The 71939-nt window shown below is 42.1% G+C and overlaps 2 protein-coding genes across 2 annotated transcripts; one reads left to right on the forward strand and one right to left on the reverse strand.

The window, feature by feature from the left end:
* Positions 1-754: 754 nt before the first annotated feature.
* On the reverse strand, positions 755-8344 carry slc49a3 (solute carrier family 49 member 3). The gene is given in 11 exon segments (XM_069169450.1): positions 755-1002; positions 1129-1232; positions 1691-1848; positions 2273-2425; positions 2537-2653; positions 3508-3576; positions 3578-3646; positions 4015-4091; positions 5035-5251; positions 5338-5496; positions 7981-8344. Coding segments are annotated over 11 exon segments (1431 nt in total). The 5' UTR covers positions 8131-8344; the 3' UTR covers positions 755-844.
* A 3907-nt stretch (positions 8345-12251) lies between these two features.
* Positions 12252-58567, forward strand: LOC138210358 (polycomb group RING finger protein 3). Its single transcript, XM_069169456.1, has 10 exons — positions 12252-12358; positions 33914-34024; positions 36082-36199; positions 39686-39782; positions 42904-42959; positions 43199-43306; positions 49639-49727; positions 53106-53243; positions 55681-55761; positions 56026-58567. The coding sequence occupies exons 2-10, from the start codon at positions 34010-34012 to the stop codon at positions 56071-56073; spliced, it is 750 nt and encodes a 249-aa protein (XP_069025557.1). The 5' UTR covers positions 12252-12358; positions 33914-34009; the 3' UTR covers positions 56074-58567.
* The last annotated feature ends 13372 nt before the right edge of the window (positions 58568-71939 follow it).

The following is a 71939-nucleotide window of genomic DNA, read 5'->3' on the forward strand; positions in this document are numbered from 1 at the left end:
TTTGGAGTTAATCCGCTCATTTAAACAAACAGGAAACCATCTAGTTTCAGTTCCTCGTCGTCGCGTCTGAAACCGTTTTCAGAAACCCGCAGAAAAAAAACGGATTTAAAAAAATTAAAATGAATATATTTAAAGTTTCTAAGTTTGTCAGCAAATGGCAACTTTTATCGTGTTTTATTTAATAGAAGAGGACGACGTTCAGACGATACGAGGTGGAGTTATTTCAAGCAGTTGCAGACACTGACGACAGAAACTTTAAAAAAAAAAAAAAAAACATCAAGAAGATTTTTGCTGTCAGTCTTGAGAATCAAAAAGAATCCGATATTTGGTGAAATCAGAGAAGAAAAACTCGAAGGCGGGTCGTTGAGGTAACGTGGATGCGTGAACGTGCAATAACATAAACTTGTTACTTAATATTAAAAAATGAGGGTTTTTTTCCTGTGCAGATTTGGCAGCGAGCGTTCGTACCTTTGTGTTTTTTTAAACAAATATCAAGTACCTTCATGCTGCTTTCGAGAAAACTCTTTTTATGAGACCTGATTTCCATTCAGAAACGTTTTCATCACCCCGCCGGGTATTCGATTTGCATGAATGTAGAGAGTCTGCAGCCGTGTTCTTGCTTTGTCCTCATTTGTGGTTATTAGAAGAAAAAAAATTATTTCCTAGAGATGTTTTTTTTCGTACTTAAAATACATATATGATTACATTTACGTTAGTAACGACGTACAAAAAAAAAAAAGTGGTTTGGCCCAAATTTCTTAAAACAAAATCAAAGAGTCTCGATTTGAAACGACTTTGAAGTCGTCGCCGAGGATTCTTCCCTTCGTGCGTTTTCTCGGCCGCTTCACGTCTCCTCGGCCTCGCCGTTGCTGCAGTAGTTGTTCTCCTTGATGCCGTACGTCACCTGTTCTTCGGCCTCCACGCGTTTGTAGCGGGTGTTGAAGAAGATGACGAAGACGCAGGTGGACAGAGTGCAGAGTCCCGCCATCACCAGCAGGGGCACTAGAGGACGGAGAGAGAGAGAGACGAGAATCTTAACGTCTCGACGGTCACGTCTCGGTCTTATTTAAAGTCACCGGAGACAAAAGCTGCAAAAAGGAGGTTTTGAAATTTGGCCGGCGAACGTACCCCTCCAGCTCAACACCGTGTCCCCGCAGGTGGACAGAGGAGAGTCGGCCAGCCGGGTGGTCAGAGCCTGGAGGAGCAGGATGTAGAGGGCCGACTGGACCTGGCTGGAAGAAGGAAAAACAGCCGCGTCACTTCTACGTGAAACAGATCGAGTCCGGCTGAAGACGTTCAAAAAAGAAATCGCATTTCCTTATTTTTAAGGATTTGTCGGGAGTGTTTTTCTGTTTACTTTCCGCTGCCTGAGACTCATTATCAGCTGCAAACTGTGTTTTCTTTCAACAGAATCCTTTTAGTTTTAATCTGAAAATCTGATGTTGTTCCTTCGGGGCAGCTGCAGGTTTAAAAGATGTTAAATTCAAGATTATTTTTTTTCCAAAGAAACACTTTTGATTACTGAAACACCCACAACAGTGACTAAAAAAAAAAAAGTAAAAAAAATCCTTTTAATGTTCAGGACTTTTCTGGCACCGGGATTTAATTTGAGTTTGAGCCTGAAACAGCAGCAGCATCTCGGCCGTCTAAAAATAAAAAAAAAAGGGGGAAACTTTTGAGACACAAGTACCCGGATATGAAGATGAGTCCGGCCGACGTGGCCTCGCCGACCGGATACGAGCACTCCACCGACAGCTCCATGACCACCGGGTAGATGGAGAAGCCGAAGAAGCCGAAGAGCGAGCAGACGGCGGCCACGGCGACTTTCTGCCGCGGCATCAGAGACACCTGAGAGGAAGGTGAAGAAGAGGAAGAGGACGATGGGTCTACTTTAACATGATTCAACACTTTTTTTTCTTTTACTTTATTTCCACATTAATATCTTCAATTTGTTTTTACTTTTTTTTCAAACCAGAGTTCAAACTAACATCAACGAAAACCTGCATTACAGGTTGATCGCAAGACACACTTCATATCACAACTTTGAATTTGTTCTTTTCCCCCAAAACTTTATATTTAAATTGAAATCTCGTGGGAATAATATTCGTTGGACGTCCTCAAGTGTCGTGGGAGTTAAAGCGACATTCACGACAAAGAGGGAGGTGCAGATTTGTACGTAATGTTACGGGGGAAACACACCATCTTAATTTGCACCGTGTTACCGTGGTGATCCTAATAAGCTGCTCCTAAAACGGAGGCTCGTTTTTCTCACCACCGAGAAGGCGACGGTCGACAGAGTGGACAAGCAGAAGTTGATCTTCGTGACCTCGATGAACTTCTTGGACTTGTCGACGTAGAGACCCAGGAGGCCGGCGCCGACGATGCCGAACACGATGAAGAGGGCGCCGCACTGGCCGGCGAAGTCCTGCGGCGGTTCGGATTTTTACAGGTTCATTCAGGAAACTCCAGAGTTAAAAAGCATTTCTTGTTTGGGAGTGGGGGGAGGGTGGGGGGGGGGGGGGGGGAGACGACTCACGTCGGTGTAGCCTTGAACGCACAGGATCTGCTCCAGCAGCGTGGAGAAGCAGGTGAACACGGCCATGCCCGACCCGAAGCACAGCAGCAGGACGAGGTAGGCTTTGTTCCTCAGCAGCTGCGCAGCGGACGGAAGAGAAAGCGAGCAAATTCAGCGAAGGGAAGCGGAAACGACGAATCAAAGAATCAAAGAATCCGAGTGGGAAATAACAATAAGACTCAGAAACACGAGCGCGGGACGGGAACATGTTTTGGGTTTTTTTTTTTTCGCTTTTTGTAGGTAAACGCCAGCTGACGCTTTTATACGTCTTCAGATAAGTTGAAGCTCGGGAACACGGGGGAAGTACCGGCTTCACGTTCCGGTGCAGACGGACGTCCGCGGTCCTCATCTGGTAGAAAGCTCCGCTGCAGATAGGAAATGTCAATCACGGCGGGTGGAGTCGATCCGAAATGTCACCGCTGCCGGTGAGAAATGTCAGCTGGAGCTGCAGCTGACGATTACTTTCACTAAGGTCTCGTTCTTTTTTTCTTTTTTTATCTTATATTTTCATGTTTTTTTTATGTTAATGTGAGAGAATTTGATGGAGCTTCATGTTTAATATTGTTTTGGTTTCACGTTGTTATTTTTTTGTTTTTTTTGGGTGTTTCGACGTATCACCTGACGGCAGGGTTAGCATCTGCGTGGTGGTGAAACTGTTTTGAGACGACAGGTTTTTTTTGCCGTGTTGACACTTCTTATTTGAGCACGTCTTAAAATACACGTTTTCCTGTTCTGCTTCACCTTCATTAGCTCTAAGGTGGTGAAAATCCTGATTCATCAAACATGTCTGGCTGAATGTTGGTATTGAATTGAGCTCGATAAAAGATTTAATTCGATTTGCACTAGAATTAAAACGTAAATGCCGTCATTTTACATCTAAATCTTCCCGATGCAGCTCGACCTTCGACCCCGAGCTGGTGGGTTTTTCTCACCAGTTTGAGCCCGTGGATGAACGGCTCCGAGCCGGAGGACTCGGCGCTGGCTGACGGCGGCGTGGGGGGGGGCGCTGCTCCGCATCCCCACTGTTGCTAGGAAACAGATGATGCATGTCGGGGCTGCGTAGGCAAGCAGCTAGGAGGAGAGAGGAGGAGAGAGGAGAGGAGAGGTGGTGAGGGGGGGATGGGAGGGAGGGGGGGGGGGGGCGCATGTATAATGTGGTGATAAATGGATGGTAGCACCTGAAATCAAACACAATTTATCATCATTAGCAGGTTCAGGTGACCAGAACCAGTTCAGCTGCTGCAATTTTTATGTATTAGCAGCTGCAATCCCACAATTCCCTTCTGGGAATCCTCTAATTCTCCGCAAACAAAAGGGGGATTTTCTTTTCTTCTGCCCAAACAGGTTATTTTTTTAAGTTTTTTTTCTTGCCATGACATTTTTAAACCAATAATCTGACCACTTTCTGAGGGACTGAAAGACGTCTCGGTCCGACTCACCAGCGCCGGGATGCGGGCGGATGTTGTCGCCATCGCAGGAGAGATGATGTTCGCGAGGAGGATGCCCAGAGGATTCGCTGGAGGGGGGGAGAGAGGGGGGGAGTCATTTAAAAGAGTTTCTGTTCGACATCAAGAAGTCCTTATATCACCTATTATCTGTTCCCAACACAAAATACAAGGACGACGACACGTCCGAAACGATTCTGTCGCTCGTCGATTCGCTTCCCGTCCTGTTTTATAAAGTTTGAACCCACAGCGGCTCGAATTCAGAGAAACAAGTGTTAAAAAATAAAACTTCATCGTTTTCAAAATTCCTGACCGCTTGCTTTTACTTTTGATATTTAATTACAATACACATCAGATATTTTCAGACTTTTTGTAAATGCGCTCAGTTAAATTCCACCACAGTAAATATTCAAGAGTTTTCAACACTGTTTTAATTATGTGTTTCCTAATCGTTTTTTTTTTTTTTTTTTAAAAACAAAGGAGCTCTGTTGCATAAAGTAATAAATAAATCAGGCTTTTGGTGCACAAACGAATTGTTAGTGGGATCAATTCTTTGTTTGTTCCACTCTTTTCATGGAATTTGTCAACGATAATTTGAAAGAATTAGAAAAAATACCAAAGTTACCTGAAAATTTGGACCACTTTTCAAACTCTGAACCTTAAAGGGACAATTTATCAACTTCTCATGAGACACATTTACCAGATATGGTCGATAGTTGGTCAACAAATTCAAAAGGTTTTATAAATAATGTAAGAAATCCTTCCCCGTGACCCCGTTCAGGATAAAGCGGGTACAGATAATGGATGGATGGATAAGAAATAAGTTGCTCTTCATAAAATTTCATACAGCCAGTGTTGGTGAAAGTAATACAAATAAAAAGTTTCCTTAATAGATTGTTTTTGGGACATTTTTAGGGGCATAACAGGTTCATATTTTGTCCAACAGCTTGGGGGGGTGGGGGGGGTTTAAAGAGGCGCATCGGCAGCTACTTGCTAACGGTCGAGGTCACTCACACATGGAGGCGATGGTGTTCGCCGTGGCCCGCTGACTGTCCGGGAACCACAGCGCCGCCATCTTGGTGGGGGTGAAGATGATGAGCGTCTGAGCCAGGGCGCAGACGGCCTGACCCGCCATCACCACCGCGAACTGGCCTCGGAAACCTTCGCCCGGCAGCGTGCCCACGAAGCGCATCACGGCTCCGAGCATGTTCAGCCAGGAGCCCAAGATCAGCTGGAAAAAAATAAATAAATAAAAAGAAATCAGATATCGAGCGGCAAAAACGTCCCGTCGGCAGATTTTCAGAGTGCAGCTCGTACCGTGGTCCGTAACCCGACGGTGTCCAGCATCCAGCTGGTGCCGAAGCTGAGCGGTATGGCCACCACCATGTAGACCACCGACAGCCAGTTGATGTCCGCCAGAGTCACCCGCAGGTACTCGGCCGACTGGTCCGCCACGGGCGCAAAGGTGATCCATATCTGGAGAAGACACACGAAGAAGAAGAAAAATAAAAATGAGGTCGGACTACTTTGGAAAAACTAGAAATTAACCTCAGCCGGAAATTTTAAATGCCAACTCAGCATTATTTTAGCAAGCGGTACAAATAGGAAATTTCAGTTTGCTCTTTATTCTCATCAACAGAGACGTGACACGACAAATAAAGGTTGAATGAATGAATGAATGAATGAATTCAATGGTGTCGATTTAGTTTCAAAAAGTTTCATCAAACCGATTTCAGAAACTGGTGGAAATGTTCTTCAAAAAGTTACTTTTTCCACTCAAGAAAACAATATATTTACTAATGAATCTGACCCGTTAACTCAACACTGAGACCATAAAAAGGCGGCACCGGCACTTCTCTCTGTTCTCGGGACAATGAAGAAAACCCTCATTAATGCACCCGTCGACCCCGGCGGGTCAGCTGACTCGGAGACACAATGTCGGTGTTGTCCCCCGCAGGAACCGACGCTTCTCAGGCCATTTTCTTTTCTTTTTTTTTTCTCCTCACTTCTTCACGTGGTCGTGTCTGGAGTTGTAAGACTTAACAACAATCCCACCGCGTGTCACTGGTTTCGTATTGTACCGAAACTACGATGACTCGTGCAAACTTCAGACGCCGAAAAACAATTCAGAGCGTCCACGGCAACGCTGAGGCCAAACATTCAAAACAAATCGGTACGAATTAAAACGTGTAAAAGATGCAACGTCTTCAGATGTTTTGGGGTTTTTTTTTAGGTGAAACTTTTTTTGTGTATGAAACTGTAGAAACCGGCTCCTTGTTGTGCTCAACTCTGCTTTAAATTTAATAATATGCAGAAAATGTTTTCTACAACAACTTTGATAACAATATTTTGGTCCATTTTCAAGCATACGTGTCACAAAAGAAATATCCTTTGTTTTATTTCCCCACTAACTTGAATATTTTTGGGGGTTTTTAGACGTCATTTTGGGTTTTAGGAAATTGTGACTCAGCATATTTGTCACTATTTACTCATATTATGATATTTAAATTAATTGGCAATTTACAGAATAGTCTTCTTGTTTCTTAGTTTGAAGAAAAAAAAAACCAACCTTCTTTTTAAGGTTATATGTAAACTAACAACAAAGCCGGTACCATTGAAAAGTAGAGCTGGTTATGGTTTTAAAATATCCGATGCCAGTTTCAGTGCCGGCAAACTTTTTTCACGGGAGAACGAAACATCTTCCTCTGCATAAACGTTTCTTTTCAATTTAACAAAATTAAAATGTAAAATTCCCATAAACGCCCATAAAAGGAAGTTAATAAGTTAACTGGTGTCTCCCCAACTCAGGAATTCATTTTAATATCTCTCTCCAATAAAAAAAAAAAAATATCAGGTCTTTCCTGCTCAGAGTAGTTTCAGAAGTTATTCATTAGTAAGCCTATTAATGTCACAGATTGATGTTTAATTGGCTCATCAGCTGTTATTTGCCACATCATGAATGACTCCGTGCCAGCTGAGCTCCTTTTGTTGAGGAACACCAGCTCCCTGGAAACAATAGCTCCCATAGAGACCAGGAGTCCCACGGGAGCAGGAAGTAGGTGATGGAGGAGGAGGAGGGTGGTGGTGGTGGTGGAGAAGGGGGGGGGGGCACCCTGCTTTACAAAGACAGCATCCCCCGGGGGAGCCATACCACATTACACAAACATTAGGGGGCACCACATGTTGTCTACCGGCACTGTTCGCAAACTAAAAAAAAAATAAAAAAGTGTACGCAAGGTTGTAATTTTAAGGAAGTATGAAGTCGTACCAACTACGTCCTCATCACTGGCTCGATGTAGAAGTGGACGTAGCTTTTGGGGTGAATGACGCCATAAACTGCAATAGCACCGAGGGGCCAGTAGGGGGTTGGCTGTAAAAAACCCTGCGGCTCCATAGACTCCCATTCAACTTCTCTCATGAAATACAAAGCCAATAAAAATGTTACACGAGTTCTGATGGTGTTTTTAGTTAAAGTCAGTCTTTCTTATTAGTTTCCCTGGCGGTCCGTCTGAAAATAATCACGCTGTTAATTAGAAAATAACCCCCAAAAAGTTATGTTTTATCTATCTTTAAAAGATATTGTGAATGAAATAAGGATGCCGGGTCAAAACTTAAATGTAAAATTTTTATATTAACAAGATAGAGATGAGCACTGTGTTAAAAAAAATAATTTATGAGAGTTTATCCTGGGATGTAGGGTAGTCATTGCCCCTTATAAAACAATGACAATTCAAATTACTTCCGGAACTAGTAGCCCCGCCTACTTCGTAGCCGCCGTTGTTTTGGTAGAAAAGCGCTCACCCTTTAAATGTAATAACGTTTTAAAATATATATATTTATTTATTTATTTTCCCATGTAAAAACATGATTAAATCTGGGGGGGAAAAAAACGAGCGAAAAATGATCTTAAAACTTTGCCACAAAAAAAAAAAAAAAAAAAAAAACCAACAAGAACCTCACCATGGCGTTGGAGCAGTTCAACAAACACAGCAGCAGCAGCACAAACCACCTCCTCTTGTACACTTTAAAAGACAGCAGCTTCTTCAGCTCCGCGCTCGGATGCATCGAAACGGTCAATATTTCGGTGGAGTCTTCGCTGCAACTATCCATCGTTGCGTTGTCAAAGTTTACCGGTTCGGGTTAGACGGTAAACTGTAGAAAAACTAAGGACGAGCCTCCCCCAACAAACGGTGTATATCCGTTAAAAACAAACTGTGTGGCCATTGTGTTTTCTTCTGAGGGACCGTAATGTCATTTTATGTCCTTTAAGAGGCTGGAAAAAAAAAAAAAAAAAGAAAACCAGTCAGCAGACATCGTTTCAACGATCAGGTGAACCGGTCGCGGTACCGTAACAAAGATCTTCTATTGAGAGAGATGGACCACTCCTCCCCGTCGGTCCAAAAGTGGCCCAACACGCCCTTTCACGGGTGGTGTTGTTGTTTCCGTGTCAGTGAAAATAAAAAGTTTTCAAAACATATTAAATATAAAAAAAAAATATAAAAAATGTCCCCTCGGGGATTAATAAAGTAACTACCTAACCTAACCTACCTTAAGGTTAAAGTAACACACAGAAAGCATTGATCCGCAGGGCAGTTGATCACATCAGTTAAATGATTAGTCGTATTGAGTAGAAAAGAAAGAAGGCTCTTTTTGTTTGTTTTGTCTGAACAAAGTCCAAAAAAAAACCTCACAATTGAAGGCAAAAACAAGCAAAACATTCAATAAAACGATGTAACAAGAGACTTCGTTTTAACAAACCTTTGGTTGTTCATTTTCTTTAACTCAGAAAAACAGTCTGTAAATTTGAGATGTATTTGTATTTAATTTTACTAGACAACATTTTTTCAAAATGCTACCGATTCAGATGAAAGGTAAACCAATACATTTACATTTTATAATCTATGAGGGGATTATTTTCATATTGGACTGCCAGAACACTAATCTGGAAGAGTGAATTTAACGAACGATATACGGGAAACTAGTGGAAAACATTTTATTGACAGAGAATTTCACGAAAAGTTGAATGGGGGTCAATGGAAACCGGCGCTTTTTGGGCAGCCAGCCTCTAGTGTCACTCGGTGGTATTGCAACGTAAGGCCTAATTTTTCTGAGACGGAAGCTACATCCACTTTTATGTACGGTCTACTGTTTGCGCAGCCACTCTGAAGGGTGGACCAATCGGTGACCAGCGTCTGTGGTTAACCACGTTTATCCCGCCCCTTCTTTCACTGCGATTGGACGGCCAGTGACAGTGACGAAACGGCGTGTAGGGCTAATATTTTTCAACTCTTGTTCACCGGAAAAATAATTGCCGTACTGCTGGTATTCATTAAAACAATAATTTAAAAAAAATATGTTCAGCTGATTGGTTAAACTGAACCCGAGGTCTAGTATAGGATGGAACAAATGCAAACGATTCCCCACATATGGAGGATGACCAGACCCATATGGAGGATGACCAGACCCATATGGAGGATGACCAGACCCATATGTGAAAATTGGGTTCTGGTTTGCACCAGGTTAGTGAATCATGCCCAGTACTGGTAATATCTTTAACGTCGCTATCAGCAGGGACAGAGTGAGACCTCTTAACTTTTTTTTAGCCTCTCTGGCTGCACTTGACAAAACACTCCTCCCTCTTTTTTTTTTTTTTTTTTAACTCTTTACTGGGCATCATTTTGTTAGTTGGGATTCCCTAAAACATTTGAAAAGAAAGGAACACTGTGAAAAATTTACAGCTGACTCATCATGACTCTCTTTTACTTATGAAAATAATCAATATTTATATCTTTCTTCCACTGATTTCCTTTATGTATATCATATTTATATATTTGTTACGTATTCTGGTTCTCTTTTCTGTGCAGGTATTTAAAAAAAAAAAAGTTTTGCTCCTTAATGGCATCAAAATCCATATAATATGGATATAATTTGGCCTTTTGGGGGTGGGGGTGTGGGGGGGGTTTACACCGATTGGTGAGCGTCATGCAGAAACCTTCTTACAGGTGTTGGTATAAACGCTCAGATTAGTTAAAAAAAACAAAGAGCTTCAGAGATCTCCCAACCCAGTCAGGACCCAGCAAAGAAAACGTATTTTGTAAGTGAAAGTGGATTTTTTTTTTTTTTTTTAAAGTTGTCTTTTACATCTATAACATGATGGATTGTGTTAAATGTTCACAAAAAGGAAGGACCAAAAAAAAAAAAATTGCTCGACACCGAGTCAGGAAGTCAAAGCAAAACTTCACAATCCAAAATGCTGATTCATAAGAAAATAATGAGGAAGAAACAAACAAACCGGGAATAAACAGGCCGGTAAAGAAACTGAAAGTTTGAAGGACATGCAGAATAAGCTGCAACACAACAACCAGGAAACTGAGCAGTGGTGAATTATGGGTATTTATACACTGAGGGGGTTGATGAGCTGGGTGGAAACAGGTGGGCCGATTGGGGAAGTGGGAGCAGGTGAGGTGGGTGTGGCCTGCGGGAGACTTCAGTCCTCTTCAATGATGAAAAATTGCATCATCATTTTTTTTTTTTTTTACATTTCTCAGTCCAACAACGTACAATAATTCTGTTTAGTTTGAAGGAGCAACATCACAACACAGGATTTTATGTAATTATTCTAACTCTAAATATATAAACTTGATCTAAACCTTCGATGAAAATGCTTCATATTTTTTATTTTTTTTTGGTTGATCCTTGAATTCTGAGTTTTGGAAAAGCAAAGCAGAATTTTTAGACTATTTCTTGCAATTTGCACACACACACACACACACACACACACACACACACACACACACAGTTTTCAGGCGACTTAAAGCACTTCTGACCACAAAGATCCTTCAACGGAGAGTTTAAAAATGTGTTTGAAAAGAATGACAGCTATATTAGTTGTAAAATGAAGTCGCGATTACTTCAGATTTATGATTTTTAATGACGCATTTCACCTTTTTAGAGGTTTGAACTTTGACCTTTTCCTCCCTTGAACTCGCTGTTTATATCAGAAATACAGTTAAACGGTCACATCCTTTGTCAATAGTGTAAATTTTCACTTCTTTTTGTTTCATTTTTCAGCCTTCATCTAAGCATTAAAAAAAACCAAAAAACCCCCGAAACTAACGACATCACTTTTAACAGTTGCTTTGATCTAATTGTCTTCATTATTTGCTTTTCAGTGCTTCTATGGTTTTGATCCTCCGGTCGTGGCTCTTTGTGCTCTTTCTTTCTTCAAATTTCTTCAGTTGTATCTCTGTGGAGAACTTTGTGTTTGGTGCTCTGTGAATTCACCTGAGGTTACCTTTCCACAGCGTGAGTGAATGAGTATTGACCTACACTCAACAGCGTTGGGTCAAATAAACACAGTGACTGTTTTGGAGCCAAATAAAAAGGACTTTTGGTCCTGCAGTCGGTGTAGATAATGGACGGATAAATCCATACCAAGGATCTTCTGCACAGACACTTGTTTCAGGATGAACACAGTTTGAAGACGGACAGGAAGGACGGAGACGCCGTCGATGCGACTTGAGTAGCTCAAATTGAAAAGATCAGACTTTATTAATCCCGCTGTGGGGAAATGTAGTCGTCACAACAGTTTAAGAATACAGGTAGTAAAGATAAGTACGCAGACAGATACAAAAAAAAAGACAAACATGCATACAATAAAAAATAATAGAATAAAAAGATTTTCTTTTAGAAAAAAATGTAAAAGAAATAAAAAAAAAACAACAATGTAAAATACAAACACAAGCAAAGCTATGCAGGCTAAACAAAATAAATAAATACACCTTGACCTATACAGTGAAATGTATATATTTTTTTAATCAATTATGAAATGTTGCACAAGCAAACAAACTAAAAAACAAACAAACAAACAAAAACAATTAAAAATGAGTAATCTGTTGTTGTTTTTTTTTTTTTTTTTTGAGGGGGGGGGGGGGCTGACGGTCTTGGAGCCACTTTGCCTGATCAATAATCCAACCTGGTAATTGATCTCTAAAACATCAGCACGTGACGTGATTGACATCTTATTAAACTCTTATAAACGGCGTCTTATCCGAAAATTAATACATAACGACACTCGGCGGATCAATTCTATATAAATTAGTTGCCCTCGTTCACCCCCCCTCCACCCCCACCCCCACCACCCCTCCTCCTCCCCGCTTCCCCTCCACCTCCACCACCTCCGGCTTCGCTCGCTCTGCGCATGCGCCCCGCTGCTCCAGGAGCGCTGTTTCGGCCTGTTCCGCGGCCGCTCGGTCATTTTCGCCTCTTTGTTTTACTGATAGTGGATTTAACTCGGATTCAGCCCAACATCCAGCGGACCGTGCTGCTCCCGATACAGGTTAGTTTCGCCCAACTCCACTCGCCCACCCGCACGTCCCCGTCCTCGGCGGCTCGGCGGCCGGTTTACGGTCCCGGTTCGCTCTCTCTTCCCCCCCCCCCCCACCCCGTCCTCCTCCTCCACCTCCTCCTCCTCCTCATTTTTTCGCATGTCTCTTTCCGCCTGGTGCTACGGGGCATGCTATGCGTGTTGTTGTATGTGTCCGTGCGGCGGTGTATGGCGGCGCCGGGCCCTGCAGTCGCGCACCCGGGGATGTGTGCGTGCGTGCGGGGGGTGTTTTTGAAGGGGAAAAGTGGGGCTGTGAAAGGCGGCTTTAACGCCCGCCGTGGATGCACACGGTCCCGGCAGTACCGGAGAGGAGGCTCTGCCCGCCGCCTCTCCGCCTGTCTCGTCATGTTTTAAATGCTGTTGCTCCTCTGAACCAAACACCAGGTTCCCTGTTTCCCATTGAGCTGGAATGTTCTTGAAGAAAAGAGCTCATGGTCCACCATTAGGCTAACCTCCTTCCTCCTGCCGTCCAAAGTTCAGTGTGTGTGTGTGTGTATATATATGTGTATGTGTGTGTGTGTGTGTGGAGGATCTGCATGAGGTTTGGATTAAATCAAGACACAAAGTTGGTGCATTTTTTTTTTCCCCTTCTGGGTGGATGTCGCCCCTTCGACAGACTGCTGCTGCAGCAGCAAACCCTGTGTGACATTGTATGGTGTATGGTGGTGGTGGTGGTGGTGGTGGGTGGGGGGGGGGGGGGGGGGTGAAGCATGCAGAAAAGCAGCCAACAAGTCTGTGCAGTTTTTTTTTTTTTTTTTTTAAATTTTATTTTTATTATTAGTGGGGGAGATACAGCTACATAATAATAATAAATAATAATAAAAAAAGAAATAAAATCACCTTCACATAAACACAGCAGGACAAAAATCAGGCTTCAGATTCCCCTTTAACTTTTCCACTTCAGGGACCCTGCAGCCTCTCAGCTGCTCTGCGGGGTGACTTGTAGGTCAAAAAGATGTTGATGTCTTGTTATTTATTTATCAAGCGTGGTCTTAATTACAATTATAGGACACGTCTGTTGTCTTAACGAAGCTGTTATTGTCCTCAGCTGGAATATGATCTCTGCATTCGGATGTTTTTGAGCAGGCAAGAAGTAGCTGCTCGTGTTTCATCTTCGTCCGCCGCAGCGGGAAGGTTTCTCTCTTTCTTTCTTGTTTTATTTATTTATTGTTTTTTTGGACATCTTGAGGTTTTACAGCAGGATTTCTGTCAGTTTTCGAAGGCCGTCTCGGTCCAACTCAGGCAAGCGAGAGCCTGAGAACTGAGAGTCGACTTTTAAATGGAACCGGATACATCTCGTAGTTCAAAACTTTTGAAATGAAAATAATATTTGCATATCTAGAGATTGTGGTTTGGTTATTTTTTTTGGTGGGAGAAAGGAGAAAGATTAGAGGTCATTTTAAGCACTTTAAAGATGCGATTTCATCGTCTTCAACGGAAGAACCAAGTTACAAAAAGGAAAAAACAACAACAACTTACTGGGGATGTTTTTAAAGTTGAATTTCCTCAAAAAAATACCAAATTCTGTCACATCTCCTTATATTTGAAGAAAAACGGGGGTTTTTACGACTCAAACTAGAAATGAACTGAAGATGACGAAGAGCTTAGTTGCAGCTTCAGTCAAATATTGTCTTTATATTTCTGTTTTAACAGCTGTAACACAGATTTCTGCACATATTTTTGATCTGCGCGTCATTCAAATCAATGCATATATGTGCTAAAAAATAAATAAATCACAGACTTTAATATTGATCATCATCTTAGCGCTGGATTCAAGTCAGTGTAGTTACGCCGACATTTAAAGCTGCACGCCGGCAGCAGTGGACGTAAACGGAATAAAACGCGAGCCTGTTGCCTGCTGATGAATTAATCAGTGCTTTATTTACATTTTTCTTTAAGTACACGAACCGTCGTTTTCTTTTCTCCGCTTCTTCCGAGCTTCAGCCTCGAACCGGCGCCCGGCGAGCACGCTCCCTTCACGGCGTCGGAAAGAGGACGTGACGCCGGCGAGGGTCAGGTCTTCGTCTTCTGCGCTTTTTCTTTCTGGAGAATCGGCCTCCGACGCACCGGAGTGTAAATCTGAAAGTGAGACGATCCCCTTCGTCCTCTCACAGCGTCACCTTTTTTATTTATTTATTTATTTATTTATTTGTTTGAATGACCACCTGACTGACGGCTCCCGGACAGCTGAACGTCACTCGACCTGCACTTTGAAGGTCCGGCATGATACGTCTGTTGCGTAACACTTCGCATCAACTTTCACGTCAAGCTTTCTGCATGCCTTGCAGGGGACACCCCCCCCCCACCACCACCACCCCACCAAACCCTCCACCACACTCAAATTACCTGCAGCGTTTCTGTGCAGTCGACCTCTGACCTGAAGCTGAATTTAAAAAAAAGAAGCTTTTCTCACCTTTAAAGCAAGATCTTAAAGGAATATCACTCTTGACCTCTTTTACCCTCCCCCTCCGCCTCCCCCCTCCACCCTCCCACCAACATGCATCTCCACTCGCTCCGCTAAAAACAATGTTAATGGTCCCCGCGGGCAGGCTGATAAAACTGTCGGCCCCTGCAGGACGGGCGAGCAGGATGCGGCCTCTTAAAGGCGGCTTGATAATGAGAAAACTCAATAGCAGCTCAAAGCGCCAGAAGATGCATTTGTCTTTCTTTCTTGGACGGGAAATGATGTCGGGGCAGCTCCCTAAATGAGCCGCCGACAATCCATCGCTCGCAAATCAAGCCGTAGGAAGTAGCAGCGAAGCTGCAGCTGAAGTATCAAACGGTTTTTTTTTAATCCACATTCAGATAAAAGTTTGATTATTACCCTTTGGCTTAGTCCTCCTAATCCATCTAATAATAAAAGCCAAAGTGTATTATAGGTTATAATACACTTTGTAAAGGCTAAAAATCCATTGTTGCATCGATTTTTCGACATTAACGGATGAGGAGATGCGTTTTCGTGAGTGACGTGCGAGTATTTGGAAGGCGTCGGGTGCCGTACGATTTATTTATTTTATCCACCGTCTCGACGTTTTACTTGAATTGCCAATGCAACAAAAGAACTTGCACGTGACGCCTCCGTAGCCGGTCGGTACGATGCGACGGGAGCCGACGCTGCATTTGTTGCAGCAGAAGTTGAAGGCGGGTTTGAATTTTGTACCGGACGACTCAGCCTTTTTATTTTTTGTAGGTTTTGTTTTTGTTTCTACTTTCTACCTGAGCTTTTTCTGCTTCGTGGTGTGTCGACGCGGTGGTCCCATTGACATGAATGAGGGCCAGTCTTGATTGTGCTGGTTTTTTGTGGGTTTTTTTTGTGAATGGAGAGTCTGCCAGTTGGCAGGCTCGCTCTTTAGTGACAGGACGTACAATAGAGAGAACAAAATGTCTGTGGAAATAAATGGCAGAAAAAAAAAAAAAGAAGCTTTGAGAGAGTTAGCCGACGAGACAAAACGTCACAGCGTGTCCAGAACAGCTGATATTTAGCAAAGAGGAATTTCCACTTTCTGCTGTGACTGCGTTAAAATAAACTAAGAGTGTTAAAATAGAGTGAAACAAGCTGGCGGGGGCCATTTTTGAGTAGTTAGGAGATGTCTTGAGTGGAAAACAAAAAGTAATAGGGGAGAAAAAAAGTCCAACTTTTATTTTTAAAGTCTTAATGGTTTTTGTTACGGCGCTTTTATTTTGAAGGACGTACATTTCTAATGACACAGCGTGCGCGGAGTAGCCGTTTGCTGCCAGCGTTGCCGTGACAATAACGTCCTAAACCAACGTTGTCGCATCAGTAATTGGCTCTCATTCGAGAACTGTTAGCGATGGAGAAACGGAAATAACGAAACTTAAAAAATGAAACGCTTCGCGTGTAAAGAGAAATCTGTTGAGTACTTTCAAACGTTTTGGGTTTGTTGCCTTTTTTTTAAGAACTACCGGTTGAGAACAACAGCTTGAGAGAAGAGCATCTTTACATTCACCTGGTGGTTTCCTTAAAAAGAAAACCAAGTAGAAGCAAAATTCTCCAAAGAAGAGTGTTAAAATCCAAAAGTGATAAATTCACCTGAGGACTGAAGTGTAATGAAATTCTCCAGAACATAATTCAGAAGATGGACAGTGAAGTTTCCATCCCGGTCCGGTAGCGATGATTTATTTGTTGTTATTTTGGATCATGTCGATAGAGCCTCGCTGTGAATGTTTATCTTTTTTATTTTTGGGAGTCAGATCGGTTTACTCCGGCTCTCCAGATAAGATTTATGGCCTCGCTCGTGCCCCCCCCCGCTGATCGTATCTGTTTTATGTCAACATCTCAAACAACTGGATTTTCAACAGGTTGGCGTGAATTTAAAACGGTTTGCGTCGACATTAAAAACACTCGTACTCGATTCGGGAGGTTTTTCACATCCGGTGAACGGCTCTTTTTCTTGGTCCGCTTTTATTCTCCGGACGGGTTTGAGTGCGAGACGCCTTAAATGCGGATGACACGACCGCGTTTGTTCGGTTGTTGAACTTCATTTGTAAAAAAGTCATTCTCTTGTGTTTCGGGATGTAGCGCTGTGGCAGGCTGGTGAACGAGAGCTGGGCGGCTTCCAGGCTCGACTTGTTAGTTCATCCAATTAAATGAAGACAGGAAGACGGTGCACATTAGCTGTATGGATCCCGAAAGCGTCTCCTGGAAAGGTTTCCTCTTTTGGCTCTCAGGTGACGTGAGCTTCCCTCTCGTAGCCACGCTGGACGGTTCTCAGTTGCCGCTGATTTAGTTTTTTTTTTTTTTTTTTTTCTAAATTTGTGTCGACTCGTCGGTGAGTGATATTTTCGCTGTGCGACATGATGGATTTTGTTTTGAGATTCAGACGCTGTCGTACATACTAACGTGGTTATTGCGAGTAAAGTCTTTACAAAGTTTTGTTCACTCGCTAGTTTTGTAGTCGATATGTGATCGGAATCAATATTTGAGAGTTTCAAGTAAGTTTCGAGTAAACAAATAACGAACAATCAATCTTGATCCATTTTTTGTGACCACGGTCCACGTGGGACATTTTACAAGTGGAAAATGATTTCGAAAAGGTTTTGTTTCTTTAATGAGTTGAAACTATGGAGTTCAACAACAACACAAATTCACAGTTTGGTATGAATCTCTGTGACTCCAACAGCTGATCTATTATTGGATATATCGGTGAAGCTTCAGCAGTTAGAAGGCAAAGTCAACATACTGTCTTTAATGCCATCAACCAAACCAGCCTACTGCTGCTGAACAGATCAATCCACGCTTAGCACTTCTGTTATTTTATGTTTTATTGGCCGGTAGTTGGACATTAACCCACAGCTTGCTCTCCAGCTGTCAGTGCCGGCAACTTTACGATTTAACTGCCAAGCTGCCAAGTAAGAAATCAGCAAAATCAGCCGTCAGTATTATTGCGGCCTTTTATGTTCTCGACTTGTTCTTGATGCCTTGAAAGGGGAAAAAAAAAAAAAGGCAGCTAATCTAGTTCTGAACATGTGAGTTGTCAGCTTGATTAATTGGACCTCAAAAGTTCTTATAGGTCACGCAAACTTAAAATTAAAAGAGTTTTTACGTTCTGAAGACCAAACGAGTGAAATGTAGTGCGTTTATTTTGACGTAAACATCAAAGCGCTGCTGTCCTGCTTTTTCAGTTGATTTCACAGGGAACCAAACCAAAAAAATAAATAAAATAAGAGTTTAGAAAGTGAGAAAGAAACAATGCGAGTTTGGAAAAGCTTCTTCCACATGTCTGTCGTTTTCTGCAGTTAGATTTTTCTCCTCTTAAGCCAAACTGCAAACACACAATCTTAACAGCTCAGCTTTTATTTGGTGGTCTGTCAGCCGTTTGATAAAAACGGGGTCAAGGGTCGGCGAAGGTCTGACTTCTCCCCGACGTCCGTCAAGGAGCGACGCACGAGTGACAGCGCTGTTTAGCGTCTCCGTCACTGTAACGACCCCAGAAAGCCTTTTCGCAAATGAACGTCGGTGGGCCCAAATGAGGAATTAATTACTTGCTTGGCTCGTACTTTGGCCCCGGCTCGTACAGTAAAAGGGTAATAACTGTCATCTCTGGATCTGTGCACGTCGCTGCCTGCGGCCTGCAGCCCACAAGTTTGTGGTTAAAACTGGAAAAAAAGCAACGACAAGACTACAGCGCTGCGAGCCTGTTAACCAACAAACCCACGTCATGGCTCATTGCATCCTCCTTGTTGCAGCAAGCCTCCTCTGCACAGCAGACTGAATGATGCACTGGAGTGTTTTATTTTGAATCAAAACTAAAACTGGAATTTTTACTGTTAGTTTTGTCTACCAAAAAAAAAGAAATAGTTTGGTTGATAGATTGGTGATTTGTGAGTCTTATTTTCTTCCTGAGGAATTGCAGCGTTCCTTACAAAAACATCCATCCCTCTAATGCGGATAACAGATGAGGATTCATGGTTTTTCAGTGGATTTGGTTTCGTATGGAAAACCAGAAGTTGATTAATCGATCAGAACGTGTTGGTTCCAGCTTCGCAAAACATCTTGCTGCCTTTCTCTACTACATGTTTGTACATTTCGATTTTAAATTTGGAGAGTTTGAAGGCATCCATTTGTGCTTTGGGAAATAGTGATTGGTCTTTTCTTTTTTTTTTCCTCCACACCAGAGAGTCAGTCAGTCGTAAAAGCGATTAACACGTGAAAATAGTGATTTGCTTGCAAGCCTAGATGGGTTTGAATCGTGTCTTTTGTCTGCCTGCTGCCACTGTGACCGTTTAAAGTGAAGTGACCTGCGACGGCCTCTCAGTAAAGGTTAGTTGTGTGCAGGACCTTTTCCTTCCTCTCAGATCCTGTCAGCCGCGGGGTCTCCGGTGTCGTTATCCCGGCCGTCAGCGGGACCGAGACCTTCAGAAAGAGGTGCCTCTCTGACCCGAGGAGCTTTCTCTCAGCGGTGTGTGGTTTTTATCATGTGACAGGTGTAAAACCGGACTGACAGTCACTTTTTGCATCTCAGAAACGGGGGATTAAAAAAGGTCAGACGCTGTGTGATGTATTTTAGTATCAGGAATAGTATGTCGGAAATTTTCAGTCAATGAAAGTTTTACAGTTTGAATACCTGGTGAGTTTTTGTCTTGAGGAAAAACAAAATATCAACTGGTGCAGAGGAAGTGAGGTGTTAATGAAGAAGAGGGCCACCATGCTGAACACTTCAAATGGAAAAAGGTGTTTTTTTTGTGTGTATTTATTTGAATACATAAAGAAATGGCCCACCAAGCTGCTCACTTAAAAATGAAAAATAAACTTTATCCCCAGAAATTCGAGACGATGTTGTCGTTGAAGCTGAAACAATGAGCCCGAAATCATTTTCAAGCAAAAACATTCTCGTTTTGGTTTATAAAATCAAATAATTGGCTGTTTTTCCTCCATTTTAATGATCGTAAACGGAATATATTTTTGTTTTTGACTGTCAGTGGTAAAAGAAGACATTCAAAAGACGTCATCTTGGGCTCACAGGAATTTCGGTGGAGATTTTTTCACAATGTTTTTAAGAATGTTGTCAACTAAACCATTAGTCGAGAAAATAAACAGCAGATTCAGTGATAATAAAAATAATTGTTGGTTGTTTCTGGTTTTTATAGCTCAATTTCAGTTATAATAAATGGATTTATTCAATTTTTTTGAAGCTACTAATATCGACAGTTTAGCACTTTTGTCTGCTATAATATGGCTCCACTGGGTCGGACTTGGAGGGAGTTTGAATTGGATTAATTTCTGGCACAAAACGGGAATCGATTTACTTTAGAGCAGACGAGATCAATCGATTAGCAGAAACTTCTTCAGTCATTCTTGTAGCTGAAACTCAGATTTTGCCGTTTGCAGCAACTTGCGAGGATTTGCTGCTTTTTTATTTATGATGTTAGTAAATGAATTATCTGCGGGCTTTTTTTCTTTTTATCTTTCCGCATTTTATAGATAAAAAGATGAACTGAGAAGATGATCAGGAGGTTAATTGATGATGACAATGACCCCTACGGTTGTCGCTTTATTGCACTGTATTCCCCGGACACTATTCTTATTGAATGGATGCAGTTTTACATAACCGTGGGCTGCCATTACATCCAACCCCTGCTACTGTAAAAAAAACAAAAAAGGGAAATTAAGGGCAACATCCTCTTTACGACCGGAAATAGAGGCCTTGAGGGAAATGTGAACGTAATTTGAAGAGCATAAACCGCTGCGTGCGGACGATATGGCTCAAAGCGCTCGAGGTTATCGATTCCCGGTTCAGCAATGAAAGCAGGAAACAGAGCGAGCACCGTCGAACTTCATGACGCGCTACCGTTCATGTGGCTTTAACCTAAGCAGACACCGGTGGAGCTGCTAAAGCTGCAGAAATTTGCAGGTGAGTGTGGTTTCACTGGGTGGAGCTGTGAATACGAAGCGGGGCGATTGAGGAGAGAAAATACTGACACTCCTTGGGTAAATAAAGGTTTAAAATATATCGCAGGAGTTTGTTTTTTTTTGCCAGGATAAGTGTCAGTTAGGAGACTCCTGCACTCCGTCTGCACCGAGTGTGTTAAAGAAGTGGCAGCTCTGACGAGGGCCTGTAGACAGACACAGGAGAGGACAGCTGGTGAGTGAATTCAAACACTTTTAAGATTTCAGCACTGAATCTTATTTCATTCCAACCAGTTGAACATTTAATTAGGGGAAAAATGTCTATCACAATAAAGCTGTTTTTTTATGTGTTGGTATAGAGAAGACGTCTCTTGCATCCTGTAAATTACCGAGCTGCACGATTCTGGAAAGAAATGACAATCGCAATTTTCTTTGATTAGAATTGATTTTCTTTCACTTGTGTTTTTTCTTTTAAATGTAGGATAAATAGTAATTGCACTCATCTACCAGATACAGAGTGAAACTCAAAAAAAAAATATTGCAAGATGGGCCTCAGAAATCAAATGGTGTTATCAGCACATATTATATTCGACTTTGACACTTTTTTTTTTAACACCCCACATTAATTTTATGGCATTCATTTTATTTATTTTTTTCAGCACAACTATCTGACAGTTATGCCTAAAAACACCTAAAGTTACTGAGGCAAATAAAACGGTGATGACTCTTAAATGTTCGTGAATAAAAGTCAGTTGTTGTGCGGAGAAAGTAGGAACGATTGATAAAATGTGTCAGAATCCAGGTTGTGATTTGAATACCATTCATCGTGCAGCCCAACCACGGTCGTTAACCGAGTGTGGGAGTTAATACTGTTGGAGAGTTTTTCGGTGTATCCGGTGATGCAGTCACAGCTTGAACTTCTAGCGACAGATTACCTCCTCTTCCCTCTGTGGCGATAGTTAAGCTAAACTGCCGCTACCGTACGGCAGCTTAACTTTTGACATTTCATACGCGTATCCAGCATTAAGTCACAAAGTTGTGGCTTTTCCTTTTTATTCAAACTATACCGACACGCTTTTTTTTTTTTGTTCTTTTTTTTCTTTTTTTAATACGATAAAAGCTAATCCTTTCATCTTGTCCATCAGACAAACGCTTGTTTCAGCTCTAATCATGCTTTTATAAAGATTATTTTTAGCTTAACAGAGGGTTGGGCGGATGGGAGGGAGGGTTGGGGGGGGGGGGAGGGGCGGGGGTTTAGCCTCAGGACACCGCGACAGAAAGAGAACGAAAATCTTAACTTGTGGCAGACAGCCAATTGAAGTGAGTCAAGATTTACCCGACGGTTCGGAGGCAGCCGGCTAATACCGTCTGGGTTACCGGCTCAGCCGCGACCGGCGTCGTAACATCGACGTCTCTGCTCGTCATGAATGAAATCTGTATTTGATGTGACGCCGTGTTTGTTTCTGTGATGCAGCTGCACAACGTCTCCCCAGACTTCGCCCTGATGAGGCTCGTTCGTTTCTACTTTTCCTCGCTCGTTTAAATCTTTGCAGTGGGGACACGCCGCCCTGCAAAGCGGAAGTGATTAATCCATCAATCACCTGCTGTGCTGAGTCAGACAGATCCTGATGTGTCTTTTTTTATTATTATTATTTTTTTTTTAACCAGTTGATGAAATAACAACCGAGTCACTTTTTGAAATACACGGCCAATTCATGTTAAATCTAGACCAAGAGGGTAAAAAAAAAATCTGCAGCATCACAGCGGTAAGTTAACATCGAGGTTGTGGAGGTGGGGTGGGGGGGCACACGCACTAACCGTCCTCCGATAGCCTTTTACTTAATCCACTCATCACAAGTGGCCGTCCAGAGGTCAACGACGTAGCTTACTTCAGGTTCATTTATATTTTTCCAGCTGCTTTCTTTCTTTAGTTGCTGCTTTGCCACACAAAGGCTTTTAATGATCATTTTGCCGCGCTGCATGGAAATACACTCGCAGTACATTGTTATCTTGACATCTCAGCTCGTACAGCTTGTTATGCCCTTGTACTTTGAGCAAAACCTGAGTTTCAATCGGTTCTTCCCGCGAGTGGAATCATTTTTTCCAGCTGCTTCGCTTGTTATCTCCGTGTTTTCCTTCATTCCGCAGTCAGCTCCGCTCATTACTCGTATTTCACGACTTAATTAAAGCCGACTCTTTATTGGTATCGGTGCAGTTTATCAGCCAATTTGGCCGCCGAGTAAAAAACGATTGTGAAGGTCCAACAGGGATGTTGATCTGTCAGATTTCTCGGGTGGGGTGGGGGTGGTAAACGATTGGGACGTTTTTCCTCACAGACAGAACGGTGTCTGCATCTCAAGTCGGACAAACAGGGCAGTTAAGTTCAGCCGAGGTTTTCAGCGTTTGCAGTTAGGAGGGACTGCAGCTGGTAGGTGTGGTCCATGCTGTTATCAAGAGCCCAGCGGAGCAGTGAAGCGAAACGATCAACACGTTGACCTTTTCAACTGGTAGAAATTAAGCCTTAATAATCTCATATTTACATGTGAAAACTGTCAGAAATCTGTGTTTTCTCGGCCGGTAGCAGCTTTATAAGAGCTGCATCTTGTGCTGTGGAAACACTCGAGATGTGTTTCAGCTTTCCAAAAAACAAAACAAAAAAAACAAGGCTGTCTCTTAGGATGTGATGCATTTTTATGTTTCCACTGACAGCCCCTGTTTGTTTGGAAAAAAAATTGGAGGAGTCACAGAAAACAATAGAAAATTCAACCAATAAAACAGTTAAACTGACAGGTGATATTGTTGGAGGGCGTCGCAGGAGCATCACGGCTAAATTTAACACTTTTTATCTTCTTTTTTTTTTTTTTAACATACTAAGAAAGAAGTAAACTGGAAAAAGTTATTATTGGAAACCTTCTCTGTCTATAAGAACAAGACGAATACTGCCTGAAACTCGAGTACACGTTTTTTTGGCAGCAGAAAAAAAGCTGCAAAAACACATCAGACAGACAATCAATCACTTTTATGAAGTTTGAATTTCTGCCAATTTACAAGCAGCAACATTAGGATTCATTTACAGTCGTGTTTATGTCCAGCTGATGGAGATAAGTGTGATATTCAACCCCTGCTTTGATCAGTTTTCCCGGCCCGCACCAACTGAGTTCAGACAGTCGTTCACTTTGTTGCCAGACAGGTAGAATAAAGCGTAACGTTGTTGGTGTAAACATAGTTCATAACGCTCCCACTTGCCTTTATATTACAGCTGTGGTTTGTATTTTTCATATCGTGTCCTGTCCCTTTAAACACATTAGCAGCTGCCTTAAGGGAAAGATGCTCCTACCGCTCTTCCCAGTTCAACCTGTACTTCGGTCGTAGTTATAACATCGTACAGGTTTTCTATATTAACGCATATGTACTTTCGGGAGCTTAAACATGGACAACTGTAGTTTTGCACCCTCGTTATCTCTTTTCTGCAAGCGACGGCATGCGAGCTACATTGTTAGCTTTTTTATTTTTATTTATCGTTGTAGTACCGCTCATTCGTCCAGTGACTGCACTGTCATCGCCAATAGAAACTAACTCAACTGATTCAATCTGCGGTGACTTAAATAACACAAACGCAAGATCACACTTGTTGCATTGGCCAAAAAACAACAACAATCAAAACAATGAGCCGAAAGACGCTTTTTGGGATTGCGAAGTCCTGTGATGATTATTTGTGGATTTATCACGACATTATTGCAATTTTGACCCACTGGTTTTGTTATGTAAAAGTGTTGCTTTAGCGCAGCTTTAATTATATTAAAAAAAAACAGAAACAAACTTCCAAACAACTGGACAGGTAATCCAGTCGTGTAAGGTGACATCCCACACTGTAACTTTCACGACTCAGCGTATTTTTTTTTGTGGCGAAAACTCAGGCGTGAACATCATGTTTCAGCAGATTTCTTCAGAGCCTCATCTCTTTGTCTTCCTGCCAGCGTGTCCCTCAGCCTCTGGATATTAAGACTGTTTACTCTCTGATATCTTCTCCACATGGACCCGTGCGCGCTCCACCACGGCGCCTTTGTTTTTTTTCCGACGTCTCCGAGGAGCTGGATAACGAGGCCCCGTTCGGCGATGCTAATGGCGCATGCCATTTAGTGGAAACGTTTGTCCAAAGCTCCTTATAGTGTCATGAGTGTGTGTGTGTGTGTGTGTGTCGTTTTTTGTACGAACCCGGTCAGTGTTTCAGCTGTAATCTACCCAATCCTCCTCCCCCTCCCTCCTCCTCCCCCTTCAGGATCGATTTAGCTCATCCCAGTTTGAGCCACACATGACTACAGCTGATCTATGTGATTAAACCCACCACCGGTCCACACACAGTCAGTCGTATGTTTTTCCTCCTCGCGAGTCTTTCGCGACGTGTTTTTCGACCCGTTCCCGGCGTGTTTTTGTCACAAGAGATAAAAGTGTCACAAAATTGGCTTTGCTCTGTGGCTGTTTTAATCTCCGTAGGAAGCGTGTAAGCTTCCTTCCAGTAAACAAACAAGCAGCTCAACGTAGCGGTTGTTTCCGCTGGCTCTCATCGGAGGGACATCGGCTCCTGCGATCGATAGCGGGATCGCTCCGACCTTCTCGGAGCGCAGGGAGCAGGAGAGAAAAGCCAAAACCTTTGCGAGGAAGTCTTTCAAACTTCTTAGCTGAGGAAAACGGAGCATCGAGCAGGCGTCCAAATTTGTGCACGACCTCGCTGACGTCAAAGAAAATAACCACCTGTTGGGTTTCCTGAAGCGTCTCAAAGGGTCTCCGTGTCTTAGTTGTGAGAATTTTGACGGTTCGGATGGACGAAGTCAGAAATCGCAACCAAATACCCGGATATTGATATTGTGAGAATATTGTAGTGCTTTCACAAAATATTTACTCACTGAGAGTTTTGATAAATAATCATCAGTAATGTGGATATAATGACTAAGTGGGCAACTGATAGAACAGCTACAACAGTCCGGTCAGATCAGAAAATGACATTTACTTGACTGTAGAGCATTTTCCTCTAAATTTGTGGGATACTTGGGTGCGTGTATTTGGTGTATGGGGGTCCTCAGGCAACGAAAATGCTCAATTTTTCAATTAAAAATATGCAATTTCACATCATTTTGGACCATAATTACGACCATATGACCACAGTATGACCAGTACTTGTGAAATTTTTTAAAAAGAAATTTAAGAGTCCACTGTGGAACTACTAAGTGGTGCCTTTATAATTCTGTCCTTTATAATCCAAGCGAGGAATTGTTTTACTGATAAAACGATCACCAAAGTGATCGATAATTATTAAAAGCAGCCCTTTAGGATTGATTCTGCATCACACCTCGTCTTTATCCGGAAAATCCTCCAACCGTATCTACAAAAATTCCACATTTCCTGAAGAAAAGGCACATCAACCTTTTAAAGAACGCGAGTTGTCGTTCCGGTGCTTTAACTGCCGGACTCGTCGGTGTGATCAGACTTGTGAATACCAACCTCTCGCTGCGACGCCTCTGGGAAAGACTCATCGGCCGAATCTCAGCGCTTGCTCTGACTCAAGAAGTCAAAAATAAAAAGAGGAGGAAGTATTTCACCCTCGCAGATCTGCGTCAGAGCAAACGTTCGGGCATAACGCGTCGCCCGCCGTCTGACCTTCGACCTCCTCGGATGCAGATCCTTCTTTAAGTCGCTTTAGGATTAAATCAAATACCAAAAAAAATGACGTTCCAGTAGTTTCTCTTTTTCCGAGTCTTATTTCTCTCCCCGCGTTTTTTTGTCTGACCTGTGAGGCAAATTACACATTAGCTCCACTGACTCCACCACCCGGCCCTCACAACCTCAACTCAAAGCTCAATTATTCAAGTGTTGCTGCTTCTTGGCAGGCGCGCCCGGCCCTCCTGGCCTGCTGCAGTCTGCTTCTCTTTGGATCGCGTCTATTGTCTGACTGATTTCCCCAGGCACCCCGAGTCCTGGCTGCAGGATTGAGGGCCATCAAACAGAATTAAGAGGAGACAATAACTGTGTGTGTGACGGTGGACGCGTGTGAATACTCAGGCAGGACTGCATTTCCATTTTTGCAGGTTTTCTTTTTCTTTTTCTTTTTTTTTTGTGGTGTGGATTCTGTCAAAGTCGGTGTGTGTGGCCTAGGAGTGTGTGTGTGTGTGTGTGTGTGTGTGTGTGTTTTGAAGTGAAGCCAAAGCCTCCACAACAAGCAGAGGCCTCTCCTCCTGGCTCCGTCCAACTGATGCAGGCCTTCAGTGTCCGTCGCTCCAGCTGGCTGCCAATTTATACCGAGGCCAAACACTCCAATACCCACCGGCAGACCAACAGGGGCTCTTTGTGATGCCAGAGTGTGTGTGTGTGTGTGTGTGTGTGTGTGTGTGTGTGTGTGTGTGTGTGTGTGTGTCTCGGTGTGTACTTATCAGCTACTCCGGCAGTTGTTCGAAAGCTCACGATTGACTGCGAACGTTGTTAATCTTAAGACCCAGTTGCGTTGCTTAAAGGCGTGATTTACGTCACGCCCGCCGCTCAGAGTGGACGAAAGCCTCCGAAGCCGCCGTGCGTCTCGTCGCAGCAATAAATGAAACGCTTCCCATACGATACGAGCGCTTCGACGCGTAAACAACGCGGAGAGAGACAAACACGATGTGGCTTGAAGCTGCGCGCTTATCATCCCGTGAGGAACCACCAGCAGCTACAGGTGTGGTCGAGGTCCGACGGCAGAGACGAGCGATTATTGGTTCGAAGATAACAAAGATGGGGCCGAGTAGGTGTCCAACTGGTTTTGGTATTTCGGTGAACACGATCGCAGTCGTGAAGGAGAAATAGCTCATTTAGAAGTTGCAGGTCGAGGTTAGATGTGAAGAAAAAGGTCATTAAAAATCAAATACGGGCCATCAGGATTTAAACACTGGACATTATCATAACCTCCTCGCTGTTGAGATTCGTGGGATACAGGGCGTCACACTAAACTGCATAAAAGGAGGCGACTGGCATGAGCTCACTGCATCTTTAGAAAAAATAGGACTTTTACATGAGTAATGTCAAATGTTTTAATGCGCTAAAAAAGAAAAATTTGCTAGCCGTAGGGATCTCCATCCGAAGATACTACTCGGACATACCGAAGCTAAAATAAACCAGAGTTATCCTTTAGATTCTCCTGTGGACTGTTCTCGCATAATCTTTACTTGTAAATCATATGTTTGTTTGTTTTTTTGCACGTTTTTCAGGTTGCTTGTATGTCGTAGGACTTGGGAGGGTTTCCTAATCTGCTTTTGCTTCTCAATATCTTTTGCGTTCCCCTTAAAGCACACGGACAGTTGGTTGTTGTCGGTCGTGTCCCACGCAAGATCGTACAGAAAGATCTGGACGTGATGTAGTATCGAGCAGCAGCTGAGGACCGCCCACTCACACTGTGGCCACAGCCAGCGGGGTCTGGTACACTGTACGGTACAAGCCTGGTCTGTCTGCGGATCAGAGGGAATAGAAAAGTAGTAGAGAAAATATCGCCGACTGCGACCCCTTCGGGGGCTTCGGACCGTCGAGTTTCCAACTGATTACATTCAGCTCCCATTTGTTAATATTTGTGGAGTAGGAATGAAAGATTAAGTCGTAAATGTCCAAAACATAAACTGTATGTAAAAGTGGACGTAGCTTTCGAGTCAAGAAAAAAAAAAGGAAGTCCTTGAACTGCAATACCACTCAGGGCCACTAGGTCGTTAGATCCAACCCCCCCGGCTCCATAGACTCCAAGTCAACCTCTCTCATGAAATAAAAAGTCAATAACTTCTTTTTCCACGAGTCATTATGGTGTCACTCGATAAAGTCTATCTGAAAATAATCTCCTCATTAATTAGATATTGTTTGGGGGCGTTTCTGTTTGATTGACAGGCCTGCGGTGCAGTCAGGTTTCCGGTATCGGTGGGCGGGACGTAGTGGCTCCAAAATAAGAAAAAGCAGAACTGCAGTTCACAAATGAAAAGGTGAAATTGCTGCTTGATTAAGCTTTTATTTTTTTTAAATTTTATTTATTGAGTTAAGAATGAAAGATGAACTCGTTGTAACAGAGTTTAAAAAAAAAAAAAAAAAGTCCAACATGTGTTTCCTGTCACAGGAACAACTTTTTCTTGCACTTATAGCGATTCACTTTTCACTGTACATTGATTTCCTGCAGCCAATTAGGAAAAGCAAGCATTGATAACAACCCAAATCCAATGCTGCTGCTTCTCGATTGCCGAACAGCTGTTCCTGCAGGTAAACCGCTGTGTTTAGGTTTTGTGGTCACAAAGACCTCACAGCAATCAGTGCTCACGGAGTCAGTCTGACTTTGTGTACCGTCGGCTTTCTAAAGTTGTCATTGAACAGAGCAGCTTCTTCATCGTGTAGCAGTAAATATTTATGAGCATCGCAGCTCTCCTCTGCGTTTGTTCCCCAAATTATTCATGCAGCGCCAGATCAAATAGATTTGGCGGCATTATTTTCTCGGAGGGCGCCGCCTTTCAGTCCGCAACCAGGACCTGAACTACGGTGAAACGTCATTCGATCGCTCCTCTCAGGGGTCGAGGAGGTCGACGAACCTTTCACCCTCACGGAAAGTCGGATCTCTGAAACCATCAGATTTCACCTGCGCTGCTGTTTTCTGCCCTTCGGAGAGGCGGCCGGACTCGGCTCCGCTTTCAAAGTGTTACCCAACAGCGGCAAAACTGAAATCAGCCCTCGAAAAATGTTTTTCATTTCAGGCATTTTAGCTGATCCTCTTATCGAGGGTGACTTTTTCCTTTTCTTTTACCTTCGTTTCCATTTCATTCATTTACAAGCAACCGTTACGACGGAGTGGATTTGAACCACCGCCCGTTTTTTGATGCGACCTCGTGAGTAATTGTGTGGAAGAGACGACTGGAAAGAAATTTCCTTTCAAGTGTATTTAAAAGAAATACTTTGGCATCAATTTCGTCAGGTCAAACTGATTATTGTGAGTCACTTGCAACGTTTTGGCAGCTTTTCTAAGTGGAGAAACTTTGATTTACTGAGACTTTATGTTGTAACTTTCACCTGTATTTCTTCTCTGATGATTGATGAATAAAGTCTGGTGAATATCGGCCACAAGTATTTAAATACCAAAGACTGTAGGTGAAAAGTTTTTAACCTACAGTTGCCACAATATGAAGGTTTTTGAGGAAGTAAACAGGAAGTATTATGTTGTCAGTTTGTTAGGCTGTGGGTTACCGTTTTTAGCCTGGACCTTTTTTTTAATTTTTAATTTATTTTACATTCTCTCACATTGGCACCATTTAAAGTATGTTAAATTAGCTTTTAGTGGCTCCTATTTGGAGAGTACTTATTGGCTACTGAAGAGAATTTCAAAAATGTGATGATACTCAGCCAATCTCTGAAGTTGTCTATAATTTCGAAGCAGATTTATGAACATGCCCCCCCCCCCCCCCCCCCCCCCCCCCCACCATCTCTCTGAAGTCGGGAAAAGGTGTTTTATCTATCCGGCCGTTCATCGTGCAGTTTGAAAACTCTATAAAGTCCAGGATGGCGGTTTCCCGTCATGTCTGCATGCGACAAGACGAGTTGCGAACACTTTAAAATTGGTCGGTCAAAGTAACCAAAGATTTCACAAGAGAAAAGCTGCAAGCGGCAACTTGTGCAGCCGCTGGCGATGAGACACGCATTAAAACTTGTTCTTTATTTTTCTTTTCTTTTCTTTTCTTTTTTTTTTTTTTTAAAGCCATTAGAGGACCTACATCATAGGATACTACCAGCGTTTATCTACAGTCTGTGTATTTAGGCTCGACGTCTCTACAGTTGGTCGTCATCGGCCGTGTTGCTTTTAATTGCCCAAACTGTGACCCAGAAACAGGAAGAAGTAGGTCAGCTGTGATCAACCTCCTGCGGTCGATTAGAAACCAGAGTGACTGGTTTCGGTTTGTGAATGCCGGTGTGAACGTGAGGTCGTTGTGGCAAACGGGTTTCAGTGGGAGGACGCTTGACAACGGCGACGATGATGATGACGATGACGAAGAGCTCGCAGTCTGACCGTGAATCACTACATCGTGACACCGAGGTCGTCGCAGTGGGAGCGCATCCTCGTAGTTTTACTTTCAACTCACGTTCCTGCTCAGCGTCACTTTCTCGAAGCGCTGAGTGGGATTAATGAAAAGTGATGTTTGAATTGTCCTGCTTATTGTGGCGTTACAATAACTGACACATCTTTTTTGTTTCGTCAGACTGACAGATAACTTTATTCTTTTTTTTTTTTTTTTTTTTTAGGAAGCAGCTTCTCAAATATGCATATTTGCTGGTTTCATTCGTTTTCAAATTGAATATTCTTCAGATTTTGGGCTGATTGATGGACAGTCGCAGGAGGAGACACTTTCCACAGTTTTCTGACTAAATAATTAATCAAACAGTCAAGACAATAATCAATAAAATGAATCGATAAACGGAATGGGTCACGATTTTCAAATAGTCGTTAAAATATATATATATATATATATATATATATATATATATATATATATATTAAAAAAAAATCGATCAGTAAATGTGACTGGTTCTTTTCTGACTTGCCCTGTTTTTATGTTGAGGTGCAGTCAAACTCCAGTTAAATCCAGCAAATCATCAGTCTGCCACAGCTGAGCACGACATCAGAAGAATTAATTAATCCATAATCAAGTAGTTCAGAGAGAATTTCAACTAACATTTTTGCTTGAAATGCCCTAACCCTCTTTGCCTCAGCCGGTGTTTTGTTTAGTCTTCGACGACGTGAGTGTGAAAAATAATCGCATGAACCTTGATGATTCGAGAGACGACAAACGTCCCCCCCTGACTAAATAATGACGCGGCTGTTATCCGCCTGCTTTTCTGCTCTGAACTCGACTTTTGGTATTTTTGGGTAAATTCGTGAATGTTTTTTTTTCCTTCACTGGCCAGCTGACAGCTGAGACAAAGCAGTTGGAACAAGCAGAGAGACTGACGCATGCTTTTTTTTTTGGTTTTCTTTTGTAAAAGCCTCTTTCTGGAAACGAACCTAATAGCTGCAATTACATTTTATGCATCTCACCCACTTGGCCTCCAGGACGCCACGAACAACCGCCTGTAAACATCGATAGCGGCGTCTGCAGCGCGATGCTGAAAGCGCTGCTCTCTGGATGGAGGCTGCAGCCGGTATCCTCAGACGACCCTGAATGCAGCAGCCCTCAATTCAGCAGCAGTGGACTGAAATAAACTCAGCTGTGGTTTGTTGTGTCTCATACTTTATATATTTATATATATATGTATATATATATAAAAAAAAAAATCCCCCTCCAGTCATGCAGCGGTGGTTGAAGAGCACTATCAGTGCAGAGGACAGAGGCTGAACTAATTTCAAAGCCGGAGCGTATTTTTTTTTTTGAAGCTATCCAAATTATTTATCAATAATGAGAACAGAGCCTGAAATCAGGCGGCAGAATTTGGGGGTGAAGTTTACTTTCTTTTTTATTCCTCCCCGAGTGGACGGCCCACTTTTTAGTTTAGAGTCGTACCTGTGATCGAACCTTTTCACAAACAGCTGCTCGTTAGGAGAGTTCGAGCTCTCCGTCTCGCCGATCGCGTCGTGAATTTAAACTCTCCTCTTCGTTTTTCGTGATGCTTTCTACCTCGTTTTTTGTTCCACATTTGCCTCCTGATTTGTGTTGACATGTTGAGGGTTCTTCAGGCCTAAATAATGTGCCTTGATGTCAACATCTGTCCTCTGATATCCAAAAACCCTCCCAACTGTTTTTTTTTAAGGCGTACACACACACACACACACACACACAAAAGTTTGAAACATTTATCGAGCATAGTTTGGTGTGAATGTGACCTCGACTTAACCCCACCGACGCTCACGATATGGAGCGTTACATCACAGAGGAGTCGCCGGGTGTCATGTGATGATAACATCTGTGTGAAGTGAGCGCAGCGGTGGCGGCTCTCCAACAGGCAGCAGTTACACTGTGTGTGTGTGTGTGTGTGTGTGTGTGTGTGTGTGTGTGTGTGTGTGTCCTCGCCACATTTCATCTCCGCCGGCTAATTTCACGGTCTGACGGGCAGACGGAGGCAGGCTGGCAGACTCACCTTTGTCACCACACACTTTGAAGGCAGTTTGTTTTTATCGTGTGTGTGTGTGTGTGTGTGTGTGTGTGTGTGTGTGTGTGTGTGTGTGTGTGAGAGAGTAAAGAGCGGTGGGTGTTCGCCTGGCGTTCCCTCTCCCGTCGTGATTCGAGTGGTCGGACTCCTACAATTAAGCAGTGAATCACGCAAAGTGACGGCACGACCGGGCTGGGAGGCCCCCGAAAGAAAAAAATAAAATAAATAAAAACATCCATCACCCGTCTGTCGAGAGGACGACTTCAGGAACGTCGAACTCGTGCTTCGAAGTGGTCCTCTGTGAGATCCTTTCACCCGCTTTTTATTTTGCTCCCTGTCGCCAAAGCGATCCATCGCCGTGGTGTTTGGCTTCCTCAATCAAGCCGTGTGGGTGGTTCTGTGATGTGGACTTCCTTGTAGTTTTCCAGCGCAGTTCGACTTCTCTGTGGGTGGCTTTTCTTTTTTTTTCTTTTCTTTTCTTTTCTTTGGTTGTTCAGTTAAACCAAAAAAACTAAATGTAAAGCTGTTAATGGATCTCTTTTCCAGAGCCTTCCTCCCCCCCCTCCTGCTGTGTGGATGCCGTATGTCCTTACAATTGCTTTACACGAGAAAGTAGTTGCTCATTAGCTAAAAAAAATTTTTTTTCAATGTCTGAAAACACAGAAATCAAAGAAAAAAAAGATGAGAATTTAAGTGTTCATTTGTGTTTTTGTAATTAATGAGAGCATCTTTTAAATCTTTTTTATTACAACGGATGCATCCATGCGCCCAGAATTAAAGACTTGGTGAATTGTTCTTTTATATATCTCGGTATTTGTGTGAATTAAAGACTTTTTCAACGGATGGGTTTAGTGGCTTCAGGTTTGAGTTACCGTGTTTTCTCAGTTTGAGTCATCGTTGCTTCTCTCTTTTTTTTTTTTTTTTTATACCTCCAACGCTGCCAGTTTATTCTTTTTGTTTAACACCTCCTGAGATTTCATCAAGGCTCTAATTATTTCCGCTGCTCTCTGTGTTCGCAGGCTTCGATGAGAGGCTCTCCATGATGAGCAGCTAACACTGCCGGGCCGCACAACCACAGGAAGAGACGTGGCTGCTGCACCACCCACAGTCGACGCATGGCGGTATTAGGGGTAAGAACCGCACCGTTCGGGTTTTAACTTGTTCCTTTATCGGCACTGGAAGAAGTCTGAGAATTCAAAATAAACTACAAACTAAAACGGGTAAAAGTGTCATAACTTCTCCAAAAATGACTCATTTAACTATCAAGAGTTTGACATTTGTAACTTGTTTTTACTGTATTTTTCACAATTTTTATAGTTGCATATTAAGACGTTACTCAAAAAATATAATTAGTATGATGTGAGAAATAAAATGTCAGAAAACGGTGGAAAAAAGTTATAAAAATAGTGAAATTTCCTCAAGTTCGTTCTGGCTGACAAGATATTTGGTTCCATGTTACACAAGTTAATAAAAAGGATTATCACAAATGAAAGGGATTGATTCGATCAGCTAATGGAGTTACTGACTGATCATCTTATCTCTAACTCTATTATCATGACCTCATGAAGTAATTCGATGTCAAAAACAAAAACATCCGCAAAGCTAAAAGCTGGATTTGGTTTGTCTCCGTCTGTTCTCCGTCCGTCTCGGTGTCCGGAGTCTCACCGCAGTTTTAGAAGTCAAGAGAGGATTTCTGAACAGGTTTGAGCCTCTAAATAATGGATGTCGGCTTGTCTCCGTCAGCGGGCGCAGCCTGTCATCATCCGAGTGATCCTTTATTTCACTGCAACTGTCTGCCGTTAATCAGCCTGTCACAGTCTCAGGACGCTGAACTGGTCACTCAGCTGTCTGGTTTTCAAGAAACCTGGTTTATGTGTTCGATTTAAAGGGGAAAGAAAATGTTCTAGCATCGGTACAATAACTGCATTTTATCCTGGCGGTAAATGAACTAAAGTGGATAAACAGTAGAACTAAAAATCGTTTGTCTCTTGTTTAAAAGTATCAGGCTGCATAAAAAGAAAACCTTCTTTTGAAAACTCAAGATCGTTTTCTTCATTTTATTTTGAAAGGTATCCGTCCCAGTAATGAACCGAGACCTTCTTCCAGTTTTCCCTTCAGCAGCGATTTAGTTTGGACCTTTAAGAGCTTTGACAAAAGTCATGGAGTACATCATACGTGCATGGAGGAGAAACCACGGCCTGTTTTAGATCGCATCGACGCCGTGACTACGGATCATGAAGTCATGGCGACAAGCAGGCGCTGGATTTCCAACACGATTTTAGTGATTGCAGGTTACACAGCGTTGACAAAACACGTCAGTGTGAGATGAGGCTGTATTCTCATATTTAAATCAGCTGTTATTGGTTATTTTAATACAATTAGTGATTTTCCCCTCAAAGGTGTTGCGTTAAGTCAAATTGTCAGTTGGATAATCCCTGATACGACTGTTATTTGTATGCATTTTGACTGCGATAAACAATTTAATTGTCCTTTTCTTTTCTTTTTTTTTTTTTTTTAAACTTTAACCACTAACTTTGGTGCAAATCTGACAAATTGTGTCCTGGAAGTCATCGTCAGTCAAAATGTTCCCACTTATCCAAACACGGCCGGTCCGAAAATGAATGAACTGCGTGTGTGTTTCGTTGATAATAATCAAAATGAAGAAGTACAAAAAACATTTCTGCTTTTACAAAACAAAACAAAAACCAGCATTTCCGTGGGAACCGAGCGGACTCCCAGTAACTCGTTGGTGTAACCGCGTGTTAGTCATTGCTCAACACCAACCTGGCTTCTGTGTTGCAAATCCCTGTTTTCAACATTGGTTCTTACTGACGAATCTTGTAAAGCGTGAATCACCAGCTGAGCACGCGTCTATCTGATGACTCTCGAGCTTTAAAATGCAGTAGTGAGCCGTTTACCGACGGCAGTTAATGACTCACCTGCCGTCTTAGCGACGTCGTCTGCAGGTAGGAGTTTGATTAAAAGGGGCTGACAAACAACAACAACAACAAAAATCCTGAAAGTTTTTTCTTCAAAGAGGCCAGAAGGCGAAAACTGTGACGGCCCGAGTAGTCGCAGCAAGGAAAACAACGCCGTCGTGGTCCGAAATCACGAACGCCTCGCACTCCTTTTTTTATTTCCTGTTTTTTTTAGTCTCTACTTTTGGTCTCCTCTCCTTCTTCCCCAGAACCCCGACATGCTGACGAGGAAGATAAAGCTGTGTCACATCAACGCCCACATCACATGTCGTCTGTGTGAGGGCTACCTGATCGACGCCACCACCGTCACCGAGTGCTTACACACCTGTAAGTCCACCCCCCCCCCCCCCCCCCCCCCACAACACACACACACCCACCAGTGCTCTTCACTTTCATCTGCCTGTTGTGTTCCCGTTTCTCCTTCCTGTCGTCAGCCTGCTTCTCGGTTTCTCTTTCATCAAACGCCGGCAAGGAAAAATAATCCTGAAGGCAGAGTGATGTTTTCTGAGATTCTGTGCGGCTCCGTTTGTTGCTGCTTTCAGTCTGTTTTTTTTTTTACCACCTGATCCGTCTGTCGGTCGGGGAGCTGTTGCACGTGTAGATTCTGTTTTTTTTGGTGTTTTTTTTTTTAAACCTAGAGCTTGTTGCGTCTTCCTTTCCTATTTTTGGACGTAACATAATCTCAAAAATATCTTTTTTCCCAGTTGTAAAATTGAATAAAGTTGCCATTTAAAAGAAATCAGAAGTTGCTGCCTTGAAGCTTACAGACTCACAGACCAGGTCATCTTGCACATTTATTAGTTTGGGGGTTATTAGTGGTGCATCATTAACTGAGCATCTTTAATAAAGCAGGATAATACCGTCCGTCTCCTCCTGCAGTCGTCGAGACTCCTCCAGACTAAAATCTGCTTCCGTGAAGCATCCAGAGTTAATATCTCTTTCCTTTAGTAGACGCAGTGTAATCGGACATATTTATTTCTAATTGCCTCCTTCAGGCTTCATCCTTAAAAAGCTACAAATATTTTAACTTAATTCGATCAAGTTTATATCTTTGTTGTTGTTTTTTTTAGTGCAGATAAAAACTACCTTCTGTTTTTTTGTTCTTTCACCTGCCGCATGTTATTATTATTACATGCGTGTGTTCACGACACATCGGAAACAAATGCATGCGAGCTAACAGAGTTTATCAGCTGCTGAAACACAAACTAATGCAGCGACGCAACACGGACAGAAAGAAGTAAAAAGATGAAACGCTCTCTGTTATTCAGCAGTTGGGAAATGAAAACGTACAAACACCGCAGGGTTTTTTTTTATTTTCCTGTTCTTTTAAGATGAAGAAACTTTTGGAATGTGAACAAAATAAACAATTAAAAGTGTTTTTCTTTTAATTGGATCAAAGAGCTCAATCAGGAGCCAGTTTGATTGTGGATTTTGATTAATGAACGAAGTAACTGAAGTCGGTCCAGAGCTGCTCCGTCAGAAGTTACACTTCAGCCTCAGAGACAAACAACACAACATCAACACGTGGCGTTCAAAACCCCACAATATCAAGCTCAAAAGTAAACAAGGTGTTTTTTATTTTGTATTGCTTTTTATAAATGTTAGAAATGGTAAAAAAAAAAAGAATCCTGCACAGCGTCTCACTTTATTAACATTCATACACACACAACGCAGCATACACATAAAGACAGGAGTCTTTAACCCAGGAAAGAACCAGCCAATCAGAGGAGGGCAGCAACACCTCACGCATGCAGGTTATTTAAGTTGAACGGAGCTGTTTGGCTGCACCGTTTTAAAACTGTACAGACTTTTTTTTTTTCTAAATCTTTAGGTTGAAGGAAGAGTTGTTTTAGTTTCTTTGTTTGCATTTTTTCTGCCTGTTGTGGTGAAAACAGCTCGACCTTGAATCGGACTCTTTTGTAAATCCCTGCGGAGGGGTGGGGGTGAGGGGGTCACTGAGTTGACGAGGCCTCCACCTGGCAACCTGAAGTGTCCTTTAACCCGTGCGAGTCGTGAGAGGGCACAACCCGGCGACACCGTGTCGGTATTTTTAAGGTTGCTATTGTGGAATTGTAATTTTCTGCAGATTAACCAAAAGGGGTCTTTTGGAGCCGGAGGGTGGCTCTCAATCAAACTCCACATGTTTATTCTTGGTGCAGAACATTTAGCATTTAGCCTGGTGAGAATAATTTCATCCAACTGGTGCGTAGAGCAGTCGGAGGCTCTCTGGTTTTAAAACATTCTGTTCATTTAAAGCCAGAAACGCCTGATTCGGAGCACCTGAAGTCGACAACATGACTTCTTCTTTTTAGACACTCGAAGTCAAACAGCTACCTCTTCTCCCTGATAATGTGTGCAGCATGAAGTGGTCCAAATCTTTGAACTAAATACCTCAAAGATTAGAGCCCGAGCTGAGAAAACTTAATGAAGCCATACGTATCTCAGTACCCCCGTCTGCCCACCAGAGGGAGCTCTTCCACCACAGACGGGAGCTTTTTTTTTAGTTGTTTTTTCTGCCCACTTCAGACATCAGGAGGTCCAGACGTGACGCTTTGATTCGGCCTCTCACGGTGAGACTCGGGCCTCCGCCGGCAGAGAGAGGCGGGACAAAGACAGATTCACATCACGTCACCATTGCAGCTGTTCTGACAGTCTGAGCTTCAAATAGAGAAACTCGGGTGGAGAATCAGGCGCAGCAAATATTGTGCAGCAGATCAGTGCAAGATCAATGAATTAAATTATGAGCATCATTTAAGGGATCAGTATACTCATCAGAAGTCAGTATGAATCTTCTTTTTTTTTTTTTACCAGCCTGTTTCTTTCACCGTGTTGTGTGTATTACTGAAACAATCAGCAACAACTTGGATGAACATTTCTGACATTTGCTTGTTTGAACTTCTCAAATGTGGGCATCTGATGCTTTTTTCTGTTTTCTGTTTTGTTGTTTTTTTTTATCAGAAAAAAAACCTGACAATTTAAAGGATGTTTTTACTATTTTTTTTCTGACAATTCAAAGCCTTGACTTTTGATTAATCAACAGATAAACATTTTTAATAAGAGCATTCATCGTGGTGTGTTGCTCCTATTTACAACAAATAGATTAAATCTTGGCATGAATAAGCAACATCGAGGAATAACTGGAAATGTTTCTGACTGAAGAAATGCTAAAAGAAACATTTTGCAGTTTGAAATTTAGCTGATGCTTTTATTATTTATCAGTGAGTGCAGCTGTAGAAGAAGATTCAACTCCTACAACATGAACCAGTGTTGGACTTTATTGCAATTTAAAAATTCAGGCACAGACACATCATGTGAACATTTTTAACAAGGCTTCCTTTAAGTTTGGGTGTTAAAAAACTGTCACCAAGATAAATGAAGCCATTTTACAATGTTAAAAAAATATACCTCTTAGTGCCCTCTGGTGGACAGAGTTGGTATCGAAGACATTTTCTTAATTATCTCAAATGTTCCAGCATTTCTGAGCTTCAACTCCCCTGTTCCTTATCAGCTGTTTGCCCAAACATCACTTTGATAATCTGACCTGGGAAACTTTAGGTCACTTTCTTGCAATTAGATGAGTTTGCAACTGAAAGTGAGAGGAGATGTTGACATTGTGTTTAATATTGATCTGTTTATATACATATATCTTTTAAAATTTTATGTTCCTTCATATCTGTTTTCATGTGAATCACTGCGTGTTATTTTCTTGCTATAAAGCACTTTGAGCTGCATTTCTTGCATGAAAGCTGCTGTAGTGATAAAGTTATTATTGAATAATAATAATAATAATTAGTATTGCGTGTGTGTCTCCAGTCTGCAGAAGCTGCCTAGTGAAGTATCTGGAGGAAAACAACACGTGTCCCACGTGTAGGATTGTTATTCATCAGAGCCATCCACTGCAGTATATCGGGTAAGTGAGGAACCGCCGCAGAGCCACACACACACACACACACACACACACACACGCACACTAAACAATAAACTTCCATGGCTGGTCTTCTTCCATCTGATGTCAACTCCTCTGCAGGAAACGAGAGGCCCTGACCTGCTGACGGTGGCCTGTGTTCTTTTTAATGGATAAAGTGCTTCACACAACAGCACTTGTAACACGAGCTCATTCACAGCGCTGTTTCCTGGATGAGGGAATACATCCAGACAGGCAGTGCAATAAATTACATGTGGTGTTTTTCCAATACAATCCAAAGTGCGATTAGAGCTTTAAACGGTTTGTCTCACGGAGGGCAGAGAGGGCAGATTTTTTTTTTATAACTAAACATGAATTATTGTTATTCTGCTGATGAGTTTTCTCTGTAATCTGTGACTGGAATAACAACTGGAGTCCGTTTCCAGCCTGCATTAACCATTGAATGTCTATGAAAGTGGACGTAGTTTGTGGGTCTGAAAAGCTTAAGGCACTTAAGTTGCAATACCACCGAGTGCCACTAGAGGGCGTGTCCAAAAAGGCTACGGCTCCATAGACTCCCATTCAACTTCTCTGATCAAATACAATGTCCATACATTTTTTGCACAAGTTATTTCGGTGTTGTTAGCTAAAGTCGCTCCTCCTTATTAGTTTTCTGGAGGTCCATCTGAAAATAATCCCTCATTCATTAGAAAATAAGCCTCCCAAACACGTATTTTTGGGGGGGCGTGTCTGTTTGATTGACAGGCCTATGGTGCAGTCAGGTTACAGCTATCGGTGGGTTGTTGTTGTGGGTGTAAATGAACAATAATGTATATCTGAGATTCATGTCTCTCCTCTGATTTAGCATCGATCTCCTGAAACATCGTCTGACTCACGTGATTAATGAAAAATAAAAGTTTCCAGTAGACAGACATGAACATACTGAAGAAAGTTTTCTTCATGTTGAAGTGAAGAAGTCACATTTGTTGACGTCTTCTCCCTCGGTGTTCCTAAAGTGTTCCTCGGTGAGGGATCGCGTTGTCGTCGTTGCCCCTCCGAGCGCTCGTGCATTAATCTGTGATTAATGTGACACACAAACTTAATGTGAAGCCGCAATTTAGTCATTAGCGTCTAAACTGCGCCCTCTGCAGACTTGTTGTTTTACAGGAAATGCTCCATTTCAAACACATTAGCTCTTCGTGCAGCTGGTTGTTTTTTTTCTCCGTGTTTTTTTGCCTCATTGTTTGCAGGAAATTGGAATTGACGGGAAACATCCCGAGCGATTTGAAAGCAAAAACGCCCCACAGATGAGAGACGGACGCCGTCTGCTCGGCGGGAAGATTGATCAAAGTTGATGTTTGAGATTGAAGTTAAAAATCACACTCGGATGTCTCCTCAGGGAGAATTAGCTGAGCCACAACAAATCCTGCCGCTCGTTCTGCCAAGTGTGGCTTTTCTCAAGGGTCCTAATCCTTCGTATTAACATTAATAAGTGAAATTATTCTGGTTAAAACAGTTAAACTGTCAAACAATTATACTTATTATGACTCAAAATGCATCAAAGATCCACATAAGGAGGGTTACTGGAAATTTAAATCCACTCGTAGTTTTGTGTTGTTTTGATTTTGTTGATTTTGATTTGGTGGTTTTTCCTGTTTTGTTTTCCAACTTTATGAAGCCAGTGAATGTCTGTCTTTACTAAACTCTAAATAATCAAACATCATTATTTCAAACATTCCTGAGCTTGCGAGTCTTTACAATTTAAAAAGTTTTGTGTTCTTGTTATAGTGTACAGGACAGGAGTAAGAATCAAATTGTGATCTTCCCCTCTTTGGTTGTTGTGCTTTTTTTTGGGGGTCTTTAGGGTCACATAGAGGTGAAAGGATATAAAATATTTCACATTGAAATTATACATTTATTTCAAAATTAATCTCGGAACCATCCGAGACTGCAGATGGAAATCGTCTTGAGACAAAGTAAATTGTGAATATTTGATGAAATAATCCTTTACATCTTTATCTGTGAAAATATTTGTGCTAATTTGTGCAGTGCTGCTAAATGAATACGCAAAAATATCCTCTTGATTTTTCAGATCCAAGTGCGTTTGATGTTGCATTTTTTCATTTCTTTAATCAAGTTTCAAGTTTTTTCAAAATAACTTCAATAGAGACTTGAATCAGGAAAACACTGTAAAGACAAAATAGATAATACTGCTATACAGAGCAGAAAGGAAACTTGTGTGACATTATTTGACACTTAACAGTGTTTCAACAATTAGTCGTAAGGGTGTACTCCCATCTCTGTCCAGCAGGGGTCAGTGTTTTGCTGCTTTACAGAGCGAGCCTCGGTAGCAGGAGGCTCATTTTAGCCCCCCCACCCGAGGTACAAAAAAACGACTCCTCGGTGGACAGCAGGAAAAAAAATGTGCCACGTTTAAAAAAGATAAATAAAAAGTTGTCCTTCATAACACTTCAACATGTCGCGTCCGTCAGCCGGCCGTCGGGGCGGCGTGTCAAAACGCAGCGTCGCGGTGATGGCAGACCTGAGCGCCCTCCGTGTCACCGGCACAAGGAGAGGCTGTTTAACACGGACTGACAGAGCGTATGCTGCACACCAGTCTCTCACAGATCAACTGGATGTTCATTTTTCCTTCTTGTAATCGAAATTTCTTCATGAATGTCATCTTGAGATTTTCAGCTTCTTTTTTTTTTTTTAAAACAAGCTTCTCACAGACTGATTTGGCCAGAATTGAAATTTTCGGCTGCGTGTTGAGGGTGAATAGGAACAATCATTTACGAGAAGAAAAGCAAAAGATTAGAGGAAACTCAGAAAAAATAAACACACACAAAAAAAAAAAGCAGCAATGTGTTTTTCCTCTCTTATAATGATGTTAATCATCTCGGAAACCCGTCAGACTAATGTTGTGACCCCTTTCTGGGGTCTAGACCCTCAGGTTGGAAACCGCTGCAGTCTTTTATGAAAAACAATTCGATATGAAACGATGCCACGTGCATCTCGAACATTGTTTTTCCATCTGTGGGTGTAAAATTTCGACGCTGTTGACTCATTGTTAAATATCTCTATTATAATAATGTAACTAATCATTTGTCTTGTTTGTCTTTTGTAGCCATGACAGAACAATGCAAGACATTGTCTACAAGTTGGTACCGGGACTTCAAGAGGGTGAGTGTCATCTATTGTATTTCATTGTGATGCAACCTTTCAACAAGCTTTAATCTGTAGTTACTTGAAGGCTTTTAAAAAAAAAAAAAATGTTATCATTTATCTGCATGTGTTGACAGATTGACTTGGCATTACTGAAAAATGCATATATTTTAGAAATATTTTCTTCCGAGGCCTCAATGAAACACACGCATAATCACGTTATTATTATTGTTGTTGTTTCTTTCCGTGTTGTGCAGCGGAGATAAAGAAGCAGAGGGAGTTCTATCAGAAGTTGGGGATGGAAGTTCCCGGAGACATTAAAGGAGAGCTTTGCAACATGAAGACTCATCTAGATCAGCGCAATGGTACGATCAACAACCCTCCTCCTCCCACACACACACACACACACACACACACACACACACACACACACACACACACACACACACATCCTCCTGCTGCTTCCATAAACACAGAAAGGATTTTCCTCTTCGGTTCGCTCCTCACGCCACCAGTGGAGGATGAATTCTGGTTTGTAGTTGGATATCTCCGATCTCTGATCTCGTCCCCTCTGATTGGTCGAAGTAGTTCCGACCAAGAAATCCGATTGGTCAACTGCACAATTAGGAACGCGGTCAAATCAGCATGACGCCACACCGTGCTCATCACCAGAAAACGTCGTTCACCGTCACCGAAGCAGAATATTTCTTTAGATAAAAACATTTAGGAAATGATTACATCAAATTTTTTTTTTGTATTCAATAAATGTTGACTTTTGGATTTTGCTTCTGGAGAACTGTTCGCCTGTTGGGTTTGGAAGGAATTTGGGCATCTCCGCATCAGAGTCTACTGACGTGACGTGATTGTTTACCGGTTGTTAGTCATGCCCCGTGTGTCGCCACGGAAACGGAGAATCGCACTCACAAAGAGTTGTATATTTTGAGAGCGAATTGCCCCACAATATGAACACATTTTGACTTCACATCTTATTTAGTTGGTAACTTGGTGTATATTGGCAGTATCACACTGAAGTGTGCTTTGACGTCATCAATTGGCAGGACAGCGACGCGGTCGCTTTTTGTGTGAAACCGCTTAATGACCCCGCCGTCGTTTTCCATTGTTTGGCATAACATGTGATACGGCATCACAGGAGCTGTCGGCGTAGCTTTGTTATGGGATAAAATATGCTGAAGGTCCTTCAAACAGCAGAAAAAACAACAACACATTTGTACAGTAATGAATGGAGGACTGAAGAGAAAAGTAAAAAAACACACAGTTCAAAGCTCAGTTTCATCACTGATTGATGTTTTTTTTTTCCAGTTTGTATTGAATTTACTGCGGCCTCTTCAAAAAAAAAAAAAATTGCTTGATATATAATTGATGCCAGTGTTAAAGGGGTCGATATCCGCAGCGTATGTTTTGATTTATTATCCAGTTGGATATCACCACGATGTCAGACAGATGTATCATAATGGACGAGGCCATATTGCGCTCGAATTATTGCCGACGCTGCGTCTCCGTCCCGTTTACTCACCGGGATAGAAAGCAGTGATGGCGGCGAGCAGGAGGTGTTGTGCAGTTTGGATGTTCACCGAGTCACTCAACCTACTGCTGTTGTTGTTATTGTTTTTTTTCCTCTCTCTCTCCTCACCCCGACCGGTGGAGTCAGATGGCCGCCGACCTTTGAGTCGGGTTCTGTCAAGAGTCTTTCTCCATCCCACCGTTGAGTCGAATGCTCGCTCATGTGTGAATTGTTTGGGTTTCTCTCTAAAATATCGTAAAGGTCTCGACCCCCGCCGTATGAATGAAATCGAATTGTAATTGTCTTCGGCTTTCGACAGCCTCCATCTGCGTCAGAAACACGGAGGAGAAAAGTGAAAGCTGAATCTTCTCGCGGTTGCTGTGTGGTAGCTGTGTCATATGTCAGAGCTGTAACCACCTAATGCATGAATGAATGAAAGAACAAGGAAATGTGTGATAATTGTCACACAAAGTTATACAAACAAGAATGGCATTTTTTAATATGGGGTCTTCGAGCTGAGTCATAAGCAGCTGTAGTTGATGTTTAAAACATACACTGTATATAAAAGTGGGCGGAAAAAATTAGGGCGATGCCGAGGTGCCTTCAAGCTGCAATACCAGCGAGTGCCACTAGAGGTCGGCTCCAAAAAGCCTCCGGCTCCATAGACTCCCATTCAACTTCTCTCATCAAATCCAAAGTGAATAAAATGTGTCCATCAGTTATCTCGGTGTTGTTAGCTAAAGTCACTCCTTCTTCTTAGTTTTCTGGAGGTCCATCTGAAAATAATCCCTCATTTATTAGAAAAGAAGATTCAAGAAGACCTGTTTTTGGGGGCGTGTCTGTTTGATTGACAGGCCTGCGGTGCAGTCAGGTTGCAGTAATCGGTGGGCGGGATGTAGTATCCTCGGGTTTCCAATGAGATCAGTCAGATCCACCAGCTGGCTCCTCCCCCCAGCTCACCCAAATATGGTCACTTCCTGCTCCAAACTAGCAAAGATGGCAACGTCCAAAATCCGAACTCGAGGCTTCATAACGGCCGTTCACAAAACCGACGGGTGACGTCGCTGCTGGTTGCCGCTTGAGTTTAAAAGTACAAACAGGAGTGGAGAAGTTGAACTAAACTACAAACACTGAGATTCAGTTAGGAGCTACAAAAGCACCGAGGGAGAGGGAAACCTTTGGAGTTTTCTCTCGAGTTAGCAGCCCGACCACACACGAACTCAGCTAATCTGTTTAATGGAGGAGACAATGAGCGGTCGGATCCTGTTAGCTCTGCATCCAAGCAGCACCACGGTAGAGGACGTTGAGGCTTCAGGCTGTGAAACACGTTCAGACCTCGTTAAATTGAAACGATTTAATATTCAGGTGTGAACACAAACAGTTAAAACGTGCCCTCCACCTCAGCAGTGTGAGTGTCTTCTGACCGTACTATATAAAGAATGAAGCGCCTGATCCCTAATGAGTGACATTAGAAACACGACCATGAGGAAAAGCCGTTAACCGGTTCAGATGAAGGCCATTTAGCCAATCACAATGAGTCTCTGGTCCCCGTTTTTTATTTTCTCCAAACCAGCTCTGTTCTTCCGAGGTTTGGTGTGAATGAGTGCCCAGAGGGCTGTCGTGCTGGCAGGCCTAATCGCTCGCTTAACCCCCCCCCACACCCCCTCCTGCTCTGATTTTGGTAATTAAGGCTCAAATGAAAGTGAAACCGCTCTCCGGCTTCCTGAGCCTCGCCTGCTCCGAGTCGTGTTTCAGCCGAAGCTCACAAAACACATTTTAAGGAGCGTTCGGACAGACAAAGGAACTCCTGGCTTGCACTTCGCCATCATTTCCACTCAACGTGTTAAAACACAAAACAATATGATGTCTGTAGACTGGAGAAGTGATCGAAATGGCTTCCGACTTTTCACACATAAGAGGAAAAAAAAAAAGCTGTAGAAAATCAAATGCGGTTGCAGACGATTTCACTGCAGATAAATCTCTGAGGATGTTTTTGTTTTAGATTTTTTTGAACATTTGAAGCTTTTTTTTTCTTCTGCCTATCTCTTTGGATAGATTTTGACTGCGCTGATAAGTTCTGTGTTTTTTTTTTTTTTAAGAAAGCTGCTTTGAAACGCTGCAGAAGTTGACAGTTAGTCTGTTGTTGGTCAGCCTCAAAACTGGCCTCAGACATCCCTGGATTTCTTTGGTTGTTTTTTTTTGTCACATGGATCAAAGTAGCGGCATTTAAACAATGACAGATAACCTCTTTGATCACTGCACTGATGAAACCCTGCAGAATTTATGAAGAGGTCTTGAAAGATTCCCGAGTTTTATGTCGTGACTCTGCTCTTCCCAAACTGAATAATTTGAACCGAATCTTATAAAAGGATTTAGATTGAAACCTCTCGGGTTCTTTACTTTAAAAATGAAAAAAAAAAAAAGTCCCTAAAATTACTGGCTACGACTGTTGAACCCTTCACTACATATTTTTCTTCTTTGACATGATAATAAACGCGACCTTGTAGTTTAAGTCAGTCAGAACCAGCTGTTCTTGTTGTTTTCGGTTCAGGCGGTTTTCCAGGTGATAAGACGGCGCTCGGTTAATGTTCCCCCCCCCCCCGCCAGACCTCAGCTGCTTCACACTCAATTAAAAAAGGTTCACTTTCCCAGAAAACCTCAAACTTTCTCTCGAACCAGTAAAAATACATCTGCCGATGCTCGAAACGATTGATTTATAAAACGATATTTTCCAGCATTGTCTTTTTTTTTTGTAAACCGTAGTGACGTGAGGAAACAAAACGAGGAGGGGAACATGCGAGCGAGTTCCCCGCTGGAACCTGAACCAGGAGGCTTTGCTGGTTCATGGTCGTCGCCTTAATCCGTAAGCTCCCGGAAGGCTTCGACTCCCTGAGAAATTAACAATTAACCAGATCACACCGGCTCGTTACGAGGTTTCCGGGGAAACCGAGGGCAGTCGCACGTTTTGCCTACTTTGTAATTTCATCCTTAAGCGTCTGGCTCTGAAATATTTTGCAGCCCCCCCCCCCCCCAAAAAAAAAAAAACTGAACGAGATAACTTAATCGAGTACTTCCACGTCTCTCCGTTCCTCCATCGTAGCTGTGAAGGAAGTAGCAGGAAGTAGAATAACCAATGTTGTATTAATTGATTGTAGTTTCTACAGACATTTCGATGCGAGTTTAAGAGATTCCAGTTTGCTTTTTGAAAATTCACGTGTGCAACCCTGAAAGTCTGCAGGAGTCTTTGTGCCTCCACTGTCAGGACGTGTGTTGGGCTTGTCCATTTACAACTAGGTGAGGTATTTGCAGGAGTTGTAGCCAAACATTTGACTGTGATGAGTAAACACATCAAGTTCCCATCTTGTGCACTTCTGGTTTTGAGTCAGAGCCCATCTTATGCATCATTATGTCTTTATTGAAATGTTCCAAAATGGCACTTTTTAACTGAAGTAAATATAATTTCAACCCATTTCATTCGGTTGCTTTATCCTCAAAACGTTACAGAGGAATAACTAAAGCATGATGGGAAATGGTAGTGAATTTGGGGTGAGAGGAAAGGACGAGGACAAATATTTGTACTGGGGACAAAATGAAATATGTTGCGCTGCAGGTTGACGATGCGTCTCGTGACTTTTGATTCTCTTTTGAACGTCATTAAACCATTTTTGATCTGGAAGTACCGTCACTCTGACCGACACTTTGCTTTTCTAAGTGCACGCACTACGAGCTTTTCTTCCAAGCGCTACTTGACACCAGCTAAACAGCAACTCGTCTTCCAGCAGCACACAACAGACTCATTTCTCTAAATTACCTGCTTTCCTGAGCGCACAAGAAAATGTAGGAACACGAGGCCACGAGGAGTCTGTATAAACTCCCACACACCAACACCGGGTACAGTAGCCTCGCTGTAAAATGTCATCGTTCACGCCTTTGGCAGTCGATTGCCTGCGAAAGATCCCATAATTCATAAACTTCTCGGATGATTTTTCTATCCATGCCTGATTGAGTCAAAAAGAAACCTTCGTAAGAGACACACCGCTGGGTCTGTAAATCCCTCCTAATGCGAGCCAGGACTTCGTGCCTGTTGATGGTCGGCGTGAAGCTCGCGGGTTGTGTGAAGGTGAGACACAACAACACGAGCGAGCCGCTCTCGACAAGCAATCAGGGAGGTCGACTCCGGAGACAATCACCGCCGAGACACTCGGCGCTGCTCTGGTGGGATTGGTGATAGTTAGCCCTGACGGGGAACAGTCTCGGAGGGGTGAACGCAATCGCATCTACAGTCTGAGTAAACTGTCCACACACACACACACACACACACACACCGAGTTATTACAGCACACTAAACCTGTTCTTTGTTTTTAAAGGATACAGAAAAGCAATACCCATCTGTGCGGCAATTTGTGTCACAGCAACACAATTTGGACTTTGATAACCGAGTTTCATATCCCAAAAAAAATTCAATACTGCTACAATATCGCAGCCAACAAGAAAATCCACAGAGAAATATATAAGTGCGGCCGTCCGGGGCAACTTCGGAGCTCCTGTTTCACTTTTTTTTGGTAAAAGTTTTTGGGGTGTGTTTATGTGCACAGATCTACAAAGTCAACAAAGACATCACGACATGTCAAACTTAAGACTTTAGACGTGTCCAGAGCTGGAAGAAATAGTAGAAGAAGAACTGGATGCAGTCCAGAAGAGGGACTGAGGCGGACAGTGGAAAGATATGTGGTTTCACTTCAGTGGATAAGTTTAGATTCTAAAGCCAAGTTTAGTGGAGCAACTCTCGTATATTCATTTACATATCACATGAGAAGTTTACCTGCGTTAATAAGCCACGTGAAGGATGCCACCCCGAGACATGTAATTGCCTCGTGAATGGACCTCTGCGGGAGGTGTTTCGATGCTCCGGTGGGCACAGAGCTGTTTAAATACTGCAGAGAGAAAAAAACAAAAACACGTTTCCCGACAACTCTGATGTCAACTGGACCGCCGTGGACGTCAATTACGCTCAAAACCTCTCGACCTAAATTAACGAGCGCGATGAGAGAAGCTGGTTTGACTGCAGCGAGAACAGATTCCATGAACTGCACACTTTTTAAAAACATTTTTTTTTATTGGCTTTACATTTGTTGATTATAACCGTTTCTCTCTCTTTTGGTTTCCCGAAAACAGGCGACGCCAAATCAGAGGACACGGCCAATAAGGAGGCGGGAGAGGAGAAACCGGAGGAGGACAACGACTATCACCGTAGCGACGAGCAGGTAAGCCTTCACCCGCTGATGGACAGCTTCCTCTTTCCTCTCGGGGCCTCTTACAGGGGATATCATCACTTTTACTGAGTCAAATTTGAGATATCTGCCTGCTTTGCAGCACAATCTTAATCCTCAGACTTCGCTGTCGACTGTGATTTAACTCAAACCTCATTTTTTGTGGATGATTCAGACCAGCAGGAACCTTTTTTAGATGCACCTTCATTTTATTGGTACGGCGACAGGTCGGATATCTAAGAACTTGTCGACATGGTTGGACAGTGGGAATACAGTATGTGGTTTTCTTTTGTAATGTAATTCAGTTTTATTTTTTTTTTAAACTTACAAAGGAAATTCAGGAGGCCGTGATAATGGGTTTGTCTGTTAGCAGAGATTAAAGGCGAACCGGAGTAAAATAATTACGGGTTACAAAGCGTTCTGTCAGGAACAGAAGCACAAAGGAATTAAAAACAAAAAAAATACCGTTTGTGATAATTGTTGCTGCAATTGCCTTTAAAAGGCCCAAACATCAATTATTGCCTTTACAAAAGTGCCCCCCCCCCCCTCCCTTGTGGTTTACCGGGCTGTTTTACAATTACGGGGGCTCTTTTGTCTTCGGGCCGTTTGATTTGTCGAGACAAGCGCAGCAGCCACACCACCGCTATCCACGACGAAGGCGTTTAAAATGGAAATGGACTTTTCTTTCGTGCTATTTGTATTCTGGCTCGTTCTGTAAGCCATGGAAAATCATATCAATAATGCAGGGGGAGGGCGGATTACTGTTGCTGGACTATCAGGAGCAGAAAGCACCTTTTTCTGCATCTTGATGGAAAATAAAAAGCCATTTTTACTGGGGTTTTTTTTTCTTCCAGAAAAAGAAATCCAGATTTAAAAAAATAAAATAAAAAATACTCAGGCTGCCTCCGTCGAGGGTGAAGATCTCGACCTTTGGATATTCAGAGGCTTTGCTGAATGCACGCGGAATAGCTAATACGGTGCAGTGTGTGAGATGAATGCAGCGATGTCAAATGTCACAGAGAGAGAGGTGGAGGAGGAGGAGGAAGAGGAGGGAGAACGCAGGAATACAAGATGATGGATAAAATGGCTGCTGGTGATAAGAAGCCGCCCTGCAGGGTGTTTTGAGGTAATCATAAAATTGCAGAATGTGATTCTCTGGGTTTTTTTTTATTTATTTTTTTACAATGTTGGAGGGAAGCGTCGTGTGAGGTGATTGAAGAGGTGAGGGCTCATCAGAAAGACGGGCTGAAAGGAAAATGTGACGGTGATGGAGAGAAGATGGGACGAGATGAGGCGTGATGAGACGGAGCTTTTAGATCAGAAAGGGAGACGGGAGGAAGTCGGCGAAGTTTTGTTCAGTGTTGCAGCTTAAACAGAGCAAATGTCACAAAGTGCTTCGCAAAGAATGAAACGGTTTTAAAAACAAGCAAATATTTGTTATAAAAATAGAGAAACTACAGCAAATAAAAAAGTACTTTACGACGAGAGCATAAACTGTAACTAAACAAACAAATTTGGCAAAAATCACAGTTGTGAAATCGAGTTAAACTGTAATTGTGCGTAAAAATGAGATTGGCGGAGGTGATGTCAGTCCACACGACCTCGTACATCAGTCGTCTTCAGGGAGACTTTGACGTTTTTAAAGCCAATGATTTAATGATTTATCCACATTTTAATGTTTTCTTGCCAAAGTTGTATCTGATATTCTCAAGAAACACTCGTGATGAGTTGAAAATGCAAAACGAGATGATGCAACTTCTGAGAAAGAAGTCAAATGTGCAAAAGATGGATATGCGTTACGGGTGTACAGGAACTAAGTAAATAAATAGTAGCTACTGGACGTAACTCCACTTCTGTGAGTATATTTGTATTTTTTTTCTTTTAGCCGCAGCTCTTGCTCTGAATTAATAATTAAATTCTCCAAGTTTTGACTTTTCAAAAACTCCAAACTCCCACAAAAGAGTTCAAACTCGACGTTGCGTCAGCGTTCAGGACTCCGTAATGGAGCTGCAACACGGAGGAAAGCTTTCTCCGCACGACGGCACGTCTGATGTCTTCTTGATGTGCCTCCCCGTTGCGTCACCTCGTCTTGTGTGTTTATCTGAGCGAGGACTCCTTCGGCTCGCGCCGACACGTCACTAATGCAGCTTTCATGTAATGAAAGCGCCTCGCGGGCTGGAGTCCAGGCACACTAACGGGGCTTTTATTTATTTATTTTTTTGTTTTGATTTCGCATTACGAGCCCTCCCTCGCCAGGAAAGCAGACATATTGCGGTTTGTTTGGTCTTCGCCTTTATTTGAAGGCAGCCGGCTGCGCGCCGCGGCGCCGCCACGTGTTTATTCGAGATGATTTCCAAGTTTAAACAGAAAGCGGGGTAATGTTAGCTCTTCCCGTCTCAGGAGGAGAGAGATGAAAAGAGACGGGAGGACACCCGCAAATGAAGGAAACACAAAGCGCCCGTCCCGCCTCCTCCTCTCCTGGCTTTTGAAATGCAGAAGTAGAGGCCCGGTGGCAGTAACGCATTCTGACTTCTGCAACCGCCCGACTGCCAAAAACCACCGACCGTGTCACCTCAGGGGGGGAAAATAAAAACAAGTGCACGATCCGACGCCGGAGACGCTTGCCCACTTGGAAGGGGCCAATAAGCAAACGGCCGCTGGTTCGGAGAGATATGCAGGTGGACAGCAGCACCGGCGTCAGGCTCAATTAAACCGTTTTGTTTTTTTCCCCCCATGATAAATTAGGTGAAACAAGTTTGAGCGGTTTTATGGCTAAAAACATTTGCGTTTCTCTTGGGGTTCAGGTTTGGGCTCAGGAACTGATTTCCAAACGGCTCCAGCTGTTTTCCCCACCTGTAAGTTTCGACAGGCTTAAAGCGCTCAGAGGGGGAAGATATGAAGTCATTTCATCGATAATGTTGCATGAAACTAAGACAGTCGGAGATCCCAGTGGTCGAGGAATATCAGCGGATTTTGAAAAACATTTTTCCAAGCAGGTAAATTCAAGACATTTGGGCACTTTTTGGGAAGAGTCATTAGATTTCATGGGATTTTGTTCGCATGTTTTAAGTTTTAGTTGCCGTTTATGTAAATATCCCACGTAGTCTTTTGTTTTATCGCGTTATTTCAGGTGTTTTCCAAATTGCCCCGAGTGGTTTTTATCCCATTTCTGTTCATCAACAAGTGGTAAGATCAAATTTGCCCTTTTCTTGTACCTGAAAGGCTTCAACAAAATGATGACTTCAAAGACTCAAACTGAGTTCAGCGTGGTCTTTTTCATCCCGCCGCTTTGGGAAACCCATTTTCGGACATTTTAATCATCATCATCATCATCATCACCACCATCTTCTTCTGTTTGTGTCCCTTCAACAGGTCAGCATCTGCTTGGAGTGTAACAGCAGCAAGCTTCGGGGTCTGAAGCGCAAGTGGATCCGCTGCTCAGCACAAGCCACAGTCCTGCACCTCAAGAAGTTCATCGCAAAGAAGTTGAACCTGACATCGTTTAATGAGGTACAGGCGACAAACGTTTTCAGAGCCGCCGCCGAGAAAGTCCCGTTTCAGCCCCGAGAGCCGGTCCGAACCTCAGAAACCGTTAAAAGTGACCTGAACAGTGACTTGATGGGCTGAAATAGTTTTGCTTCCAAGTCAACGGTTAATTTAAATCCAGTTTGTGATTAAACAAGTAAGATTTGTGGATTATCGTTTTGTCATATTAATTCCCGAGCTTAAAATAAAACAACCGTTTATGTCCAAAACTGGATTTGTAGCAAATTTGGAACAAATCTTTTAAGTCTTGGCGTTTTTTTTTGTTTTGTTTTTAATAACTTGTTGGAGGACCAGCTGGGCAGTGTGGGCCTTCGTGTTTTAGGAAGTTTTTTTTTTTTAAATTACATAAAAAAAAAGGTCAGTTTATTATCCGTTCCTGCGCTGACTCACACATTGTGTTCGTTATATTTAGCAGGAAGCGAGCCCTTATGATATCTAATTTTTCTATTTATTGTGTTTCCCGCCCCGCTCGGAGCAGCCAGGGGGGGGGAGTGGGCGGTAATCTGACAGATGGATTTTTTTTGTAATTGCGGTGAATAATCAGCACATTCGCTTTTCTCGTCGTTTTTTTTGTTGTTTTTTTTTAAAACTGGCTGTCATGGAGATGAGTGGGAAGGCTCCATCATATCGTCGGCCTCCGTAACACAACTTTTGGCGAGGCGGACGCTCTCCCCGCCAGCCATTGTTGTCCCATCTAGCCAACGATCAAAAGATGTTGTTTGAAACGATGGCGCTTTCAAGCCGAAGAGACTTTCACGACGCGGCGCTTTGTCACAGAACAGAGCGGCGTTTACTCGCCGCTCGCGTTTGTGTCACGCAGCTAAAACGTCTGAGCGGGAAGTGTTTTCCATTAATAAATCAAAAGATAAAAGAAATGCCCAAAAGAGAGGAGAACAAACTCTTTTAACATTAATATTCTTAAAGGAAAATGTCAAGTGTAGAAGATGCAATTAAATATATAAATAAGACTATTTAAAGATCGAGAAGTTTGACAGTTTAGAGCAGCAGTTTCCAACCTGTTGGTTTCTTATGACTCTTCATGTGTTGCTTATCTCCAATATATGGAAAAAAAAAAACGCGTTTGAATTTATCTACAAACTGAAGGATCCTAAATAGATTTTTCCTTCTTGGGTTGATTTAATTTTACGAAGTCCTTTTAGAGAAAAGTAAGAAAAATATCCACAATGTTGTGCAGCAGAAAGTTTTTTTTCCTCTTGTAAAAAAAAAAATCCTCTTAAGCCTCAGTTGCATGGTGGGAGGAAAAGAATACCTTTATACCATATTCTAGTTAAAATATGCTGCCGAGGTCGGGGGCTGCAGCTGCTGATCATTTTCACTGTGGGTTGGTCTGAAGATTGTTCTCAACTAATTGCTTGGTTGCAGGAAGGTACTGGAAAACAGTCCTTTTCAGTTTCTCTGAATGGTTTGTTTTGTGCGACCAGAAGGCAAAAAAAAAAATCTTCTTGTAACGATTTCAGACGACAAAGAAAAACAAAGGAAATCTCTACTAGCATCATTATTTGATTATCAAAACAGGTTGTTGTTTTTTTTAAAAGAAAACTTGAATTTTCTGAAAGCTGCGTGACTTTCTTGTCAACTTCAAGGACATCTAAGGCGTCTTGGGGTGGGGAAACTTGTTTTTTTCCTATTTCTCTGAATGCCTTTAGTTGCTGTGTGGTTGAGTTTATAAGGATCTGACATTCCTCAGAATAGGCCCAAAGTATCCGTAGGAATAATTTAACCATTGTTCAGAGCACACTCGCTGCCTTTTGGATGCTGGTCTGGGGTTTTAGTCTGGTGTTTTTTTTTTTTTTTGGTTAAGTGTGGCTTTTAAAGCGAGAGAAGATTCACATTTTATTTTTATTTGGACTCAAAATCCCTTTTCAACACACGTTTCCACTGAATAACTTTTGATATCTTCCTGATCTCAGACGTGGACAGTTTTCCTCTGCTGTTGAAAGTCTCAGCGCGTCCTTCCACTGACGACCAGCAGGTGGCGCTGTGGCCGTGTTCCTCCCCAGCCTTCTCTCCCTCCCTCCCTCTGTCTCTCAGTATTGACTGGCAGATGCGCTCAGCAGAATATAAATGTTGACTTGAGCAGATTCGGGGCGCCGGCCTCGTGTTCACGACTGCACTTCAGTATTCGGTGCTTCGGGAGCCGGCGGCCGCTCGGTGTCACGATCAAAAACGTCCCCCGGCAGCAGCGGTGTTACAACAGAGTGAAAACATGAGAGCAGAGGGCCCGAGTGTGGGCGGCGCAAGTTCTGCTCCCTCATCGCAAGCAGCAAAGAAGAGAGAGAGAGCTGCAGCCACGACGCTGCGTTTCAATTCCTGCTCGGACATTTTTATTTATTTATTAATTTTTTTAAGTGATGTCATTTTTACTGTTTCTCTCCCACAGCTGGACATTTTATGCAACGAGGAAATCTTGGGGAAGGACCACACGTTGAAATTTGTTGTCGTGACAAGATGGAGATTTAAGGTGGATCGACGAGACGAATATTCCTTTTTATTGTGTGTGTGTGTGTGTGTGTGTAAAATAATTGTTATGTCGCAGTGTGAAGCCATCTCAGCTTCATTGGTTTTATTAGATGTTCTGTTAAATCACTGCTGTACCATTTTATCCCTCGTATTAGGAGGCCAAACTTTCAGAGTTGATAGTTTCACAGTTCATAAGCTTATTGCAAAAAAAAAAAATCCTCTTTGTGCTGATTTGTTTATTGATTATTTTTGTTGTTCCTTCCAGAAATCGCCCCTCCTGCTCCATTACAGACCCAAGATGGACCTGCTGTAGCTACAACGGACACAACGGTTGTTTTTCCTTTCTTTTTTTTTTTTCTTAGTTTCTTGTGTTGGCCCAGTGGCCGCGGACTGTGCCGAAAACCTTTTTTAATTTATGCAAAGACGATCAACCAACACCAAGCAAAACACCCGACTACGGTTAAAAAGTCAACACAAGCCAGCAAATCGGGATCTGACAGAAAAAAAAAAACTAAAAAAAAAAAAAAGAGGGGGAGGAAGGGGAGGGGTTACAAATACCACACAAACTGGCAGCCTCCAGCACAGAAACTGCAACACTGGTGTGTTTTTAAAAAAAAAAAAAAAAAAAAACTAAAAACAACCTTTTTTTTTTGGTCCGCTACATCCTACATATGTGAACAAAAAGAAAAACAACAACAACAAAAAAAAAAATCAAAAAAAAAAAAATCAAATGGAGAGAAAGCATATATTTATACTTTTGTACAGAAGAGACACATGGAACCAAGACACTACTGGTGCTCTGTTTACACGCGAACAAGATGTCGGGAATCATGTGACCGTCTTTTTTGAGCTTCATGCAGACTTCATCCTCTGGAGACAATGACTGAGAAAAGAAGTGGGATTTTTTTATAGAAAAAAAAAAAAAATAGCTTTTTTTTTTTTTCTCCTTTCTTTTCTTTTCCCCCCGTTTCATTACACACTCGACACATCTTGGGAGCACAGAAAGTATATGGAAAAAGTTATATAACAGGCATCAAGCTGTTTATCAAGTAAATTGTCTCTGAATTTGTTTTTGTTTTTGAATTTCATTTCGTTGGCTTTGTCTAATTTGCTATTGGATTCTTGATGATTGTCAATTGTGAATAGGCTAATTTTTTTGTTTTTTTTGTGTAGTAATTTATGTTCTATATACCAATATTGTACATAAAATGTCATTACAGAGAAAGAGAGAGAGATTGAAGAGAGACTTTAGACTGTTAAAAAAAAAAAAAGAAAAAAGAAGAAGAAGAAGAAGAGTGGATCCCAGAAGTGCTATCTATATGTTGGGCGATAAGAGTCCCAGGGTGATAAATTAGGATTTTTTTTTTAAAGACAGACTCGCTATCAGTATCAAAATATATAAAAGCATCTTTATGTTGTCTGAGAAAGACATAAAACAGCTATATCAAATCCTCTTCCATTTATGTATATGTGGGGTCCAGATATGTTACATTGCTCTGATAGACTTTAGGGCAGATAAAGAGAAAAGCTTCAGAAACTGTCCCCCGGCCTCATGCTCCTCATCTCACCTGCCTTCTACGGAGTCCAGCTAGTGCTTTTTTTTTTTTTTTTTTTTTTAAACAACAATATAATAAACTAATTTTAACTTAACAATAATGCCACACAAAATTAAAAAAAACCCACTCATGTCCGTAAATGCCTGCAAAAACATAACAATGCCATGTTTGGGCAGAGAAAATGTTCATTGTTTTGGGTTTTTTTTATAGATTTTTTTTAAAAACCTTAATTTTTTTCCACACCATGCAGTCCTTAATATCCGTCCTTGTGTTCGTGCAGTCTCTCAGCAGGCGAACGCTGATACACCCACATGTTTACAGCTTTCGGTTTGAGCTGCTAGCGGCAGATGTTTTCCAGGCGTTTTTTTTTTTTTTTTTTTCACTCGTCGGCTTCATTTGTTGAATTTTTTACTGCAAAACTACCAAAGCTGGAATTGCAAGAGAGTTTTGTAGATGTATAAAAACACACGCCGGTCTCACTCGTCTTAACAGCCTCAATGACGGTCTTATCTTACTCGCCCAAATTCAGTTAAGTATGGACACAGGAAGTGAGTGGACATTTATCATTTAGGAACAAAATTTAAGCTCCAAGTTTGTCTCTTTATAGCTGAAACGTGGGTCGGTTTGATGAACAGGTTTCTGATGTCACATTGTCGTGTTTCCGGGGTGTCTTTCAGTTTCTTCTCACTGCCAGCTGGAGATGCAAAAAGCTGAAAATTTAAAGGATATTTCTGAAAGTTGAGTGGATATTGTGTTTTGTCACAAAAGTCAGTATAAAACTTGTTTTTTTTTTTGTTTTTTTTTTTGGGGGGGGGGGTTGCAGAATAGCCAGTGTTCAATACTGTTCGACTTCACAAGACACAAACTTTACGAGTCTTTTTTGAAAAATAACTCGCAAATTCAGGTTTCGCACAGGGACTGAGATTTTTTTGAACATTTTGATAATGAAATTCTGAATAAAAAAAAAAAAATGACTAGTGTTTTAGTCATTTTGGTGCTTCTAAATGTGTGTTTCTAAACCTCGAGGAGGATTGTTCCTCGGGAACATGCTGTTCTTTAACTGTGTGACACAGCGAACCCAATGTTCTGTCAAAAAAAAAAAAAAATGTCTTAACTGTCGACGTGAAATAATCCTGAACCGAACTGTCTTTATTGTTACCACAACTGGATCCCTGAACGCCATGTCAGACCTCAAGTAGTAATTACCTCACTGACTTGTCTCATCAGTAATTAAATGGCAATTTACCTTTTGCATTGTGTCAGCCCACAACAAGCTTTTTTTGTCTGTATGTTCACGTGCAGGGTTCCTATGCATCCTTACAGGTCCTCTGGACAAATATCGTTTCAGCCTGAACACCGGTGTGTAGGAACTCTGCCTCATAAGGACCTATGACGTGTGTACTCAATTAATTATGGCCCACAGGTCTGTACAAAACCAGCGCAACCAAAACTCCTGCATGTTTCAGTTCACTTCTTCTATGTTTTTAAGGCCCTTAAAAATCCAGCGACGTTTGTAAAGCGCTCATTGTTTTGTTTTTTGGGGGTTTTTTTCGGTGCCGTTTTTGGCACGTAAAGTACAGATTTATAAAAAAACAAGTGAAGATACGAATGATCTGTTAAATCTTCAGTGGCAACAGGTGGTGTATCTGCTTGCAGGTTTAGTGGAAAATCAAATTCTGAAAAAAAATGTGCAGCAAAAATCTCCTATTCTTGGATTTTCTTCCTATTTTCTGAATCCTTTGTTATTTCTGCTCTGATTGGACCCTCGAAACTCAAAACTTTTAATGTGCAGAACTTGTAATTGGTTAAAACATTTGCTCTTAAAAATCTTTAAAAAAAACCCCAACAAAACAAAACAATGAGCCTCACCATCTTGTCAGCTCATGGAAGAGTATTGTGTTTGTGCGATTGTTTGTCTTTGTGAGTGCAGACTTGGTGTTTTCATCAGTACGTTCAACTCCGTAGAAATCAGACCGGTGTCGGGTTCACTTCCTCCAGTTTTGAAAGACACGAGGTCCACGTTGCGTTGAGCTGGTTCGAAGTTGTGAAGGTGCTGTTTGACGTCCGGCGTGTTATTTTCACTTCCCTCCTCCCTCCCTCCTTCCTCCTCCTTCCTCCTTCCTCCTTTTTTTTTTTTTTTTCTCAAATCACCTCCTGGTTCTCCTGCAACTCTTCAGTCCGTCTATGACGACTTCTCTTTTACTGTAAAACATCCCAACAAGGTGCTAATTATGACCACAAACACGTGTTTCTGTGAAGCAGGACGCCGGCGTGTTCCTGCTCCGTGCTGTTGAAGGACGGCCGTTGAAGCGAAAGGTTTCGTCGGTGCCGTTTTTAAAAGTCCCACATTTCCGTTTCGTTTTGACACAAAAGACGACATTCATGAAAGAAGGTCGGAAAAGCCCGTCGGTACATTTTAGGTTCAGGAAGAATTTCAGAAAAACAAAAAACAAATCTAACGACAACAACAACAACAACTCTACGACTATTTTACCGAATCAAATTTATGCCACGTCAGCAAAAAGAAAGAACGATCAGTGTCAGGTTTCAACGTGTTTTTCATTTTGTTCAAAGTTTTTTTTTTTAAAGCTACAGCAAGATATTTTCTAGCTGTTATGACATACAAGTGTATCACGTTATTACAATAAACTTATCTCGTCATTACGTGAAACTTTTAATGTTATAATGTGACAAGTTTGTCTCCAGTGGAGGTGATTTATGTCTCCAACTTATCAACAACAAATGCACTTTTTAAAATCCTCTTTGTATAAAATCACGACAGTTTCTGTTCATCATGCACATTTATTTTCAAATCACGGCTTTCACAATATACCGATCTTATTAAACGTTTCATCTGACAACATGTTTGAACAATGTCGGTTATCAAACTCTAAAGAGAAACGTATCATTTATCACGTTGCAGCACGACATGTTTGCCGTTGTAAACATCCTGAATAGTTTTCAGTTCTAACGAGCAGTTTCTCGTTACGTGATGTTTGTATGTCGTAACAACAAAGAAAAATGTGACAAACTTCTCACATTTATAACCTGACGCTGATCCGCTTTTCTTTTCTTTTTTTTGTTTTTTTTGTTGACGTGGCATTAATACGTCGCCGTACAAATTTGACAAAAACAAGCACACAGCTTTGATTGATTTGATGATTTGCAGCTTTTTGTGTCGCCATCAGAATTCAATCACAAGACAAGTCGACAGCGTTGGAAATCTACAAAAATGCTTGAATTTGAAGACAAACGGCCGCAGTTTGAACAACAACAACAACAACTTTCTTTGTGCGTTTTGTGGAGTATTGATCAAAGCAGCTTGTGATCGGGGTCGTCGCCACGGCGACGCTCGGACGTGGTCTCTGCTGCCGGTGCTTTCTACGGTGCTAACGACTCGTTTCAACACTTCGGACTTCTTCAGGAGGGATTCGGACGGAGAGGCGTCGCCGACTCCTCCTGTCGCCTTTTTGTTTTCCTCCTTTCACACGTCTTCGCGCTGCATCCGTATCCGCTCGAGTCCTCGGGTGTCGTCTCTGTCAGCTGTCTCGCTGTGTAGAAAAAGGTTTTTGTTGTTGTTTTTTTCCATTGGTTTGTTGGGTTTTTGGTTTACCTACCGGTCTGAAGAGGGAATTTTCTAAATAAGTCGTAGACTGTGACGGGGAGTGGGGGAGTGGGGGAGCGGGGGGGCCTTGATGCTGGGAGAAATACAAGAAAAGTGGTGCGAAATCGGGCGTACGAGCTGCAATTTCGCGCCTCAAAGAGAAACTCACACTTATTACGGGGCTCCTCTGGCGAGATGTTGGAGTCAGATTGAGGTCTGCCTCAATCTCTGACAGATAATTGGCTCCGACTCGAACGTCCATGAATCTAAAGTCGAGCTGATTTTAGTTTCCCCAAAGTTTTGCTGGTGGGAGATTCGACCTTCTCTCCACCTCCGCCTCTTTAGAACGGATCGATGGTCATCTTTTTTTTTACCGCGGCCGGCATTGAGACATCAGTGCTGCTCCACCCGACAGCCCAGTTAAGAGGCTTACGGGGAGGCCCGACTCTGCCTGGCTGCAGATAGGGGGGGAGGGGGGGGGGGGGGGTCTCCGAAAAAGGTCTCCGGCAGAGCTCCATCCTCTCTCCGCTTTGACCTTGATCTCCCGTCAGCCCGTGTGTCATCTCCGGCCGCGATCCAAGTGAAGCTCGTTGTTGAAATTTGGAATCGGTTCTCGTGGACTGTCGGTTTCGGAGTTCACTCTTCCGCCGCGACGCGAAAACCGGTCAACGATTTATTTGGGCCGCGTTGCGGAGTTTCAGAAAGCTCGCTCTCGGAGGCAAATATTCATTTCAAGTTTTCATTTCAGGCTTTGTTGGCAGCAGAATCGCCCCGGCTCCTCCGTGTTGACTCCGCTGTACGAAGCGTCCACTCCCGGCCTCGCTCTCTCTCTTCCTCCATCTTTTTTTCTCCCCCATTTCCGACTTCTCTGTAAAGCTCAGTAATCTCACAGGCGGGCTTTGTGAGGGAGACCTCGAGGGTCGCTCAGATGGCAACACGGCCTAAACAGAAAAAGGAAAAACAAAACAAAATAAAGATCGTTTGGCCGGAGCTGCAGCTCGCCCGCTCTGAACACTGAATCACGTCGCCGTGGGCGCTGCAGTTTGGAGACCGAACAGCTGGTTGAATTATGGATCGTTTCTTCTTCCCTCCCATTTCGGGATCATTTTCAAAAGACGCGGTCGCAGTAAACAAAACTCCCCAACTGGTCAACAGCCACCAAATCTCACATTGCCGTGGCCCCATGAGCCATAGCAAACGTCACCGACTCAACCTATCCGGTTTTATATTATTTATTCACGCTGAAAGTGACTTCTGCAGTAGTTTCTTTGTTGATACCTATTCAAGAGATTTGCTCTCCTATTTTTTTTTTTTTTTTGGATCAAAATTTTTCCTTTTTTCTCTTTTATTTGTGAAATCTAACGGACTCGCAGGAAATGGCTTAAATTATGACTTTGCAATTGAATTCCTTTGTTTTTGTTTTTTGTATTAATCCAAATGTGTTTGTGTACACAATGCTCTGTCTATGTATACAAACACAGGTTGCAGTTTTTTTTTAAGTGCAAAAAAAAAAAGTACAAAAAAAAAAAAAGTGAATAAGTGTGAATCTGGCAATGTGGTTATTGTATTTGCAAGGAAAATGTGCAATATACGGTTCTCAGATGGTTCCAGGTTTCAGTATAAAGCTCCATTTTCTTTTTAAAGTGTTTTTTTTGGGTTTTTTGTTTCCAGTCAGCTCCTCAGGTCACTAAATGCCTTCTGGTCCTGAGGGTGACCAGGAAATCTCAGAACACACACTAATGCACCCAAAATACAAACGACTGGATTTTATTTGTCTCGTCTCTTTGCCTTCACAACCCTCCCCCCCCCCCCTCTTTGTTTTGGGTTTTTTTGGGTGACAAATTTTTGCAACTTTTTATTTTCAGGTTAATACAGGGCACTTGTTCAGGTGTCCTTTTCCTTGCCTCCTTTTTGTATTATTGTTATTTATTGCACATGTAATGAAATGGTTTCCATTGCCACATTTAATTTAAGGAGTTTTGGGTCTAGAATGGGGCTGGAATTTCTTACGTACAAAAACTACAGAAGCTTTTGTCAAAAACCTAAGTGTGTATTTCATCAATAAATGCCTTTAAAAGTGCTGCTGGTTCTGTGCTTGTTTATCTATTAACTGTACATTTTTTTTGTATACATTGAATTGACATTAAGTTTAGTAAAATCTATAAGCTATTGTAGTCTTTTTATAGTTGTTGTTTTTTTTTTTAATACAGCCACATTTAAATAGATAGAAAAAATATATAATACAACCTATCTCTTTTCCCTCTGACCAAGAGGAAACCAACAGTGATGTCACCAATTAGTTTCTGAACTAAGTGACCATATTTGGAGGACACTAGGCTCCGCCCACTGATAGCAGAAACCTTACTACACCACAGGCCTGTCAATCAAACAGACACGCCGCCAAAACACAGCTTTTTGAGGCCTGTTTTCTAATTAATGACGGGATTATTTTTAAATGGACGGCCAGAAAACTAATAAGAAGGAGCGACTTCAGCTAACAAGAAGGACGGTAGCCGCAGATACTTCATGGATTACAGAGTGCAGTAAAGATGCTTTTCTTGTGGCCCGGGATTGAAGAGACTCTCACCAGCCCGACTCGAGCAACGTGCTTTCTCCGTCCTTGACCTTGGCGGTGTTACTGGCAGATCAAGTTGGATCCCGAAGACACGGGAGAATCAAAAAACTCCTTTACTTCGACACTTGAACTGGATTTTGGTCTTTGTATGTAATCCACCAGCGGCTGATGCAACAGTGATTAAGTGGCCAGGTGGCAGAGTCCCTGCTGGTGTACTAGGATGATATCATTTCATTGGCTTTCCATGTGTGCCGTCCATGTAATTGGAAAGTGTATTGGGACCGTGTTGCTTTTTGATCCTGCATTTTATATAAATTGCTTTTATTCACCATATTTCACCTGCAGTGTTTAATTGAGGCTGTGATGTCACAGAACTGCTCCAGTATGACATGAGGTCTTGGGGGGAGGTGGGAGGCATGTGGTGGTCCAGAATGAGGTAAAACCTCTATCTGATCCAAAGAACCCTTATTATCCAACCTCTGCTTTTCCTTTTACATAAAACCTCTTAAAGTTTTTTCCTTTGATTTCATCTTTCTATCATCATTGCCACTATCTCAATGACGGGATTCAAGTGGTTTGTTGGAAGTTATTTGGAGTTTATTCCCATGCAAGACAATACAAAAAAAACAACAACCCCGTACCAATCACACGACCATTTGTCACCAGCAGCTGCCTTACAGCCCGGTGGCAGATGTTAAATGTCAGGCGGTCGGTGGCAGGGCCTCAGGTTCCCATCTGCTCCCACTGCAGCTGCACATGCATTCAGCTGTTGGCCGGTGCAGGGACTATATGCTGGTTTTCATCTAAATGAGAGCGAAGTGAATTTTTTTTATACAAATTAGATTTAGGAAGGAGCTGTATTTACACCAAGCAAAAAAAAAAAAAACAGTCTTTATGGTGTTTTTTTTTTGTGGTTATCGCACAAAACCTTCATTAATATTCAAATGTGTTTTCATTTGGCTTTGACTGGCAGTCTTATCACCGCAGAGTGTTGCTCCTGGAAGTTGCTTCTCGGCTTCATTACTCGCTGAAACAAATAAAATGTTTACAGAATAGAAAAAAACCCTCCAGAGCTCTGAGATTGTAATTAAAACACAGCTGAAGGCAAAAACATCAGTTTGCTAAAAAACAACAACACAATGACAGGACTAGTGATGGAAATGTTGTAAGTCTTACACCAAAATGAATGGTGCTAGATGAAAACTAGATGGAAACAAATGTCTGCACCAAATTTCACGCAATACATTTGGAGGGATTTGACTCGAAAGATAAAAAAGAGGATCATCAAAGTCAGTCGGATTTATTAAAAATTACATTAAATATCTTTATGTGCAGAATGTGGTTGGAAAGCACTACGGTTTTACTAGCAGCGGTATGAGCAGACTTCCTTTTGGTTATATGGACGGACATAAAACATGAATGCGCAGCTTTTATTCCTCTGTACAGAACCACCGATTGATTCTTCATTTGAAAATGATGAATCGGACTTTGGTGCAGATAGAGAGTGGAGATGTTGTTCTCCGTTGTCAGTGTGAGGAGAAAATGACTCTCAGAAGACAACAGGATGCAGCGAGTTGTTTGTTTTCTCAGGACCATTAGATGGCAGCTATTTCAGTCCGTGTCTGTGGGCGGAGAGCTCAGATGTGTGAAATGATGAGAGGAAAACCACATTATTGACTCATTAACCACGTCCGCGGCACGGAGGCTGAGGAATCTGCCTTTTTAATATTCTGGTGTCTTTACCACATGGCTCTGTTGTTACAGCAGCAGGAGGATGATGAACTCCTGGATGATGTAATGCAGGGAGTTTCAAACCTTTTCAGGTTGTAACTTTAATAAAAAAAAATTAAAAAAAAAAAAGATCCACTTGTGACCCTGACAGTAACAGCAGGTTACTCATAACGAGTCGGAGGAGGTGAAACTACTAATCATTTTTGTAGTATCTCATTCTGTATTCGCACTTCACTGAAGATACATGATTATTATTAAGTGAAAATTTCAAGGCTTTTTAAGCCTGAGTGTCTTCATTATTGCTTTTAAATTAGAATTTTTTTTTCCTCACTTTGAGACACAACCCCCAGTAATTGGATAAAATGGGATTTTTATGGACTTTATGCACCCTTTTTTGTTTTTTTCCCCCAACAGATTTACACACTAATACAGTACAGAACAAGAAAAACAGATTCCTTGCATGTGTTCATATGTTCAGCAAATAAATCTGATTAACATGATCGATTGAACAACTTTTAGCTGCGACAAGACAATTTGCAGCAACATCCATATTTGAAGCCGTTACAAATAATAAAAAATGAAAAAACGTGGATGCTTCACTCGTCATCAACTTGACAGCACAGAAGATCTTAACAGTCAGTTTCAAGGTGGACACCAGTTCAGTATCTGACCAAAAGGTGAAATATGACAATCTCCCCTTCTGTTGTCGAGTTATGGCGTTAAATTAATGACCAGAAAAGTGTTTTTGCGGCTCAATATGATGTCAAAGTAAAGTTGACCTTTGAACCTTTCGGATATAAAAACGTCATCACATCATTTGATCCCATTCTAATGAAACATTTGTGTGAAATTTTGTCAAAACTAGCGCATTAATTCTTCAGTTGACCTTTTGACCTCCAAAGTCCAAGTGAACATTTGTGACAAAAGTACTGAAATTCCCCACGAGGCGTTCCCAGAGGTAGAACAACCCCCAAAACCTGAAGCTTTTACACACATTTTCACTTGAATAGTGCGAATTTCTGTGTTTAAATAACGTTTACAGTTCAGTCGTAGTTTACTTAGTTTGTTCTCGGGCCCTTTTTGTTTAGTTTTAGAGTTGCACAAGACAATTTCAGCATCAAAAGCAAGAAGTCCATGTCCACATTTTTTAGGGAGATCCCAATTAGTACGACCATCTTTAAAATGACCCCGAACATGCCGACGGCTGCGGGGGAGGAGGAGGAGGAGGAGGAGGAGGTTCTGCAGCAGATTGGGGGAAGTCTGAGGCAGCGTCGGATGAACACGATTTCCCCTGTACCCGCCGACCCGGCCCATGTGGTTCGGCGCTGGCGGGAGGGATCGGGGAGGATTTCAGAGCGCCTGCCGCCCAATTCTCTTGACGTGTCTAGACAGCCGTGGGTGGAATGACAGCGGGCGAGGCCCCGTGCTGCGTGATATCCTCCTCAGCACCGCTACGTTTGACAGCCGCCTTCCCCGTCCGTCTCCTCCTCGTCCTCCTCTCGCCTCGACTGAGAAATCAAAGCCTGCTATCTGCAGTTTGCACGGCTACCGGGAAGCCGTTTCGGTGTTTAACCTTGTCAGCGCTCAGAAAGACAGGATCTCAAAGTTATGTCATTAAATTACAATAAGTTTGAACATTGCAGTGAGGATTGTCCCTCAGAGATAAAAAAAAAAAAAAAAAAAGAAACCCTCCAGGGCTTACAGGAGTTTTAGCTTTCTGTCTTTTACAAATTCTTATTTATTTAGTTTCATTTATTTCCAATTCTGGCCCTTTATGGGTTTGGCAATATTGTTGCTTCAGGTTATTACTGCGGTGTGACGCAGGGCAGAGAAAACCACCGGAGAAAGGAAAAGGTCAATAATTCATCAACAGAGACACAAAAGGTGGCAAGACAAAGTAATCTTGCAGCTCCAGAAGGAAGGAGGAAGTTTGGAGGCCAAAAATCATTGGAAAAAAAAAAAAAAAAGAAAAGAAAAAAAAGAGGTTTTATATATTATTCAGTGGTACCAAGAAAGTTTCAGAAATTAATGGTGATGGTTTCAATTCTGCAATTTTGCAGAACAATTCCTGATAATTAGAATATTGAGTACTGCATAAATTTCTTATAAATGTCATGATACTTTGGTATAAATCTCATATGTTCAGTTCAAGAAAGATTTATGGTAATTTGTGGACACGGTTGCTTAATTAAGGACAGAAAATGGGTCAAATCCTAGTTGTACAGTTGATTTTAGCTGACAAAGTAGACAGTCAGCACCTAGAAACAACCTGCTTTAATCTGCTGTAGTTTATATCTGAATTAAACATTGTCAGTGACCTTGTTAACATTTTTGTGCAGAGGTCAAGAGCATCCGTATTTGCAATAAAAGGCAAAGCCTATTTTTAACTTCAAAAACAAAAGTAACTTTTGGTTTCAAGTTATTTTCTTGCCATAAATTATCTTGTTATCTAGAGAAGTTGGCCTTTTGTTCTCTCTGATAGACATAAATAAGAAAAAAAGAGCTTAACTTTCTCAGGACATCAAAATAATTAACTTGTGATCTGAAGATAACAGCATTAAAAAAAAAGAAAAGAAATAAAATCAGATCAAACACGGCTGTTCTTAGCTTCCGTAAGGACGCCTCTGTAGGATATTAAAAAAGGGTAAAATCGTGAACAGAAAGCTGCACCATTGTGGAAGCAACAACAAAAAGCAATTTGCATTTAACAAAAGTAAATTTTAGCTGAGGACTAACTTTAAATACCTGCGTGAGAAAAGCTCGTTTCCGTAATCAGTGACACCACATGCATCTCATCTTGTTCTGGTCTCTGAGAAAAGAAGCAGCTGTGTGTGTGAGAAAATGTTGATTTAAGAACTACTGTGATTCATGTCAGCTGGATTTAAGGCTGCAGATGGTGTCAACACAGTAATGACACTCACAGGAGCATCTCCCAGAGCCCTGGCATTAACTGTCCCCATGGCAACAGCTGTCAACAACCACCCCCCTACTCTCACACACGCACATACATTTTTATAAAAGTCATACGTGCACACACACACACGGACCAATTAGCGGCATCACGGAGTCGTTGTCGTTGTGGCGTGAATCCGTGCAAACACTCCGACCTCCCCGGAGACGGACGCACACGACGCTCACTGTGACTGCAGAGCTGCTTGTTCCTCCAACTCAAACCTGCAGCCACAGGTGGCTGTCGACCAATCGCAGCACGATTTAAAAAAATAAAAATAAAAAAATAAATAAAATTTAAAAAAAAAAAAAGTGAGAGAGCCTCTGCATACGCTGTTAATACGCCAGTTTGTCAGTATTGTTTTTGAATGTTTGTCAAGATGGATGCCTTCAAAACAAAATCTACCTCCGGGTTTAAAATAAGGTAAACTGAACCTGAAATGTCTTTAAGATTCTCCAAAAATTAAAAAAAAAAAATTACAAAAAATCCAGTTGCTTTTCGATTACTGTAGATTAACAAAAGTACAAAGTTGCTTTGAATGCGATGTCTGTAATGGAGCTAAAAAGAGCTGAAGGAGAAAAAAAAAAAAGAAAACAGAATACCTGTATTGACCATTAAAAACAAAAACCTTTCTGCAGTTTCTTGGGAGGAGAGAGATTCTCCGTTTCCCACCAAAGAACACAGCCATCTTCCTCTCAGCTCCACCTCCTCCCCCCCTTCCTCCTCTTCTTCAGGTAGTTCACACGAAGTTAACGACATCAATGCAAAGAACGAGCTCCTCTTCCTCCTTTATTGACTGCGAGCTCAACAGCTCCTCATCGATCTGCCTCTCACTGACCTCCGCCTTAAACCAATTAAGCTCACAGGTTTCACCTTCTCAAAGTTTTCTGCTCAGGCTCCATTTATAAAGGCTTTTTACATAAAAAAAAAAAGAAAGAAGGTATTTCTTTGTCTCTCCACAAGTCTGAACTGAGATTACAACTCATGACGTGACTCACCACCAACAGCTGCAATCTTACACATTTATTTCCTCCAGACTGACTGAAAGTTATCGAATGGATAAATTCACGTCTTTGTAATTCCGCAGACACATTTGATAATTAAATTTGCCAGTCTTTGGTTGTAATGCGTTACTCTTGTCACAGGGTGGCGGTAATGCACCTGAAAGCTGTTTGCCAGCAGCTAACAAACATGAGAAGAGGAGCACGTTACTACCAGGTAAAACTATGTTGCAAAGAGATTAGACGTCACGTGGGCGAAGAGCAGAAACATGCAAAGATGATTTACAGCCATCAAAAAAAGAAATAAACTGCAGGTAAAGCTGGCATACGAGTCTACCACAGCTACGCACCAAACATCTGAGGGAGGCACTGAGCAGACGGTCCATCCACTCATCAATAATCAATGGAAAGATGAAGTGAGTTTCATGTTGGACATGCAGGGAAAACAAACAAGTTGAATTTTTAATCAAGTAGCTGCTAGTGATTTTGCTCTAAATGCTGATCCCTACAGGCGTAAGGCTCAAGGGTGGATGTATTTTTCCGATGCTTGATTCAGCTTTCTTGGCCAGTCAGTTCATAAACAAAAAAACTTTATTGTTTTTTTTATACGGGTTTAAAAATCCCTGGAAAACATCTACAGTTGGGTATTTATGCTCCTCTTCCTCCCATAATGAGCAGGAGGAGGAGGGCTGGTTGTGTTGAGTGTCTGTAAAGAATGAACTCGGCAAGCTAAGTGCTGAGAAATTCAAATACGGGAAAAGTAATCATCGAATGCTCGTGGATTAACGCATCCAGCCGCACGCTCGCGTCTTATTGTTCTCTCCGCTGTGGCCTTTGTGGCACATCGAGGCAAGTTTTTTTTTGATGAAATGGTTTCCTCGGAAAGCAGTTGAGGCAATTTTCTCCACACTACAATTTGAGAGAGAGCGAGATGCACAAACAAAAATCGGGGCTGAAGTGGAGAGAAGAGAAACAAAGAAGTCTCGTTCTCGCTGTGATTTCTAGTAGGCGCAGAGAAAGCTGGAGAAATATTCTCTTCTGCTGCAGAGCAAGAGTCTGTAACGGCTCCCTCCCAAAGTCGGACTTTAAAAAGTCACCCGAGGCGGCATTAAGGCCGCTGTTTAATCATCCAGGTGCAGAGCGAAGTGAAGCGGCGGCCTTTTGGGATTCCCAGCGGAAGCAAAAAAATAAAAATAAGTCCGAGCCCCTCAGAGTTGAGTGCTCGGTCCCGTGGAGTTTAATGTGTGGAGCAGGGGACTCTCAACTCTTAGCGGAGCTCTTCTATATCACCGTTTTTAATCTTATTGACCTCATAGGTAGATCGAACGCATAGGATTTATGGGCTTGTTGGTTCAGGCCAAGCGGCAGCCAGCAGTGACATCACCCGTTGGGGTTTGCGAACGGCCGTAATGAAGCCTCGAGTGACCATATTAGGGCGAGCTGGGGGATCTGACTCGTTTCAATTGGAAACCGGGCGATACTACGTCCCGCCCACCGATAGCCGTAACCTGATGGCACACCACAGGCCTGTCAATCAAAACAGACACACCCCCAAAACACACTTTTTGAGGCTTATTTTTTTTAAATAAATGACGTGATTATTTTCAGATGGACCGCCAGAAAACAAGGAGTGATTGTAGCGAGCAAAACAGAGATAACTCATGGAGAAATTTTATTGACTGAGAATCATTATGAAAGTAGTTGAATGGGAGTCTATGGAGACGGGAGCTTTTTGGAGCCGACCTCTAGTGGCCCTCAGTGATACGGAAATTTAAGGCACTTCCCCAACTAAAGCACTGGGGGTGTTTATTTTATAGTAAAAGATATGCAGCCCGATGCAAGAATTCAGCATATGATAAAATACTTGTGCCGCTCTATAATATCCCCTCCAGCGGACACTTCAGTAGCCAGTCATTCCCAACCTAACGAATTTTTCATATCCCAACATAACCAGCCTATCTTACAGAGACAAGCTCAGTTAATGCCATAATTTGAGTTGTGGGGGAATGGGGGTGAGGGGTAATAAGTAGGATAAAGTTGAGTTAAGTTCAAACCCTCTGCCAAACCAAGTTTTAAGAAATATCTAGGTAGAAGTAAATAAACTTGATTAGAGCTTTTTATAAATGAGACCCCAGGTGTAAAAACCAGAAGAAAAACCCCTCCTTGCTCTGTAGAAATAGCAAAGCTTCTGACTATTCTTGTGTTAACTAATTCAGAAAGTAACAACTTCCTGCTGCACCTCTGAGTGTAGAAATGGTCCAACAGTGCGAGACAGATTGATTTTAAAGGCAGAGCACAGCTGCAGCCAATGAGCCCAATCAACGCAGGTGGAGTCACTCCTGCTGATTAATGCACAGTCAGACCGAGAAAACGGCTTCATCTTTTTCTATCTAACTCAGTAGAACTGTGTTCAGATAAAACACAAAACATACTTTTTGTTAGGAAAAGTTTTGACAGATTTGAGTAGTTTCTTGTATTTTCCTCCAGACTTTCTCATTTTTACTTTACACTCTATTTATGGAATAAAAACCTCATAAAACACAACGCGCACATAACCACAATGTTTCGCTCCAGTTAAAAGCTTTCATAATTTTGTTTTGCTTCAATTTGCCCTCCTGCCTTTATTCATATCTTTTCATTGACGCTACATTAAATTCTTCTAAAGTTTATTTTGTGTTGTTTAATGCAGCTGAATGGCATGAACATTTTTTTTGTTTTTTTTTGTTACAGAATGCCTTCAGCAGGAAACTGGAAACTATGCA

This window comes from Embiotoca jacksoni, unplaced genomic scaffold, assembly GCF_022577435.1.
Source record: "Embiotoca jacksoni isolate LCO1_2020_lvr unplaced genomic scaffold, fEmbJac1.0.p SCAF_45, whole genome shotgun sequence".
In the NCBI taxonomy this organism is placed as follows: domain Eukaryota; kingdom Metazoa; phylum Chordata; class Actinopteri; family Embiotocidae; genus Embiotoca; species Embiotoca jacksoni.

What these genes read in the sequence shown, in the direction of transcription:
- LOC138210358 (XM_069169456.1), top strand. An exon ending in CACCGAGTGCTTACACACCT is followed by an intron (nt 36,200 to 39,685) that starts GTAAGTCCACCC and finishes GTGTGTCTCCAG; the next exon opens with TCTGCAGAAGCTGCCTAGTG. An exon ending in ACCTGACATCGTTTAATGAG is followed by an intron (nt 53,244 to 55,680) that starts GTACAGGCGACA and finishes TCTCTCCCACAG; the next exon opens with CTGGACATTTTATGCAACGA.